Here is a 72,089-nt window from a genome sequence, read left to right on the forward strand (position 1 = left end):
CCTGGAAGTGGCTACAGGTGCGAGGTAAAGGTACAAGTGGCTCGGGCATACTGACCCCCACGGAGGAAGCCAGGGCCCCCTCCCACATCTGCAGCAGCCACATGTATCAGAGGCCGGCAAGGTGGGACATATGAGAACCAGGTACATGCTAGCCGTGAACCCAGGATTCCCTCCCACCCCCAACTCCACGGCTGCAGGTGTCAGGGCCCCAGGGCCTGACCCTTCTAAGGCTCAGGTGGGCTCTGTGGCAGGACCAGCTTGACTTGCTTCAAGGACTGCAGTTCAGTAGCTGTGGACTCTCAGACAAACTGGGACAGGTTGGGGACTTTGATGTTCAGATCACCAATGTTGATGTTGCGAGGAATCTCTGGCAGATTGATGTTTTTCACAGCAGACACGGCCCGGGCAGGGGCTGCAGAAAGGCCACCCTGAGGAGAGACAGGAGGGGCATGAGACACGCTCAGCATCATCTGTCTAATGCTTAGGAACACAAGTGACGGAGACCTGGAACCGTCCATACTAAGTATACACAATGCGTGTTTTGATTTTTCCTCCTTATCCCTCAAAGATAGCCAACATAATGATCTTGAGGTTAGATGGGAGCTGTGGGGTAGGGACCTACACTCCGTGCTCTCAGAGGAGCTGTGGCTTATGCAGTGTTGTAGCCCCAGCACCTAAGAGTCCCCTGCATGCTGCAGGCGCTTAATAAATGCTTGCTGCAATAAACCTGAGATGGTTTAACCAAATCATAGTATTGGGGCACTTTTCAGGCTCTGAAACAAAATGCTTTCTTGAAGAGACTCTCAGAGACAAGTGTCATCACAGGGAAATTCATTCATTCATTCATTCATTCATTCATTCATTCATTTCACAGGGAAATTCTTAAAAGTAAAAGGAAGTCAGCGCTTCGGGCAACTGCTTGCCAACTAACACAGTGAGATGGGAAAGAGCTGGCTTTGGAAATGTCATGTGGCGACAAGTGGGAGGAAGGATGTGGGTCCGATGTACCCACACCCATAGAAAGGCTGGTTAATAAACAGAGGAAGGTGTCCATGTTCGGCAAGCCCCTCTGGCTCATCCATGGAGGGCAGAGAAGGGGAGGAACCAATAAGACTTTCAGAACCATTTCCTCCTTAGTGACTGCTTTTAGGAGACCAACTCCAGTTACACTCTTGCCCAGCACGTCTCCATTCTTCCGCTTTCCAAACCCCTTGCCTCTGACTCACTTACTATTCCTGGAAGCTTCCCAGCCTGTATCTCTAAAAAAACTGTCATGCCACTCTAGCTGTGGACTGGAAAAGCTTCTTTAGCAGGGCTACCAGTCCTCAAAGAGGAATTCCTGGTTTTGCAAGATCAAGTTCCATTTCAAAAGGCAATGAAGCCTTTAAGACACTCAGCTCGTTAAAGAGGTAACTTCTTTTGTTCTCTCTGTCACGTATGAAGGTATATGCCTGTAGCCTCTACTCTCTGGTAAGGCTTATGGAGGTGACGGAGAGACTTCAGATGAGTAGGACAGAATTTATTGTGAGTTTTTTTTTTAAGTAACCTCTATGCCCAACGTTGGGGTCCAAACTTAGAACCCCAAGATCAGCATGCTCCATCAACTGAGCCAGCCAGGCATCCCTACTGAGCACTATACAGTGTTATTTGCAAACACTCTACTGCCCGAGTATAAAGCTAACTGGAAATAAGGAAACTGGCAACTCTGAGGTCTCAAAGACACCGAAAGAAATGGCCATGGGTAGATCAGACTGCCATAGCACTAGGAAACCATGCTGGGACCAGGAAAGGGCATTCTGGCTCCCTCCAGGGAATGTACAGCTTTAAAAGGAGGAATGACAAACCACAAATATGGGCCATAATCCCCATGTTGTTTGTCTTCCAGCGCCATCTGACTTTCCCGTTCATACTTTTAGCCATAATTCTTACAGGTTTAATTTTCACCACTGGCATTCATATCAATTGGTTTTGATGGACCAAGGAAGAAAGAAGAGCATAAATATCCCTAAGGTTCCATAGCAACACAAGCCAACACACATATCCATTCCCTATTCTGCCTCAGTCTCTTCGAACTGGCTGGGGCAAAATCATAGTGATGCACTCACCTCGGATTTCTCCAGTCTGTTTTGAGCTTCAATCTGAGCCACAATTTCATTCATGTTGGTTTCCAATACCATCCCACCCATCACCACCTCCTGAAGGATGTAGTGCACCTAAAGAGGAAATAAAAATAAGAAGGGTTAGAGCACTCTGTGGTAGCTGGGGTGTGGCCAAAACAGAGACCTCACGGCTTTTCCTGCACCAGCCCAGCAGCTGGACCTGACACTAGCTCCTGATTCCCAACAGATATCTGAGCCCCTTGGTCATTGACCTCTCCAGTGAGAGCAGACAGATGCTCCGCACGTCTCAGCATTCTCTAACATGAACCTCTTCCATGAACAGTGATAGCTCATTCTTACCAGCTGAATTGCCTGGCCACACTCAAGGCTGAGAGCACAGGCTCCAAAGTCAGACAGATCTTATTTAAATTTCAGCTCCGCTCTCTGTTAGCTGAGTGATTTGGGGCAAACTACCCTTTCAGTTCTCCAATTTCCTTCCAGAATTATGAGGACTGACTGCGATAACCTGTATCTAACACCTGGCCTGATGTCTGGCCCCATAATGGTTTTTTTTTTTTTTTTTTTTTTTTTAAGGATTTTACTCATCCATTCATGAAAGACACACAGAGAGAGAGAGAGAGGCAGAGACACAGGCAGAGGGAGAAGCAGGCTCCACGCAGGGAGCCCTACATGGGACTCGATCCAGGTCTCCAGGATCATGCCCTGGGCCAAAGGCAGGCACCAAACTGCTGAGCCACCCGGGCTGCCCCCCACAATGGGTTCTAAATGAGTCAGGATGGCTTTCATTACTAGTATCCCCATCATTGTCACCATTGATGACTAGTCCAGAACAAGCCCTGCCCAAGGGGTGTCTCCCAGCCTTCCTAAGATAGACCCTACAGAGCCTGTGCTCTACCGGGGGCAAAACAGGCCACTCCTTTGTACTTGTCCTCATCCCTTCCTTAGAGCCTGGATAAGAAACCAGCCTCAGCATGAATACTTTTCTGGTCAGCAGGCTCACGTGTGGGCCCAGGTTCCATCCAGCCAGTACTTCCCAACAAAGCTGAATCTCCGTGTACTCGACTGCTGTGCCAGTGGCCGTGCTGCTGACTCAACCACTGTACCCTACAGTGCAGCAGGAAGGTGGCCATGGAAACCCCCAGAGGGTTAGAGGTCACAGGTACCTGCCAGGGTGAGGGGTGGAACTTCCTCTTTCCAATCAAATCATATAAACATGGCCTTTGAGGTGCTTTCAGTCATGCTGGAAAGATCACAGGGACCACCTTCTATTATTAATTAAGCACCAAATTAGCAGTCTGAGAAGGAAGAGGGCAATGGCTTCAAGGACCAGAGAGAATCACTGAGATGGTGGGGCTGAGTGGGGCTCTGACATCAAAGAAGCAGAGAGAAGGACTTTAGGTGAAAGGCACCGGAGGAAGCAATTCAGCTAGTGTTGGGTATGAGGAGCACTGGATCTGGCAGGAATTGCAGATTTATGCAATAGTCTAGAGACAATGCCAACAAGGTAGTTTGGGCCTAATGTCTGGGTACTACTGCCATTTGGGGCTGGATAATTTTCTGTTGCAGGGGCCTGTCCAGTACATTGTATCATATTTAGCAGCACCCCTAGACTCTGCTCACTACTTTCCACTAGCGCCCCTCCAGCTGTGACAACCAAAAATGCTTCCAGACACGGTCAATGTCTCCTGGTGAAATCGCCCCCAGATAAGACTCATTGGTCTAGCATCTAGAATGGACCATGGAGGATCTGAGGGCCAATTTATACTGCAGACAATGGAGAGTCAAGACAGTATATATGTCCATGTGCCTATGTGTGTGCATTTCTTTTTTTTTTTTTTAAGATTTTATTCATTTATTCACGAGAGACACAGAAAGAGAGAGAGAGAGAGGCAAAAAACACAGGCAGAGGGAGAAGCAGGCTCCATGCAGGGAGCCCGATGTGGGACTCGATCCCGGGTCTCCGGGATCACGCCCTAGGCTGAAGGCGGCACTAAACTGCTGAGCCACCTGGGCTGCCCTGTGTGTGCATTTTTGACACACGAAGCTCTCTGGCACATCAGTCCCTGGTATTTTGCCCAGATGTAACTAGGGTACTTCTTCTGGCTTCAGGGAGGAAGTGTAATAAAAACATATGTTTTTGGGTACCTGGGTGGCTCAGCTGGTTAACTACCTGACTCAATTTTGGCTCAGGTCATGATCTTGGGGTGGTAAAACTGAGCCCCTTGTTGGACTCTGTGCTTAGCAGGGAGTCTGCTTGAGATTCTCTCTCCCTCTGTTCCTCCCTACCGTGTGCTCTCGCTCTCTCTCTTGATATATATATGTATGATATACATATACATAAATAAATAAATAAATAAATAAATAAATAAATAAATAAATAAATAAATAAGTAAATACATAAATAAAATCTTTTTAAAAATCATTGTTTAAATACAAAGTATATTGGTATGGTTGTTCCTCAAAAAATTTTAAAAAAGAGAATAACCATATAATCAAACAATTCCACCTCTGGACACATACTCAGAAGAATTAAAACCAAGTATTCCAAAAGACACTTGTATGCCTGTCTTCACAGCAGCATTATCCACAGAACAACCAAAAGGCAGAAGAACCCAAGTGCTCATCAATGGCTGAGTGGATGTGACATGTATGTACAAAGGAATATTATTTGGTCTTAAAAAGTTAGAAACCTCGGACACCAGCTACCACCTGGATTAACCCTGAAGACCTTACACTAAGTAAAATAAGCCAGAAACAGAAGGACAGATACAGATGATTTCCTGATCTGAGGTACCTAGTAGCCAAAAATAGAGGCAGAAAGTAGAATGGTGGTTGCCAGGCCTGACGGGAGGAGGGAATGGGGACAGTTTCAGTTGTACAAGATGAAGAGTTCTGGAGAAGACTTGCACAACCATGTGAATGTACTTAACATTGCTCAACAGTACACTTCAAAATGAAGATGGTAAACTTTATGTTACATAAAATTTACCACAACTAAAAGAAACAATTCTCTATACCAGTACTCCTAGTATTTTATTCCTTTTGTTTAATGAGCCCCTTCTTCATGGGCTTCTACTTCTTGTTGAGCATCTACTATACAATGAACACTTCGCGTGTAACTTAATTTTATAATATCCATGTGAGGTAGGTAATATAATCTTCACTTTATATATGAGGAAGTTGATGTACGGAAAAGTCAATCAACTATTCTGATGTCACATGTATTAGTAGCAGAACAGAGCACCGAGTCTAGGTCTGACTGACTCCAGAGCTCATGTTCTACAGGCTTTCCACCATTGTTCCTCAAAATCCCTAATGGTGTCTTTCATCCTGTCCATCCCTTACCGCTAGTCCATATGGAATCATTTTAAGACTTGCTTTTGGTATGTCAGAGATCTTGTGTGAATTCTTCCATGCTCTAACCCCAAGGCCTAGAACAATGCCTACTGAGAAGTAGGTATGTTGACTGAACAATGCCTAGTGAGAAGTAGGCATCTTTCCTAAGTCTGAGTAGTATATTCCTGGGGCTTTAGGTGCTTGGGAGATGGATGGAAGTGTGGTGGTGGAGGCTTGATGAGAAGGTGTAGTAAAAGGCCTAATACAGGATATCATGGTGACCAGCAACTGGTTAATAAAAAAACATGAGTTAAGATTTCTTTTAACATTGTATCACAAAATCATAATTTTAAGGTGCTATTCAAGATGTGTTTCTAAAAGCAAAAAGGAAAAATAAAAATGCAAACTCCATTTTTAAAATTTTTTTTAAAAATTTTATTTATTTACTAGACAGAGAGAGAGTACAAGTGGGGGGCCGGAGGGTGGCAGGCAGAGGGGGAGAGAGAAGCAGGCTCCCCACTGAGCAGGGAGCCTAATGTGGGGCTTGATCCCAGGAACTCAGGATCATGACCTGAGCCGAAGGCAGATGCTTAACTGACTGAGCCACCAGGTACCCCTCAAACTCCATTTTCAACACAACTGGAAGACAACCTAAATCTGACTCTAAGCTAGAAAAGCTGTCAAAAGTAGGGAGCGCAAACAAGATTCCTTTCCTTCACAGAAAGAAAAGAGGGGTGCCTGAGTGGCTCGGTGGTTGAGCATCTGCCTTTGAGTCAAGAGGCCTGATCCCAGAGTCCTGGGATCGAGTCCCGCATCAGGTTCCTCGAAGGGAGCCTGCTTCTCCCTCTGCGTATGTCTCTGCCTCTCTGTGTTTCTCATTAATAAATAAATAAAGATCTTAAAAAAAAAGAAGGAGAAGAAAAGATACTATGGAAATGGGACACGGGAGCTGGAGAGAAAGACCTGCCAAAATATACTTCCTGTAGGTAAAGGGCATGTTCTTTGGAACCAAACAGATTCCTTGTCTTGAGAGGCAGGAATTTCCATGGATCTGGAACTACTTGAGAAACCACACAAACAAGCTATATTCGCCTAACAGAGTTAAACTCTGTGGCAGCGTCTGCGTCGTGGAAAAGCTCACAGATGCCTATCTCTGCTGGCTGGATAGAGATAAAGGGTAAATGAACTCACCCAGAATCCTAAATCATGAGAATGACCACAGCCAGGCTGGAACACAGACTTGGCACCTCTTCTAAACAAGCATCCTGCAAACAGCTAGTCCCTGAAAAACTCACCTATTTAAAGATGAGTTATAAAAATGAAATCTGCACAGGATATATACAAAGATACAACAAGAAAAAATTAAGGAAGAAACTGGAAAACCAAAGGCAGACTAAGTCTACACACTGGAAAACGCTGTCACAGAGCAAATGAATGGCAATAAAATTTTTTACAAAACTGAAAAAAGAAAACCACAGAGCAAGCACTCAGAGCAGAAGAGCAAGAGCTCACAGGAGAGGTAGGGAGATGACAGTGTGAAGAGAAGGTGTCGACTAGCACAGCTCAGGGCAAAAGTGGAAGGAAAAAAATGACCCCAAATGAGGGTGAAACCAGAAGGAACAAAAGGGAGAAGAGACATTGTGGAAAGAATGGTAAGGAACCAAATGGAGGGACATGAAAAAAGCACATAAAATGAAACAGAAAAGGGGTTCAACAGAATAGAGAGAAGGGGAGCTACAGAAGACTGCCAAGGACTCCAGTGTATGCAGAAACAAGATCTGTAACATGCAGCAAACAAACAGGCAGATCTACTGGAAGATCTACTGCAGGATGTTATGAAACCAAAATCCACATACTAAAAGGGCACACTGCACCCCAGGAAAACTTCCAGAACAGTCAGTGCTAAGACAGACCCCAAGGGTAAGATTTCTGCAACTAGGCAAAAAGATCAAATCACTTAAAAGAGGGGCAAACTCTTAAAAATTCCCACAGTAAAATCCAGCACTAGCAGAAAAAGATGCAGTACTTACACAATTCCCAAAAAGAGAAAGTGCAATCCAAGAACTCTGTATGAGGCTGAGCAATAACAGAGGCCAATGCTACATGCCTTATGATGTCGAAAAACTACAGCTATAAAAAATTAGGACGAGGGCAGGAGACAGGAAAGAGGGAGAACAAGAACCCTGATTCTCTCCTCCTCAGTCACTGAGAACCAGAGGGTATCATCTAAAACAACAACTCATGTAATAAAGATACAGTTATCATGACTTTTACTGTGACCCCTCTCTCACCATGTCCAAGCCCAGAGTCACCTGCTATCAACAAAACTTTAAGAGCCACCAAACTTGTGACTTGAGGCCAACAAGATCTTCCCTGCAGACCAGAGTTCTATGCCACTTTTCTTCCATAAAAGTCACCCATATGCATCAGTTTCTCTAAAGCAGGGAGAACTCAGACCCCCATAAAGCAGTAAGCACAGACTCCTAGATTTTTAGGAGCCTCCACTTCTAGTCTTCTACACCTATCTTGCCCAAACCTGATTCAATTTCATTTCCTTTTTTAAGTAACTAGCCTTTCTAAAGGGTTCACCTTAGTTTTCAGAGAACAATTCTCTTTGCTCATTTATGGTTTACCTGTATACTATTAAGTTATATAATTACAATATCAGTTTGTCACCACAGGTCTACAAATATCACAGCTGATCTTTGGTCAGCATAGTGACTCATGTGCTATAAATGAGCAAAGGATGAGCAACTAAGAGTCAGCTTACCAGCTGCCTGGGTTAATCCAAGTCCATGAAGATGCCTTCCACTGAGCATGAAGTACACTGTGAAAGAGGAGTAACATTTCTTCAAGTGGAGACAGAGGGGACATGACAGAGTTGGAGGTTGCTAAGCATGGGTGTGTAGAAAAGGCAGCCAAGAGTCAGAACCACACACACACACACACACACACACACACACACACACAAATATGACTTAGCAATAAAGACGAATGAGATCTTACCATTTATAACACAGATAGACCCAGAGGGTATTATGCTACGTGAAGTGAGTCAGAGAAAGACAAATACTATATGATTTCAATAATACGTGGAATTTAAAAAACTAAACAAACGAACAAGGAAAAAAGAGATATACAAAAAACCAGATTCTTTAAAACAGGGAACAAACTGGTAGTCACCAGAGGGGAGGTGGTGGGGGGAGGGGTAAAATAGATAAAGAGGATCATGACTACACCTGCCATGGTGAGCACTGAGTAATGTATAGAATTGTTGAACCACTATATTTTACACCTGAAAATAATGTAACACTGTGTTGTTAATTATACTCACACACACAAAAAAAAGAAAAATCAATATTAAACTCATGTACCTAAGAAACTAGATACAGGCAGATCACAAAGAATGGTTCTGTTAAATGATCAGAGCTGATGGATGGACTGACCTTGAGGACACCAGCAGAAATATAGGTGAGTACCTCAGAGAACACAGAGAGTCAAAAGTACCAAACCAACAAAAAGGAGACAGGGGAAAAGGAAATCTAAAATCTGAGTAATGCAGGTGGCAATAAAATTCACAAGAATAGAAGAAAGCGAAGAGTTAAAGGTCCTCAGGAGCCCTAAACCCAGCCTAACACCATGTGCGCTGAACAAACATGAATTATCAAGTAATAATAATTCATAGCTCTCTGATATTTTCACAACTGCCTAAAACAATGACAACAGCAAAATTCATTCAGAAGTACCTGTTAAGAGAATTTAAACAAAAGCACTACTGATTTCTTAGTTCTTGGCAAATCTAATGGTAATCTGACTTAGGAAATAATCACAACCAGGAGTTTCAATTGAACATAAGATTAAGATAACCCCAATAAACCAAATGGTCAACTTGATGTAAGAGGAAGGCAACAGAAAAGATACTAGGTGATGAATCTGAAATCTTAACAGGTAAAATGCAGGGTGGAAATGATATTTTATAAGATCAAAGAAGCATAAATTTGTGGCCATACTTTATTTTACCTTATTTTTATTTTATTTATTTATTTATTTTTTAATTTTTTTTTTAATTTATTTATGATAGACACATAGTGAGAGAGAGAGAGGCAGAGACACAGGCAGAGGGTGAAGCAGGCTCCACGCACCGGGAGCCCGACGTGGGGTTTGATCCCGGGTCTCCAGGATCGCGCCCTGGGCCAAAGGCAGGCGCTAAACCGCTGCGCCACCCAGGGATCCCCTATTTTACCTTATTTTTAAAAGATTTTATTTATTTGACAGAGAGAGAGAGAGAGAGAGAGTACACAAGCAGGGGGAGCAGCAGAGGGAGAGGGAAAAGCAGACTCCCCACTAAATAGGAAGCCCAGTGCAGGGCTCAATCCCAAGACCCCGGGATCATGACTCCAGCTGAAGGCAGATGCTTAACCGACTAAGCCAGCCAGGTGCCCCTATGGTCACGCTTTAATGAGCAAAAATTGGTTTTTATAGTTCTGTCCTATTTAAATTTTTCTCCTAAAATCCCTCAAAACAATCAAAAAGAAAGATATAGCTGAGTCCTGAACAACAAGAGTTTGAACTTTGTGGGTCCACTTATACAGATTTTTTTAAATAAATACACTCCAGTAGTGTTGATGTATTTTCTTTTCCTTACAATTTTTAAGATTTTATTTACTACTTGATGGAGAGAAAGCACCAGCGGGGGAGCTGGAGAGGGGGAGGGTGAAGCAGCCTCCCTGCTGAGCAAGGAGCCCAATGTGGGGCTCTATCCCAGGACCCTGGGATCATGACCCGAGCTGAAGGCAGAAGCTTAACCAACTGAGCCACCCAGGCGCCCTCCCTTATGATTTTCTTAATAACAATTTTTCTTCTCTGGCTTATTTTTTTTTTAAGATTGATTGATTGATTGATTGATTTATGATAGTCACAGAGAGAGAGAGAGAGAGGCAGAGACATAGGCAGAGGAAGAAGCAGGCTCCATGCACCGGGAGCCCGACGTGGGATTCGATCCTGCGTCTCCAGGATCTCGCCCTGGGCCAAAGGCAGGCGCTAAACTGCTGCGCCACCCAGGGATCCCAAGATTTATTTATTTATTCGTGAGAGACAGAGAGAGAGAGAGACAGACAGAGACAGAGAGAGAGAGAGAGGCAGAGACACAGACAGAGGGAGAAGCAGGCTCTTCACAGGAGTCCAATGAAGGACTTGATCCCCAATCCCAGGAAAATGATCTGAGTCAAAGGCAGCCGCCCAACCGCTGAGCCACCCAGGCATCCCTCTGGCTTATTTTATTGTAAGAATATGGGATAGAATACATATAACATACAAAATATGTTTTAATCAACGTTCATGTTATTGGTAAGGCTTCTGGTCAACAGGTGGTTATTAGTAGTTAAGTTTCTGGGATAGTCAAAAGTTTTATTTGGATTCTTGTGTTGTGGATTGGTGCTCCCAACCCTGCATTGTTCAAGGATCAAATGTAATTACCAGAATCAAAATGACTATTCCTCTGGGGTGCCTGGGTGGCTCAGTGGTTAAGCTTTTGCCTTCAGCATGATCCCAGGGTCTGGGATTAAGCCCTGGGGCTGGCTCCCTCCTCAGCAGGGATAATCTGCCTTTCCCTTTCCCTGCCCCCTACCCCAATCAATCAAATCTTAAAAAAAAAAAAAAAAAAAAAGTCTATACCTCTAAAGGCAATCTAACCTATTAAACCTCTGTACTATCTTCCTAACACATCTGGATAACGGTCTTCTTTGTTTCTCTTCTCTAGGAAGCTGTTACATTGTCCTCTCTCCCCTGAAGATATCTACTTCTAGAACTGGATCCTATGGGCATCTGATGTGACCTCAATATAAGTTAACTGTCTGAGACCTTCCCCGTCTCATTTCCTACAGGCAATAATGAGTGTCCTTCAGGATGGAGGCCTACAAGATTGTGGCTTGTAGGGCGCCCCTAGGAAGTTTTTCTGTGACCCAGTTCATGGAGAGATGAAACAGGAAGAACAAATCTGGTGTGTCTGAGGATTCAGCAGTGCTTGGGCACAAGTTCTGGGATTCCTACTAGGAAGTGTGATTCTCCTGTTTTGAAGAGCCTGAGTCAGAGGTTCTGGACCAACAGAGGCTTGGCCAGCAGTTCCACTGCAAAGATGCAAAGAAAGGGGAAAATGATACAGGGAGGCAACAGTGGAGAGTTTAATGACTATTGAACATGCTGGGACCCCCTAAAGCAAAGAAAGCCCTTTTCCAAACTGGAACAAGGGCTGGCACTGTTACTGACTCTGCGGAGATTTCTAATCCTAACCTTTACTACCTTCTACCATTCTTTATGCTGATCATAGAAATCAGATTGACAGAAATCATTTCTGTCAAGAAATGCTATAAAAATCAGAGACATTCTTCTAGGATCTGAGGTGCTGAATACCCATGGCTTGGGTCAAGTAAACTCAAGAAAAGCTAAAGACTCTCTTGGTTGAGACCATCACATTCTTCTCAGTGATAGTACTGGGGCCAGTATGCATTTATACTGAGGTACTTAATATAGTTCACTGTCATATTTTTTACTTGTCTGCCTCTTCCCCTAGACCATGATTTTCCTTAAGGGTACATTTTTTTTGTTTTTGTTTTTTTTTTAACATTCAATTAATTAATTTCAGAGAGTAAGCGAGTGAGAGAGCAGAAGGAGGAATAGAGAGAGGGGGGCAAGCAGACTCCAACTGAGCAAGGAGCCCAACTTGGGGCTCAATCCCATGACCTTGAGATCATGTCCTTAGCCGAAACCAACCGTCAGGTCAATTGAATGTGTCACCCAGGTCCCTTGAGGGTAGATTCTAGGTCATATTCATCTTTGGGCCTCTAGTGCTAAGCACTGTGCTTGGTAACAGCAGAGCCTTCATTAATGCTGGCTGAATGGATGAAAGAAGCTCGTCTGGTTCAGAAGTCCTGATTTTGAGGAGACACAGCTTTTTGAGTTGGTCTGGTTTCCCATTTTGGCACTGAGAAACAAACTCTACTGCCCAGAACACAGAGTTATCCTCTACAGATAAAAGTGGGTTAAAATAAACTTGTTAGTTTTGTGTCAGGATCGAGAGTCTAAGAGGGTACATAAAAGTATCACTTCAAGGATAGAGATGCTCCTTAGATAGGGACACAGCTCCGGAACTGCTGGGGATGGAGATAAGTTGATTTCAACATCCCTATCCAAGGACAGAGGATTCCAGGATCTGCCAGAGTTCTACACTTGGTTATGTTTCTCACTAAGTCAAAAAAATTCCGAATCCAATCCTAGCTCAACATCTCTATCACTAAAACCAAACTGATCTGGAGCTTAAAGATAACAAACAAGACATTATTTTCTCCTCTAGTGAAAACACAGTCTTCACATCTTAAACTGCCATGTTCCATAAGTTTAAGTATTAAACTTACAATTAATTTTTCTATAGATATAAGTAAGGTTCTCATGCTAGCAGCTCATAAAAGCAGACTTAAATCCATAATGGTACCCAGAATATGGTACCAGTGAGCAGCCCTATGTCTACAGCTAAATAAATTTCTTTACAAATTTATAAAGTAAAATATATAAATTTCTATATCAGTTTCTTTTTTTTAATTAATTAATTAATTTATTTATTTATTTATGAGAGAGAGAGAGAGAGAGAGAGAGAGAGAGGCAGAGACACAGGAGGAGGGAGAAGCAGGCTCCATGCCGGGAGCCCGACACAGGACTCGATCCCGGGACTCCAGGACCACGCCCTGGGCCAAAGGCAGGCACCAAACCGCTGAGCCACACAGGGATCCCCTATATCAGTTTCTTTAGTAAAATGCAGTTCTTATTGGGATGACAGGAGCCTATCTAGTAGAACTCCTCACGCAGAGGGGATCAGTAAGATCTTCTGAGATACTAGTAGCACATTAAGCTTAGCACACCATACTCTAAGCTTAATCATATCCACAGAAACCTCTAGACTAGATAAACCCTTCCCCAGATTTTTGCATTAGAGGACAAAAGCCTATAGTACCACAAAAGGCAAGGGCTCTATTATCCATACTTTCATTTTTTTCTAAAAACTGTGTTATCACACAGAAAATAGTTAAAAACTAATCAAACAAAAAGAGCATGGTCACAGTCCTTATACTGGAACAGGAGGATATCAATATTTTAATATCTAAGTTTTAAGAAAGAATCACTGATAAGATATAGCTAAGTGCTGGGGTGCCTGCCTGGTTCAGTTAGAAGAGCATGTGGCTCTTGATCTCAGGGTTGTGAGTTCAAGCCTCACATCAAGCACAGAGATTACTTAAAAAAAAAAAAAAAAAAAAAGGCAAATGCTGATAACTTTTTTGACCTCTTCCTGGTTTGGCTGGGAGAAAGGCTCCTAGGAAAGCCCAGGAATTAATGAAAGCCTCTGGAGAGTAAGGAGAGAAGAAATTCTTGGTAGGACGAGGTCTGCATCATCCACCTCCTTGTCCACGCTAGAGTGTAGTGGCTCTCAACAGACCAAAGCATGAAGGATACTCTAAGTAGGCTCAGTACTGACAGTAGAAATCATTTGAGTCATCTTGGCCAAGAGTCAGCCTCTAGTTCCCATATTTTCAATTTTAGAGAGAAATGAAAAGGGGAAGAGGACATAAAAGGCCTTTCAGAAACCTGATACCTAAGCCTTCTCTCTTCTCCCTACTTTCATTCCAAAGTCCAATATTTTATCAGTGTTTTGAAACATGCTAAGGACTGCCCATCCTCAACTCTGTGGTTTGCCTTTCATCTCACCTGTCTACAAATGAACCATGGTAATTAGACTTAACCACTGTCAGTCAAGTGTCTATGTAGATGCAACTGCAAAGAACAATATGGATCACACAGAGAAGTACCAGGCATACTTGATTCCACTAGGAAGTTGATTCTCTAGCTAGAGAGACAAAGCCATCTATGAAAAGCCCACAGCAAATATCATTCTCCATGGAGAAAAACTGAGAGCCTTACCCCTACGATCAGGAACACGACAGGGATGTCCACTCTCACCACTGTTATTCAACATAGTACTAGAAGGCCTAGCTTCAGCAATCAGACAACAAAAAGAAATAAAAGGCATTCAAATTAGCAAAGAAGTAAAACTCTCTCTCTTCATAGATGACTGTATATAGAAAACTCAAAAGACTCCACCCCAAGATTGCTAAAATTCATACAGCAATTTAGCAATGTGACAGGATACAAAATCAATGCACAGAAATCAGTGGCATTTCTTTTTTTTTTTTTTTTTAATTTTTATTTATTTATGATAGTCACAGAGAGAGAGAGAGAGAGGCAGAGACACAGGCAGAGGGAGAAGCAGGCTCCATGCACCAGGAGCCCGATGTGGGATTCGATCCCGGGCCTCCAGGATCACGCCCCAGACCAAAGGCAGGCGCTAAACCGCTGCGCCACCCAGGGATCCCCATCAGTGGCATTTCTATACACTAACAATGAGACTAAACAAAGAGAAATTGGGGATCCCTGGGTGGCTCAGCGGTTTGGCACCTGTCTTCGGTCCAGGCATGATCTTGGGAGTCCCGGGATCGAGTCCCGGGATCGAGTCCCACATCGGGCTCCCTGCATGGAGCCTGCTTCTCCCTCTGCCTGTGTCTCTGCCTCTCTCTCTCTCTCTCTGTGTGTATGTCTATCATGAATAAATAAATAAATAAAAATCTTAAAAAAAAAAAGAAAGCGAAATTAAGGAATCAATCCCATTTACAATTGCAACCAAAATCATAAGATACCTAGGAATAAACCTAACCAAAGAGGTAAAGGATCTCTACCCTAAAAACTACAGAACACTTCTGAAAGAAATTGAGGAAGACACAAAGACATGTAAAAATATTCCATGCTCATGGATTGGAAGAATGAATATTATGAAAATGTCTATGCTACCCAGGGTAATTTATACGTCCAATGCAATCCCTATCAAAATACCATGGACTTTCTTCAGAGGGTTGGAAAAAATAATCTTAAGATTTGTGTGGAATCAGAAAAGACCCCGAATAGCCAGGGGAATATTGAAAAAGAAAAATCTGGGGGCATCACAATGCCGGATTTCAAGCTGTACTACAAAGCTGTGATCATCAAGATAGTGTGTTATAGGCACAAAAACAGACACATAGATCAATGGAACAGAACAGAGATCCCAGAAATGGACTGTCAACTCTATGGTCAACTAATATTCGACAAAGCAGGAAAGAATATCCAATGGAAAAAGGACAGTCTTTTCAATAAATGGTGCTGGGAAAATTGGACAGCCACACGCAGAAGAATGAAACTAGACCATTCTCTTATACCATATAGAAAGATAAACTCAAAATGGATGAAAGACCTAAATCTGAGACAGGAATCCATCAAAATCTTAGAGGAAAACACAGCCAGCAACCTTATTTACCTCAGCCACAGCAACTTCTTACTAGACTTGTCTGTAAAGGTAAGGGAAACAAAAGCAAAAATGAACTACTAGGACTTCATCAAGATAAAAAGCTTCTGGGGACACCTGGGTGGCTCAACGGTTTGGCACCTGCCTTCGGCCCAGGGTGTGATCCTGGGGACCCGGGATCGAGTCCTATGTCAGGCTTCCTGCATGGAGCCTGCTTTTCTCTCTCTCTCTCACTCTCATAAGTAAATAAAATATTAAAAAAAAAAAAAAAGAAAAGAAAAAAGGACAAATACCCACCATTTGCTTTGACATGGATGGAACTAGAGGGTATTATGTTGAGTGAAGTAAGTCAATTGGAGAAGGACAATCATCATATGGTTTCACTCACACAGGGAATATAAGAAATAGTGAAAGGGATTATAAGGAGAAGGAGGGAAAATGAGTGGGAAAAATTAAAGAGGGTGAAAAACATGAGAGACTCCTAACTCCGGGAAACAAACAAAGGGTAGTGGAAGGGGAGGCGGGAGGGGGCATGGAGTACTGGGTGACAGGCACTGAGGAGGGCACTTGATGGGATGAGCACTGGGTGTTATACTATATGTTGGCAAAACGAACTTTAATTTAAAAAAAAAGAAATGCTTTATATATCCATAAAAAAAGAGTCAAACAGTAAATTACCATTCCATTAAACTATTTTAATGGAAACCTTCAAGAATATAGACAATCTGAGTAAACATTTTTCGAAAGAAGACATACAGATGGCCAATACATATGCGAAACGATGCTCAAAATCACTAATTCTCAGAGAAATGCAAATCAACACCACAGGAGATCACCTCACATCAGAGTGGCTAATATCAAAAAGACAAGAAATAATTTGAGTATTGGTGAGGATGTGGAGAAAAGGGAATCGTCATGCATTGTTGGTGGGATGTAAACTGATGCAGCCACCTTGGAAAACAGTATGGATACGGAGGTTCTTCAAAAAATTAAAAATAGATTCAGCAATTCCACTTCTGGATATTTAGCTGAAGAAAATAAAAACATGAACTTGAAAAGATGTATGTACTCTCATGCTCACCATAGTATTATTTACAATAGCCAAGATATGAAAAAAATCTGTGTTCATCAATGTATGAATGGATAAAGAAACGGCAGAATATATATACATGACAGATTATTATTCAGCCACAAAAAGGAAATTTTGCCATTTGTGACAACATGAATGGACCTTGAGGGCATTATACTAAATGAAATAAGTCAGAAAAAGAAAGACAAATATTGTATGACCTCTTATATATGGAATCTTTTTTTAAAGTTTAATTAATTTATTTTAGAGAGGGAGAGCATACGTGCACCTGCAAGTGGGGGAAGAGGCAGACAGGGAGGCAAAGGATCCCAAGCAGACCCCACAGAGTGTGGAGCCCCACACAGAGCTTGATCTCACAACCCTAAGATCATGACCTAAGCCGAAACCAAGAGTTGGACGCTTAACTGAGTCAACCAAGTGCCCCTCTAATATATGGAATCTTAAAAACAAATAAACAAACAAACTCATAGAGAACAGATGGTGGTTGTCAGAGGTAGGAGGAAAGGGGATGATGGTGAAGGGGATGGGAGAAATATGTGAAGGAGGTCACAAAGTAAAAAAATTTTTAAAAGAGCGATACAATATGTATTACTGATATGCCAGAAAAAGAAATGGAACAATAGGAGAGAGAAAGTATACTCAAAGATTAATTAAAAAAACATGTAATTTGATTTTACATATTGAAAAGATCAGATGATATCCCAGAAAAACTGATTCAGAATGATTAACACAAGACTAGGAGCTTCAGGGGACACATGGGTGGCTCAGTGGTTGGGCACCTGCCTTTGGCTCAGGGTGTGACCCTTGGGTCTGGGACCAAGTCCCATATCGGGCTCCCTGCAACGAGCCTGCTTCTCCCTCTGCCTGTGTCTCTGCCTCTCCCTTTCTGTGTCTCTCATGAATAAAAAAAATCTTATAAAAAAAAAAAAAGACTAAGAGCTTCAGGTTTTATATTGTTTGGAGGGATGAGAAAACTGACTTCCAAATTGGAATTTGTAGATTGATGCACCCAGCTATCATAAAAAATTAAAGGGCAAGCAAGGCAAAAAGAAAACCAAAAAAGAAGCAAGAAGTGTTTTATGATGCACACTTGTGTGTGTGTGTGTGTGCGCGTGTATATGCTTATGTATAAATGAGATAAACGACAGCAATGACACAAGGGACAGCAGAGAGGCATTAGGATTATTTTGCTACTATAAGATATCTGCACTGCCAAAAAATTATGCTGTAAAGAAATATTACCTAACAAAACTATGGATGCTGAATTACTAGGTAAAAAATAAACTGGGTATAGAATAGTAAGAAAAGACCGAAAAAGTATACTTCACATTCCTATGACTTCTAAAACAGAGTATCATGAACACAATTTAGCTTTTTCTTTGCTGCTCGCTGTTAACTTCTGTCAGTGAATGCACTCTGACTCTGAGATACCCTCTGGGAATGCAGGCACAGGGTTGTCTGGTCCCAAGCAACTCTGCTGAAGTAAAGAAAGCAGGCAAAGAAACAAACTGCTTTGTAAAGTTCGATTTTTCTGTTTTCCTTGTTATGAGTGTCTCCTGAACTACATTTATGACCTTCCTTAATCTTCAGATGGAGACAGGACATTTGCACTGTTTCCTCCAGATGTCCTCTTGTCATGTAACTCCACAAACCTCAATTCCTCGCCCTTGATTTTCCTTCCTTTTCACATTCACATAATCACACATTCTTTCAGTGAAACAGGAAGGGAATCTAGCGGAATCTCATCTTACATGAGTTTAAGCTGTAAGCCATCAAAAGAGGTGGAAACATACGTAGCCCCCCATCCCTGACATTGCCGTAGTCTTCCTTCCTCAATGGCACTGCTGCTTTTTTTCTTCCAGCTAGCACTAGCTAGGGACCATACAGACTGAAATCTGTATTGTGTCTATAAGCATTAAAGTCACTCCAAGCAGCAGAAGATGCTTATGAGAGGCACTTGACAGCCACATTAAGAGCAGAGACAGAGAAGAGCCGATCCCAGGCTCCTATTTCACACTCACTCCAGGCACACATGAATGGAGCAGAATTGTGCATGACATCAGTCTGTATTTGGAATTTTCATCCTTTATCTTTTTTCCAAATGGTGAGAGTTGAATCTGTATGAACTAAATATGTTCATCTGAGCCCACCTGTACTCCCTACACACAAGAGGATGTGTTAGTTCGGGGCATTCACTCATTTTCACCAGAAGAATGTGACCTCAAGCAGTATCTGTTTTCAAATATGCTTAACATCACAAAATGGTAAGAGCTGGAAGGAGGAAATGAAGATAAGATGTGAACCCTGTCCTCAAAGGGTTTAGAATCAAATAAGGAAGATAAAGCATGGACAAAATGAACTGATAAAAGGAAGGCTGTAATAGTACTCTGATCCTAGTACAAAATGCTACGGAAGTTCAGAGGAGGGTGGGCCTCAAACTGGTAAATGGAGGAGAAGGTATATGGGCAGAGGAGACGGCACATTGCCCTGTAACTCATGAACTATTCTCCATGCTCCCCTAACAGTTCTTTAATAAAGGACTCCTCACTCACTGGCTTCATGTTTGACACTGTTTGAGTGTTTACAGTTGACTACAGCAAAGCATGCTCATTGTATATTATTCCTTTTTTCCAATTTTTTTCTTTTTCCCAAAGAATGCCTATTGTGAGTCAGAATGCTCCGTGAAATAAGTTCTTAAAGATATGCCAGCAAGACTTTCTTACTTGTCTACTGTTTCATCCTCCTTCACCTCCTGCCTATCTTCAGTATTTTGCAATGCTGGTCCCAAATGGTAAGCACAGTACTGGGTAAAGGAAATGACCCAGGCCTTGTCCTCTTGAGTTTCATCCTCTCTTTGATTGGTTATCTACTAACAAAACATGACCCAGATACATTTCTTTCCACACTGAGGATGCTAGAGCAGGAGACGACACTAAGGGCAACATGTGGCTCTGGAACCAGCAAATCCAGGGTCTGAATTCCATCTCTGCTACGTATCAGAATTGTGTGGCCTTCGAGAAACTGAGGTTTCCTATCTCTGAGCTCAGCTTCTTCTTTGGTAAAATGGAGAGAACTAGAGTTCTTACCTGAGAACTAGAGTTTTTGCCTAATCTAAAGACAAAATAAAATGATGCAGGAAATAAATGAGACATTGTATTTCAGGCACTTAGCTATTATGTGCTTGAAATGTAAATAAGCATTTGATGAATACTAGTTAATAATTAGTATTATTTTTAATTTTTATTTATTTATTCATGAGAGAGAGAGAGACACACACACACACAGGCAAAGGGAGAAGCAGGCTCCCTGCGAGGAGCCAAATGTGGGACTCGATCCCAGGACCCCAGGATCACAACCTGAGCCAAAGGCAGACTTTCAACCACTGACCCACCCAGGCGTCCTGTCAATAGAGTAATTATAATCAAAATCATCTTGTCCAACCTCCTTCCCAATGCAGGAATTTATTCTTTAGGTCTTGAGGCAGAACAGATCCTTCCCCTAAGTGGAGAGAGTCCACTGCGTTTCTAAGCTGCCCAGCCTACTGTGGAGCAACAGTAATTGTCAGAAATGTTCTTAATTGTTCTGAGCTGTGATGTGCTTGGAACCATTTCCATCCCCTGCCCTTACCTCTGCCTGCTGAAGCCGCAAAAAATAAGTCCCTGCCCTCTACTCTGGGATTATCACTCTTCTTTATCTGACCAAATGGCAGGAAGTCAAGTAAGGGAAGCACAATTTATTTGACCATCAAGAAAAAATTTCAAGTGCCATGCTCTAATCCACAAACCTGTTTTTAAGGAGATGATCTACATCCCCTTAGCTCCCATTCCTTCTAAAGCACTGCTCCTGGGATGGTCATGGGCCCTGCTCCACTCTCTCTAGCCCTTTACATGCTGGATCAGAAACTTATGAATTTATTACATCCCTAAATACAAGTTATATCAGTAACTCAGTATTGCTGTAGCACAAAGTTCAAAGCAGGAAATGGTGAGAGAGAGGCAGGCTGGGACAGGTGTCAGAGGTCTTCGTAAACAATGTGAAAAGGCCTCAGTGCCATTACTTTGGCAATGGTCCCCAACTCTTTCTACACTAATGAAAATGCATTTGTATGACACGCTTCCTCAATCACACAGGTGTCATTTCGCATTCATAAGGCTTCTCAGGAGGCAGGGCAAGGAGTGAGGCAGGGGATGGAAATGGTTCTCTCTTTAAGAATCACTACTGTGGGACACCTTCTCTTTAAGAATCACTACTGTGGGACACCTGGGTAGCTCAGCGGTTTACAGCCGGCCTCTGGCCCAGGGCATGATCCTGGAGTCCTGGGATCAAGTCCCACATCGGGCTCCTTGCATGGAGCCTGCTTCTCCCTCTGCCTGTGTCTCTGCCTCTCTCTCTCTCTCTCTCTCTCTCTCTCTCTTTCTCTCTGTGTCTCTCATGAATAAATAAATAAACCTTAAAAAAAAAAAAAGAATCACTACTGTATAGGATACAGAGCCACCGAATAACTCAAACAAGGGAGGCAGACAGTGAAAACACATTTTTAATGTCATTAGGCAGGTGTGTAAAGCACGGATTTAAGGGAGTAATATTGGAGGCAAAGAGAACAGTGGGAAAAAAGTAAAAATAAAGACAAGATCACTATTTCTTGAGATAGACAACCACTTACTAACTCCAATCCTCAAAATAACCAAAAGTGGTGGCTGTTACTGTATTTCACCAAAGTCAAGTTACTGTACTCCACCAATTATAAAAACACCATTATTTTATGTACCACTAAAAGAGAAAAATATTGCCAATTAAACTATGAAGTGCCAGTGAAGTAAGACAAATCCTGACCTGGGACATGAACATGACAAATATACCAAAAATGGGAGTGCAAGAATCAATGAAGTATGGTATCATCTCTGTTTTACAACTGATGACAGTGAGGCACTAGGATGTTTTTCTTCAAGAGGGTTGCTTATGTAGCACAACTAGAATCCAGTAAAGACAGAAGTCTACAAAGTCACTTCAGGCAGAACTTCCTCAAGGAATATAGGAACTCCTTCTGCATCCATTCAAAGACTATCCATCTCCCAAGGGAGCAAGAGCAAAGCAGAGTCCTACCTTGAAACTAGTGAGCATGCACAGGTCATAAACCTTAAAAGTCAAGGATTAATTAAAATCTGGTTTACAAAAAGAGGCCTCTCACTGTGCTGATCAGATATATCTAAAAAGCACTTTGAAAAGATTTTTAAAAACCACACATAGAGAGCAGCCCAGGTGGCTCAGCATTTTAGAACTGACTTCAGCCCAGGGCATGATCCTGGAGACCCAGGATCGAGTCCGATGTCGAGCTCCCTGCATGGAGCCTGCTTCGCCCTCTGCCTGTGTCTCTGCACCTCTCTCTCTGTGTCTCTCATGAATAAATAAATAAAATCTTAAAAAAAAAAAACCCACACAAAGAGAATTAGGACACAAATTTATTACATGTCAACTGATCAACTATATTTCAGTGCCCTGTGCTGTTCAGAAAATCAACAAAGCATTACAAACTGACGCTCTTCCAAGAATTTTCAATATACTGGAAACAACGGAGACTAAAAACTTTAGAAGAAGGGCAAGACAAATAACCTGAAGAACTAGAACACTGAAATTCAGAGAAGACTTCATCAAAGGGCTGGGCCTTGAAGCCTGGAAAGCCTGACACGACGAAAAGTGAGGGTGTTGGGAGGAAGGGGGACTGGTGTGGGCACAGGCAAAGAGGTACAAATTGGCATAGTATGTATGGAAGTATGTATGGAAGACCTGTCTGATGGGCCTGAGAGGTCTGTGTCCCAAAGCAGAGAGATCCTAAGGGCAATGAGGGTCCACAATCCAGAGATCCTTGGACACAAAAGGGAAGAATGTCAACAGGAGGAAAAATGGGAGAAATATTTTCTATGGAAGATTAGACCAGTGAGGGAGGTTGGTGGAGAGACTGGATATAGCTGCTAGAACTATAATGTTAGTTACCTGGATTCAGGTCAGAGGAAGAAAAAAAAGAAAAAAGAGAAGAAAAAGAAGAAGTAGACCTTCTGAAAATACTGAAAGAACCAAGACCACCTGGTGATCACTTGGAACTGGAAGGTAAAGCAGGCATCTCTGAGACTGCATGCCCTGAAGGAAGATAATGTACTGACATGCTGGGGAAGTTGAGAAGATACTGGGTGGAGAAGTAGTGTGTGAAAGGTAGGCAGGAGAGGAGGTAGAGTGGGGAGGAGAATATGGGTGTGGTGGCAGATCATCCAGATGAAGGAGTATTGCACACTTTGGGAAATACAGCCTTTAACTTGGTTAGAATGAAATGTAGATGTCATGGGACACCTAGGTGTCTGCTGGTTGGGTGTCTGACTGTTGGCTTTGGCTCGAGTCATGTCCTTGGGGTCATGGGATTGAGCTGGGATTTTCTGCTTTTCCCTTTACCCCTCCCCCTGCTTGGCACACGCACTCTTGCTCTCTTGCTGTCTCTATAAAATAAAATTAAATAAATAAATAAAATCTTTTTTTTTTTTAAAGAAAGAAATGTAGATATCATCACCATTTTGATCAAAGCATATGTGTGCTCAAGGATGAATGCATAAAGAGAAAGCCAGCAGGGTGCCCAGGGACTGAGATATGGGCTACACACCCATTTTTCTCACTCTGTAGCTAGGAAAAGGAGCACCAGTCTTAAAGCCCAGGGGATCGGGCCCAGTCAGCAGAGAGCCTTCCTTTCTTGAGGTTTCCATAATCAACATTAAACATGACACATACAGGGTAAATTCAGGCATGTAGATTCTGAAAAATCTAAAGGGCCACACTTATGTAGTGACTGGGCAAAAAAACAGGCAAGTGCTCAGCTCCTGGCTTTGACAGGATAACTCTTCTTTAGTACTCTCAGCAGTTAAACCAGTGGGGGTGGACCAGGGCAGGCCTCTACCACAGCTGCTGAAAATATCTCATGGTACCATGGCACAACTGGCTGACATCACAAATGGGTTCAATAATTTGTTCTCCTCAGAATGTGAACCTTAATTCTTGAGGTCATAAATAGATAAGGCCACAAAGATTTCACAATGACTGAGAATTAAATGGAGTATATTGCTTTCACCAAGCCTATAGATCCATCTGCTTTCAGGCTTATAAATGTATCCTAAGGCACACTCTGGGCCATTACCCTTGCTCTGCACATACTCCCTTGGCCCTCCCCACTTGTGCTCTGGGCATAAATCATAGTTCCTAGGCTAGGGTAAAGCGACTAATTTGCAAACCATCTATCAATTTATCTGGCTTCAAGCTCAGACTCTGCCTTAGAGCAACAGAGAGCGATTTAACTGTTTACAATGCTAGGCAATAAAGCTTGTATAGAAAGAGAATTGCCTATATTCTTCAGTGGAGTTGGCCTTAAGACCCCAAGTAATAAACAGGCAATACATTGTCAAAAGTACAAACATTTGTCAAAAGTAATTCCCCACACTTACCTAGTTCCCCTCCCCAGAGGCAATAACTCTAATTTCTTCTGTAACAATGGCTTACAATGACCTAACTCTTATTACACAGGTGACCCTTGAATTACTTGGGAGCTAGGAGCACTGACCAACACCACCCCCTTCAACACACAGAGTAAAAAATCTGCATGGAAATTCTGACTTTCCCAAAACTTAACTCCTAATAGCCTACTGTTAAATGGGAGCCTTGCTGATAATATAAACAGTCAAGTAACATGTACTTTGTATGCTGTAACGTATTCTATAGTGTATTCTTACAATAAAGCTAGAGAAAACATTAAGAAAATCATAAGGAAGAGAAAATACAGAGTACTAGACTATATTTATTAAAAAAATAAAAACAAAAACTTGCATATAAGTGGGCCCATACAGTTCAAAACCATGTTGTTCAACGGTCACTATACCTCCCGTTTCTCACTTCCATCCAGCCATACTGGCCTCCAGGTCACTGTACCTGCTATTCTATCTACCCAGAATGCTTCTGTCCAGAAAGCCACATCTTGCTCACTTCTCCTAGTTTTTTGGATATTTACTCACATGCCACCTTATCAGAGATACCTTCCCCAGCCACCAGATATACCCAACCCTTAGCCGGCTCTATTTTCTCCCCTGCCTTATTACCACCTGATCTATATTTTGTCTTCCCCTACCAGATAAAAGGTTCATCAAGATAGGAATGTTTTATTAACTTTCCCAAGCACCTAGAATAGTGGATGGATAAATGTACTCAACGAATGAGTAACTAGAATGTTACCAAGTACTGTTAACCAGATTCACAGTAGTGAACGAGATAGTCTGATCTCCACCTTAATAATGGTATGAGGGAGAAAATGGGCAAACAAACAAGAGCTATGTGCTACCATGATTCCCTGTCCACATGTAAGTTCCTAAGGCATAACTCATACAGTTCCTATGTGGCGGAACCAGGATTCAAGCCCAGGGATGCAGGCTCTGGACTCTGTGCTCTTAATCAGATAAGTAAGCAAAAACACACTACATTAAAGGCAATCGCAAAAGTAGTTGAAGGGTGCTGAGGGGCGGGGGAGAACAAGGCAAGATACTCATTTCCATCTATGGGTAGGGAGAGGAATGTCAGAAAGGTTTTTTGAAGACTAGCTTCCTTGAAGGGTGAGTCAGAGTTGTCAGTCTGGGGATGCAGGGGGCTAGAGATTCAGTTTGGGACATAAGCGAGTTTGAACTGAAGTGAGTTCGGTTGGTAATTTAGAAGTTACCAACAGAGATAACTGAGATTTCCTGAGAGTGTCTAAAAGAAAAGAGAAGAGGGATTAATATACGAGGGGTCAGCAGCCCAAAAAGCCAGATGGAATGGTCAGTACGGCTGAACGTGTGCAATGGGGACTAGGAACCAATAATGTTTTTTTTTTTTTTTTTTTTTTTTTATTTATTTATGATAGTCACAGAGAGAGAGAGAGAGGCAGAGACACAGGCAGAGGGAGAAGCAGGCTCCATGCACCGGGAGTCCGATGTGGGATTCGATCCTGGGTCTCCAGGATCGCGCCCTGGGCCAAAGGCAGGCGCCAAACCGCTGCGCCACCCAGGGATCCCACCAATAATGTTTTAAGGAGGAAGTGTGGAAATGGCTTGATGAGAAGGTCCCTGGGAAATGCCCACTGGACTCACCACCACAGAGGATGAGGCTCTCTACATTCTGCTCACTATTCACTCCTTCAAACTGTGCCAGCACCCCATAGGGCATCTGCACATGTATCAGGCAGGAGCCCTACTGGCATTTAGTCTAGGGGGTCAGGGATGCTAAATACCAGCAATTCTATGAAAACCTACACTACCCAAAAGGTCAATAAGGCTCCATTGGCAGACCCTGAGTAGCTGAATGTTTGGTTGGGTCCAAGTCTCCCCTAATGTTCACAAACTCCTGCCCACCCTTTGCCATACCTTCATTTCCTACTGCTTTATCTCTTTGAATTCTGGTTTTAGAATGAAAAATGAACAATTCTTTGATTGTCTACATATCTATCATAATATTCATGCTTTAAAACTGTCAAATTCTGAAATTTAATGAAAGAACGTGGGTTTTTAATGTTCTAAGCATTTCAGCCTGAGACTTGGCTTGCTGATTTTTTTTTGTAAATTTATTTTTTATTGGTGTTCAACTTGCCAACATATAGAATAACACCCAGTGCTCATCCCATCAAGTGCCCCCCTCAGTGCCCATCACCCAGTCACCCCCACTGCCCCACCCACCTCCCTTTCAACCACCCCTAGTTCATTTCCCAGAGTTTGGAGTCTCATGTTCTGTCTCCCTTTCTGATATTTCCCACTCATTTTTCTCCTTTCCCCTTTGTTCCCTTTCACTATTTTTTATATTCCCCAAATGAGTGAGACCATATAATGTTTGTCCTTCTCTGATTGACTTATTTCACTCAGCATAATACCCTCCAGTTCCATCCATGTTGAAGCAAATGGTGGGTATTTGTCATTTCTAATGGCTGAGTAATATTCCATCGTATACATATACCGCATCTTCTTTATCCATTCATCTTTCGATGGACACCGAGGCTCCTTCCACAGTTTGGCTATTGTGGACATTGCTGCTATAAACCTCGGGGTGTAGGTGTCCCGGCGTTTCACTGCATCTGTATCTTTGGGGTAAATCCCCAGCAGTGCAATTGCTGGGTCATAGGGCAGATCTATTTTTAACTCTTTGAGGAACCTCCACACAGTTTTCCAGAGTGGCTGCACCAGTTCACATTCCCACCAACAGTGCAAGAGGGTGGCTTGCCGATTTGTTATACAGGAATATTACCACCTCCTTTACAAAAGATGACTGGGCATAAAGTTCCCAGGGTAATGTCTGGCACCAGGCAGCTGCCCAATCAATATTAATTTCCCTTTCTGTGACTACCCCTCCTCTTGATGAGTGCTCTACTCAGGAATTTATACAGCCTTCATTGCTCCTCTGTGGCAGCACTGATCTTCCACCTCAGGCTGCTAGGGTTTTTCCCCAGCTATTTGACTTTGGGCTGCCACACCTATGGTACTCTCCCAAGCTCACCCATGTTGTTACCAGAACAGACCGCTGCACTCACAGGCTGCCTAACACGCTCCCATGTCTAGGACCCGACACCTAGCCAAAAGTGGAGATGGGCCACCATCTACCCTGCCTACCTCCATTTCAGAGCCTAGCCTCAGAAATAGCCATCTCTTCAAAGTCCCACTCTTCTTTCTACCTCTGATTACATATCATTAAATAAAAGAACTCATGATTAGGTACTATATTTTTCTATATACATTTTCTATATATATATAAGCATACATATATACTTTAGTTTTATGAAATACTATATGCAAAGATAATATATATGTGTGTATATATATACACATGTGACTAAATGCAGTGCTTGTGTTCACTTCTATAAAAGGTGGTGTAAAAAGAGAGCCCCCTCATATAACACGCTGCCTACTGAGAAATTACACTCAACTTATGGAATCTTTTCCAAAAATGTTGCTTACTAAGGAATGCCTCTATGGGACCCACCTTTCTAGCTGGACTATGAGCTTCTTGAGGGTTGGGCATTTGTTCCATTTTTGTATCTCCATATCTAGCACAGCGTCCTTCTCATTAATGTTTCTTATTCATCTAATAATCAGAGGGAGGAAAAAGACAAAAAACATTCTCAACAGACATTAGTACTTTAGGTCAGAGAACCAAGGTAAGGATAGACAATTTGAGGAAAGCCTCTATAAGGAAGGAGGCAACTGTCTCCCAGATATGGAAGCAATTTATTCTGTTGAGAAATTTTAATTTTTTTAAAGGAATTTTAATTTCTTAAACATCTTAACTTTACATGATAGGTATAGGATATGAATGCCATAAATTCTGGTAGAGAAACTGAAAAGCTGCTACATGAGATGCATGAGATGAGATTGACTTTAAGAGTCAATCATGCTTCCTTCTTACATGAGCATTCTTCTATTTTTCAGATAACAAAACTTCTAAGTTCTTGCTTATAAAGTGATTCTGAAAATGTCAGCTTTTCTTCTAAGAAAATACACGAAAAAAGTGTGGTAGTCATTAGTATTATTTCTAACTATTTCAGGTTCCCTCTAACCCTGGGTGCATTGGAGGAGTGCACTTCTCTAGTCACTTAGGTGTAGGCAGGTAACTTCCCCGGACCAATGAAATTTGAGTACGGTGGGGTGGTGTGTCATTTTAAGAGCCAGGGCACAAGTGCCCAGCTGGAAGTAGAGGTTGAGGAGGCTTTCATCAGCCTAAACACCCAAGTGACTATAGTGAACAGAGACACCACAATGGCCACACAGCATAAGTGAGGAAACCCTGTGGCTATATAAGCTACTGGAATTATGGAGTTATATATTACCTTGTCTACCTAGATTGATACAAACATCAAGCCTGGCAAAGGGTTCTCAACTAGGGATTAAGAAATTCTGGGTTTTGTCTCAGAAATAGGCCAATTCTCTCTTGAATCATCAAGGATAACAGCAAGAACAATAGAATTAATCTCAATCCCAGCCTTTTAGGGGGCCTACAAATCAACAATATATAATTTGTTTTATCTGCAACATATCCCAGTAATATCATTAGTAATAAGCCTTGCCATTGACCACAATCTTGACAAACAGTGGGTTTTATTGAAAAGGAAGGATAACAAACGGAGGCCTCTAAAGGTCAGATTTTACTGTGTTGTGTACACTGTCATCCTAATGCCCTTAACCATTAATAAGGAATGATTAAACAAAGTAAATAGGCTCTGTGCAATTTCAATTGGCAGACAATGAGGCAGTGCAAAGTTCAAGTAAGGAAAGTAAAATGTGTAGTGTAGCAGACAATAAGAGTGGTTTGGAGCAGTCTTAGCTTTTCTTTCTTTCTAAACAAAGTATAGTGACATAGGAAATTTAAGAAATCATCATTGCTAGTCTCTGTCAGTTGTTCTGAAAGGATAAGATATTGGCCTCTGAAAAATATTGTTACAGAATTCTTATCTATCAAGCATCAGTAGAGAAGGGCTCAGGATGTGATGGGACAAAAGGCTGGCCTATGCTCCCCTCCTCTCTCTTAGGCATTTTCAGAAAGAAATAAGTAGCCAAGGATGCTTAGCAGGCCAACTAGCACCTTCTCAAGCACTAAAACTCAAACAGAATGTCTTATTCTTCTACGCCAAAACAGCAACTCCTTCATCACTAAAAACACACAAAATATGTGTCCCTCACTTTTTCTTCCATTCTTGGAGACTAGCAATCAGAATACCTGCTTTATGTCACTAGGGTGTGGAGGACCTGACTGTCATTAAGGTGTGGAGAACCTTAATGGGCTCTGTTATCACAAGCTGTGTTCCCAGAAGGGACATTAAATGAGCACCCTCCTTTATTACGTTTATGATCCTTTCATCTTGGGCTCACCAGTTCTTTCTAATCTTGAGCAATCAGCATTTTTCCATTTCAGCAGCCTATACTTAGCAGAGATTTTTAAATTCCATACTGAGGTTTCTTGGCTTCAGACTCACCCAAAAGCATATGTTCCAAGTCTCCTGAGACAGCATTGCAAACTCAAGACTAGAAAAAGGCTAGATAAATTCCCTTGGCACCACCACTGAATTATAATTCTGATGACCAAATCTTGAAAGCCCAACGAGTGCCAAATCCAGCTTTGCTGATGAAGCACTAGTAGATCAAAATGTTAGGCTACCCACATAGTTTTCTTTGAACAAAACTCAATTCACCATAATTAACATCAACACCCAACTTAGTCATGACATTGAGCTGTGTTTGGGGATTTCTGAAAGCAAAAGGGAACTAACTATCCCAGGCAAGATAAGCTCCAAATGGCACAGTCTGTATTGAAGACTATCCCAAAGACTGTGAAATCAGACTTCATCCAGCCTGCAGCAGTTTAAATCATGAACAACTTTTTGAGTCTAGTTACCTGGGAATCTTTGGGACACTCATGTGACGACTACCCTACCCCACTCAGGTACCATGCTGGATTTAGTAAGGACGACAGGGCAAACCACGGTCTAACCAAGTAGGGAAAACATACCAACTTATATAGACTAAGGTACACATAGCCAGAAATAGCACTATAAATGGTCCACAGAGATCATGATAGGCTAGTGTAAGGAAGACAAGCTTTAGGGGGTAGGATTCGAGCTGAGCCTGAAAGACAGGCTGGATTCAGTTATAAAAAGATGTAAAAAAGCAATTCAGGCAGAGATTCTGAGCAGGAATTACAACATGACTAAGACTAGTCCAGTCTGGCTGCAGCAAGAGGTATGTGGCAAGAAGTAATGGTAAGCAAGGCTAAGATAAAATAGGGACAATTGTCGACACCCTTGAATGTCTGGCCAGCAGATCAAGGCTTGATAACAGGGACCAAAACTGGTCTGTGTTCAAGGGAACAGATAGTCCAACAGGTGCTTTAGGGAAAAAAATATAATTATGACATGCAGGGTCAACAAGACCCTATAAAAACCTATAATGGAAATAAGGTTTGAAAGCCTGACAGACACAACTGAAACCATAACGAAAGACAGTGCTTGACCCATAGTTGGAACCAGTAACAAAAATATAATGGACATTACTGGGGTAAGAGAGGAAATTTAAATATGAGCTATGTATTGAGTAACAACATTTATTAGTTATGTTAAGTATGTTAAATATGTTAAGCATATTATGGTTAATTTATTACATTAATTACAGAATTATGTACAATATATTATATAAGACAATGTCCTTGCTCTCAGATGTCTGCTGAAGTATTTAGGGATGAGAGGTCATGATGTCCGCCACTAACTCAGATGGGTAGAGAAGAAAAGCATATATGTATGTAGAAAGATATAAAAGCAAGTATGCCAAATGTGAATAACTGGTGAATGTAAGAATGGATATAAGGAGTCTATGGAGAGAAGCAACAGATTTTAGCAACTGATTGGCTATTGGTGGTAAAGAGGGGCAAGGTTTTGAGGTTTTGAGTACATTTGCCAGAGTATGATAGCAGCACCACTGGAAAAGGAAGGCTGGAGGAGGAAATGGTTTTTAGGAGACACATGCTGAGTCTGGCTTTGTCTAAAAAGTAGCAGGGAGAAATAAAATGCTGGAATGAAAGGAGGAAGAAATGCCATCTGGCAGTGGGAAATTCAAAGATGGAACTCAGGCCATACCGGACTAGAAATTATAAGTTTGGGACTTACCCAGGCAGATAATAATTTAAGTCAAAGAAAAGGATGAGATCTAGGCTGAAAACAGGACAGCAAGAACGAGGTAAGAGATGACTGACAACGTAAGTTAGTGAGAGAGGTGGAAAGAGAGTAAGAGAACAGCCAGGAGGCTTCTATGTAACAGAAGCAAAAAGTGGAGAAAGGACTAAGAAGGCAGTGCTCCACGGAAGGATCAGTAACATTGAGTGCTACAGAAATCTTCCAGGTGATACCGGCAAATAGGATTAGGAAATCATCAGTGCCTTTTGGGTCAGAGTGAAAACCTGGTAACAGGGCTCTGGAAAGGGAACAGATGAGGCAGAAATGCAAGACTGAGTGCAAATCACTCACGCATTCAAGACGTTCACCTTAAATGCAAGGGTGGAGATAAGACACCAGTTACTCTTTTAGTAGCAGCAGGACAGGGAGCTGGGTTCTGTGACGGAGTGCAGCCACAGCAGAAGGAACAGGTACAGACATTGTGGTGTATGCCAGGGAGAGACAGGAAAAGGATCTGGTTCTACATGTGGAATGAAAGAAACACTTTCCTCTAAGCCAGGAAGAAAGGAAGAGCGAGGAGGTAAAGAGACTTAGGATAGAGAGGTTTCTTCAAGGTGACATTCCTATTGTCCTCTGACAGGTCCTTTACCTACCTATCAGTAGAAGATACACCTGAATTAGCAACCACTCTACGTGAGGGCACATCACCTGCTGGAAGACACCTTCAGAGACTATAAAGGTGAGCAGGGTGAGGCCCTGGCTCCTTGTGCCATCACTTTCCAAAAATCTCAGGAAATATGGACGATAATTTCTTGACGTTAGGAACTAAAAATAGGAATCTGCAGCCTTAGCAAACTACTTTATGGAGCTTATTTGAAGATAAGACACAGAAGAAAGAAAAAAAATTTGATGGCTTTTTATTTCCTTTTAAAGCCACGCCCACTAGCAGAGATGGACTCTGGGTTTGAACTATGGCTTTCCTTAAGAGAAATTATAATATAGCACCTTGAACAACTAACAAGCTTAAAGCAACTCTACATGCTTGCAAAGAGGGCCAAAAAGGTCTCTGAAGTTTCTAAGATTCTTTCCTTTGAAAAGGGAAAGGGACCACCTCAAAAGCACCAGTGAGCTCTGGATGCCTTGAGCCTGTCAAGGAGTCCCAAGGCAAGGATCTCCAGTAAAAATGAGCTTCTGTGATTCTCTTGTACCAGGTTGTTCACAGACCCTCAGAGCCAAGCTAGGTGTTGAGAGAGAAAACTTCATTCCTTTCAACATCCAACCATAAGAATACACTCCCTGCATTCGCCAGAGTGTCATCTGAGAAACAGGAGAGCTGATGGAGACTCAAAATGACAAGAAAGTCCTCTAGATGGCAATGGCAATGGCAGATTTATGAACAACTACCTCGCTGGGATGAAAAGAGTAATGAAGGATCATGGCTCAGCAAGAAGCCATTGTCTCTTAAAAAAATCATTCACTCTCTCCACGGGCCACAGAGCATTGTGATGACAATCAACTGAAGAAAACCAGGACCAAGCACATCTAAGGTGAACAGCACAGGATACACCATAAGCTCAGCTCCATAAAATACACATGGCAGTTCCTGGCCCCTCGCTGGCTATCTCCCAACTTTAACTTGACACATGAGGACACAAGCCATGTCAAAGTTATGTCAGCAGCAGATCTGAGAACATGTACTTTGCACCACTTCAATTCTGCCTGATAGTCTGCTTCCCTACAGAATATCACCAACCTCAAACTACGTTATAAATGTCTGAGTCACTCTATATTACTCTTTGGGAAAGTTATAAACTTTACTGGCAAGATGAAAGACCGTGTGTCATGATTCTTCCGAAGTTTCACTGTCACTAGATTATGCCAAGGAAACTCATTTTACTATCAACATGAAACAATTTCTCTCACCTTTGTTGTGGCAGCCAGTCATTACAGTGACATTACTGCCTTCTACCAAAAAATCTGTCTGTAAAAAAAATGAACTGTGACATAGGCCCAGTAATCTCATGTGTGTGTTAAAAGTGGTAACTGATCTTGGCAAAACACTCCCAAAACTATTAATAAATTCTTAAATGAAACATGTCTGGGACTATACTTAGAGTAAAAAGCCAAAAGAAAGAACATAAAAGTGTAGAGGTAGATAGAGATATACTAGGCTTTTAGTTTTCTTTTCTTTCTTTTTTTTTTTTTTTAAGATTTTAGTTATTTGTTCATGAGAGACACAGAGAGAGAGGCAGAGACATAGGCAGAGGGAAAAGCAGGCTCCTTAAGGGGAGCCTGATGTGGTACTCGATCCCAGGACCGTGGGATCATGACCTGAGCCAAAGGCAGACGCTCGACCACTGAGCCACCCAGGCATCCTAGGCTTTTAATTTTCTAATAACGCTGGTTAGAAAGAGAAGGTACCTTATCCATATGGAAGATCAAATCCAATTCACAAACATTTTCAAAACACTTATCCAAGGTCTCCACAAAAACCTAGGAAACAAGGAAAAATAGATCAAGAAATAGGAACATATTCACATCTTTATAAATGTCACATTTAAAAGTAAAGGGCGGCAGTCATGATACTATTTACCTTAGGATAAATCTCAAAACAAACCAAAAAACTACCAATTTTAGGCAATCATCTTACCTATCCCAATTTAGAGGGCACAGTCTAAGACAGGACAGTCTTGTTTTTGGTAGAGCAATACAACTGGTATTAAACACACGGGGTTTTCTTCCCCTCTCTATAAGGTGCTAATTTACATAGGAAAATAACAAATTGAAATATCAACTATTTGCAGTACTATGTCCTTTCCACAAGCCTCCATATATACCCATACAAAAAATTTTTATTATGGTATTGTCATAGTTTTGTCCTAATTTCAATTAACTCAAAATACCTTTCCACGAATCAATTAACATACAACTTTTTTTTAACTTAATATAACATTTAAACAGAAAAGTGTATAAATGATAAGGGTGCAGCTTAATGAATGTTCAGAATGAACATACCACATAACCAACCACCATCCAGATATTGCAATGGAATATTAACAGTTCCTAGATGATCTCCTCATGTCCCTTCAGACAAAACACCCTCTCCAAAGGTAGCCACCATCCTGATTCCAATCATCACAGCTTAGTTCTGCCTGTGAACTTACATAGGTGATTTCATACATGTCTGCTTTTTGTCTGACTTTTGTTCAACAGTGCTTGTGAATTCTTCTGTGTTGTCATAAAAGAGCTTGTTCATATTCACTGCTGAACAGTATTTAATAGAAATATTTATGTGTTCTCCTACAGATGGGACATTTGAGTTGTTTTCAGCTTTTGACTGGGTATAAACTAATATAAGTGGAAATCATATTTCTAACCACTTTGGAAAACTATTGGACATTATTTATATTATTTATTTACTTGCTACTCATTGTATTAGCAATTCTACTCCTAAGTACATACCCACCACAAATGTACACATGTATATGCCAAAAAAACATATAATAATTTCATAAACAGCACTATCCATAACTTTTCACATTTTTAGCAGTGGCTGAATATTTTTCTGAAAGGATAACATCCTTGAACAGAGGCTTATTTTCAATCCTGTGCTAGGTGGGCATTTGGTGAGCTCTTACAATCCAGCAACTCCAAGTCCTTCAGTATGGGAAAATTTTATCAAATAATTTAGTTAAGAATTTCCTCCCTTTCCTGTCCCTAATATGTCTTTTGGAGCTGCTTCTACTGAGGTATTTGACCTCTTCAATTTCTTATCCTTTCTTTTCTTTCTTTAAGGAATGAATGAATGAATGAATGAATGAATTTATTTGAGAGAGAGAACAAGAACAAGCAAGAGGAGTGGTTGACAGAGGGAGAGGGAGAAGCAGGCTCCCAGATGAGCAAGAAGCCTGACACAGGTCTCCATCCCAGGACTCTGGGATCATGACCTGAATTGAGTCACCCAGGCATCCCTTCTCATCCTTTCCCTTCCAGTTTTCTCTCAGGTTTTTAATTTTTCTAAAAAAAATTTTATTTGACACAGAGAGAGAGTGCACGCACACGTGTGTACAAGCAGAGAGAGTGCATGCACGCGTGTGTACAAGCAGAAGCAGAGGGAGACGCAAGCTTCCTGCTGAGCAGGGAGCCTGATGAGGGAGCTTGATCCCAGGACCCCAGGATCATGACCCAAGGCAGACTCTTAACTGACTGAGCCACTCAGGTGTCCAGGTCTTTAATTTCTAAAAGAACATTTTGTTCCATTTTTCTTTTTTATTTAGCAGTCCGTTTTTTATTTCCCTGTGGCTTAAAGACAGGTTTGTTTGTTTTATTGTTTTCCTTTCTTTTATGGTCTCTATCTCCTCTACATTGCTCTTTATGGTTTGATCATTTAAGCTCCATCTGCAATGTTAGAGGCTTTTATCAGATTACTGATCATCCTTGTTTTTTTAATCAGAAGAATCAAAGGCTGATTGGAAGCTCCACAACTCTAGCTATTTGCTGGGGATCCTCCCCTTCATCCCCTTAAGCCTTTTTAAAATTCCTTCCCCTTAGATTGCTCAGATTTCCCAAAGAAATTTTACGATTTCCAGCCTGAAGACTAAAAGACTAGCTACCCAAAATTTGGGTGCTAAGTGGTGGCAAAGGGCTAGGAAGTCAGTATACAACATTTACAAGGTACATGTTCATTTGATCCCCATGACATGCACCATCAATCATGTCTGGTGTCCCCCAAACCGGAGAACCAGAACTAGGGAAAGGATTTAGGGATCTAACTGGTTCTCAGGCATCTTTCCCTGCCCACTCCACACCACACCCAGTGGCTGTGGTGCCAGCTCAGTGCCTTGTGAGGCTTCCATGCAGTGTAGCAGTTTGGCTGTCAGCCTTCTCTACGCTGGCCCAGGATGTGGCTTCCTTGGACTTACCAAGTCAATTACCAAGCATCCATATTCTTTCCTCCTTCCAAAAAGTTACTTGCTATTGTTTCCTCTCCTGTTCTATCCTTGTGTATATATATACATGGCCTCTAGTTTTAAAAGAAAAAAATGAACTTAGAAATCTGGAAGTTCCCAATAGGACTTAAAAGAATGACTAGTGTTACTAGGTATCAAAATTCACTGCATAGCTTTGCTCATTAAAATAGTAAAATACTAACATAGGAATAAAAGTATGGGACAGTATATAAAATACTGATATTTATAGATGTGTATGAGAAAATACATTCCCTTCCCCGAAGATGTAGCAAATCATTTTAATTACTGTCAAACGCATAATCCAGTTTTGGAAATTTGTTAAAGGGTTAAAATTCATACAAAACCTACTATAAATTAAGACAAAGGTAAATTAAAGTGCATTGTATCTATGTCTTAAAGCAAAACCTTCCATAAAAAGCAAAAGTGGGCTTTTGCCTTAAAGCTTAATAATGCTGGCTCTAGAAGTCTATGCAATTATGAACAAAAATGAATTCTCTGAAATTATTGGGTCAATAGACCAAATTCAAATCATGATAAAATCTACCATCGGCTTGAATTCTGTACTTCAAGAATTTCAGACAAGTTATGCTGAAAAGCCACTGTTGAGAAATCCAGTGAAGCACAGGGACACATCATGGGCATATCATGGGTTTTGAAGCCTAAGAAAATTAAAAAGTTGACTTTGTGTGTAATATTTTCAGAGGTACTCTAGGAAGACCAAAAGCATGAAAGCCACAGCAGTCTCTGAAAGAGTCACTGTAGCCTGCAGTTGCCCGGCTGCTTCCACGCCCAGCTGCTTCCAAGCCCAGAGCTCCCATACCTGTTGCCACATTCATGTAGCCTCCAGTGGCTGCCACCACTAAATCCTCTTCCTCTCCCTTTACTGCGCATTGCCTTTCCTCTTCCCTGCCCTACCAGGTTTGGGGACACACTTCATCATACATGGGGCCTCTCATGCCAAGAAAATACAATTTTTGACAAAGTGATTTGACAAAATTTTTAATTGGTGGGGAAAAGATGCAATAGTTGACCGTACTGGGACAAATGGCTATTCTTCAGGGGAAAAATTAAAGGTAGCTACCTGTCCCAATACAGACATAGAACACCTTACAGATACTACTGAGCTAAATGTTAAAAACAAACTAGAAAAGCAATGGAAGATCTCCTTTGTGCCCCTCAGGTCTTGCAAAGGGAGCAGATTTAGTCAGTCCATGGGAAGCTTCTGGGTGGCTGGTATTGTTAAAATAGCACTGCCACAGCAACCAGGACTCTGGAGTAAGATGCCTGGAACATCACATAGGTGAGGAAAAGGAGACTGTATTTCTTAACAGCACTGTGCCAAGGGCCTGCTTTTATTAAAGAGGGTTAATGAAATTAAGATTGGTGTATTAGTTATCTTGGGCTGCCATAACAAAACACCACAGGCTATGTGGCTTAAACAACAGAAATTTATTTTCTCAGTGTCGAAGGCTAACAATCCCAGATCAAGGTCTGGCAGAACTGGTTCCTTGATGAGGGATTTCCTCCAGGCTCACAGACAGCCACCTTCTCACTGTCTTTGAAGGGACTTTCTATGGTTTGTGCACATGGAAAGAGAGAAATCTCTAGTGTCTGTTCCATTTCTTTTTTTTTTTTTTAATTAATTTATTTATTTACGATAGTCACACAGAGAGAGAGACAGGCAGAGGGAGAAGCAGGCTCCATGCACCGGGAGCCCGACATGGGATTCGATCCCGGGTCTCCAGGATCGCGCCCTGGGCCAAAGGCAGGCGCTAAACCGCTGCGCCACCCAGGGATCCCTCTTCCACTTCTTATAAGAACACAAATTGTATCGGATCAGAGCCCCACCCCTATGATGTCATTTAACCATAATAACGTCCTTGAAAGCACTCATTTCTAAATATAGTCACACTGGGGGTTAGGGCCTCAACATATAAATTTGAGGAGACCCAATTTAATCCCTAAAAACTGGGTTCTCAAATAGGCCAGTAATACAGAATGAGATGGGATAGCTTCAGAAAAGATATTCCCAGATAAAGATAAAAAAAGAGCAGTCAGATGTATCTGTTTCTTTTAGAGCTTCAAGATACCATCATTCAAGATCATGATCAAGATCAAAAGAACATAAAATTCAGATAATGTAGGAAGAAAATGCAGGAGCCAGAGCAGAAGCAAAGAATATGCTAATGTATGAACAAACTGAAGATGCTACAGACTCAGATAGCAAAATAATAAGACATGAATCTAAAAATAAATCCTATAAGAAATACAAACTTGAGGAACATAATGACAAAGAACACTTTTCTTATAAAGGAAAGGAGAGGCTAAATTCATCTGAAAATGGTGTGGACAAAAAAAAAAAGAAAAGAAAAGAAAATGGTGTGGACAGACACAAACACAAAGAAAGTAAGTCATCAAGAGGCAGAAGTCACTCAAGACCTACTGTCTCATTAAAGGCATCATCACAATAGAAGCAGGGAGTGGAAATGATCAAGAAGTCATAATCTAGAAGCAGAAAAACGAAGGAACAATGATCCAGAAGCAGGGGAAGCACTGTGGATCAGATCTAATTCCTGCTCAGCACCAACAGGCATAGGGGTAGAAGCAGGAGCAGCACAGGAAGAGATGACAGGTAGAAAGAAGACAATAGAAAAGGAGAAGTTTTTTTTTTTTTTTTAAGATTTATTTATTTATTTATGATAGACAGAGAGAGAGAGAGAGAGAGGCAGAGACACAGGCAGAGGGAGAAGCAGGCTCCATGCCAGGAGCCTGACGCGGGACTCGATCCCGGGACTCCAGGACCGCCCTGGGTCAAAGGCAGGCGCTAAACCGCTGAGCTACCCAGGGATCCCTAGAATTCACAAAACTTTAAGCCAAACTCCTAGTCTAGCCTTCTTCAGAGACAGAAATAGCTATGGTTGCACAAAAAGCTTTAGCTAGGGGCCTGGAAAGGGCAGAGGCTGAAAATGACAAGACTGGCAAGAGGCAGTTGTTGAAAAACAAAAACAAGAAACAGCCACAGCGACAGGAGGCTGTTCTCAATGCTCTGGCCTTGTGGGTGGTACAGCAAGCTCCCCTTGTCCACGGGGGAGCACCTTGGGACCCCTGTGGGTGCTGAAACCACAAGCAATACCCAACCCTGTACAGACTATGGCCTATATGCATACATTTGTGATGGTTTAGTTTATGAGGCCCACTAAGAAATGAACAATAGAACAATTATAATAATATATTGTAACAAAAGTTACATAAATCTGGTCTCTTCCTTGCTCTCTCAAGATTTTACTGTTCTATACTCACTCTTCCTGTGATGACAAGAGATAAAAACATGCCTGCATGGTGAGATGAAGTGAGGTGAGTGATATAAGTGCTGTGACATAGTATCAGGCTACTACTGACCCTCTGATAAGTCAGAAGGACAAGCTTCTGGACCTTGGTTGACCCATGTGACTAAAGCCAGGAAAAGCAAAGCTGTGCATAGTGGGGGACTACTATGACTCCTCAAACAGCTATGGCTCAAATGTTAGCCCAAACTAACACTTTGGCAGAGATCAGAATAATCTTATCTAGTTATTACAACCTAGTAGTTGTGAATCCAGTGAAACCAGCTGAACAGGAGGAAAAAGCAGACGCTTCAGCATGGCAAGAAAGAAGGGGACAAATCCCAGCCTCCTTAAAATATAGAATATACTGAATTTTGAAAACAACCAAAATATCAAATTTAGAAAACTAAGTGGTATTGCAAGTGAAGATGAAGATGGATATAGCTCAGCTGATGTAGAAAGTTCCAAAACTAAGCAACAGGAAGAAGTATGGTTGACTTTAGAACATGGAGATTAGAAGCGCTGACCCTCCCACACTTCCCACACAGTCAAAAATCCATCTATAACTTGATTCCCCCCAAATTTAACTACTGATAGCCTACTACTAGTAGCTGGAAGTCTTACCAATAACAAAGACAATCAACCAACATATATTGTGTATGTTATATGTATTATACACTGCATTGTTACACTAAAGTAAGCTAAAAAAATGTTATTAAGATCATAAGGAAAATATACTTACAGTAGTGCACTATAATATTTTTTTAATAAGAAAATCCATGTATAAGTGGGTCTAGCACAGTTCAAGGGTCAACTGTATTTGGAAATCTAGCTATCAGTATGAAATGGCAAGATCGTAAACCTACACATAATGCAAGGAATGGATTCAGCTTGAAAAAAAAAATCACACTTTTAAAGTCTGGACTTTACAGACTTCTTGTTCTGATGTCAGGTCCTTGTACACCAGATGGCTGGCATTCTAGCTTGCATGGGTATCATACTGACTTTAATTTATTGAAAAATAGGATTCTCACTACAAAAATAAAAAAGGTAATTGTGTGATGCAATAAGAAGTGTTAGCTAATGATACAGTGCTAACCATTTTGCAACATGTAAGTGCACTGAACCAACAGACTATATATTTTAAACTCACACAATACTATATACATGTAATACTATACATCAATTATACTCAATAAAGCTGGGGGGGAATATAACTTTATAAAAATCTAATCAGTGACACTGGTGTTAGTGTTACAATCAGGCTAAATCTCCTTCCATTAAACTTTATGGGACAATTTTTTTACATTTTATTTTATTTTATTTATTCATGAGAGGCACAGAGAGAGAGGCAGAAGGAAAAGCAGGCTCCTTGCCCGGAGCCTGATGTGGGACTCAATCCAGGACCCCGGGATCGCAACTTGAGCCAAAGGCAGATGCTCAACCACTGAGCCATCCAAGCATCCCTACAGGACAAATTTTTTAGTTTATGAATTCTACTTTTAAAATTTATAAAAGCTGCAGGTGGGATGAAGTTTCATACATGGATTATCTGTGCCATCTTGTGTACTTTTGTATTGAACCTTTTGCAGTTATTTTTGTCTCTTGAAACATGAAACAAATGTTATGCAGATGTTCTATAAGCAATCTGGCCATTTGCTACATAATCTAGTGCAAATAAACTGGGTGGTGATAGTGATAAAAATGGTTTTCTCAGGAGAACAAATACTGTTAAAATGGCCAGACCACCCTAAGCAATTCACACATTTAATTTAATCTCCATCAGAACACCAACAGCATATTTCATGGAACTAGAACACAAACAATTGTAAAATTTGTATAGAACCACAAAAGACTCCACATAGCCAAAGCATTCCTGAAAAAGAACAAAACAGGAAGTATCACAATCCCAGATTTCAAGATACAGTACAAAGCTATAGTAATTAAAACAGTATGGTACTGGCACAAAAACAGACACATAGATCAATGGAACAGACTAGATAGCCCAGAAATAAACCCACCCACGATTATATGGTCAATTATTCTGACAAAGGAGGCAAGAATATATACAATGGAGGGCAGCCCAGGTGGCTCAGCCGTTTAACGCCGCCTTCAGCCCAGGGCATGATCCTGGAGACCTGGAATTGAGTCCCGTATCGGGCTCCCTGCATGGAGCTTGCTTCTCCCTCTGCCTGTGTCTCTGCCTCTCTCTCTCTCTCTGTGTCTCTCCTCTGTGTCTCTCATGCATAAATAAAATCTTAAAAAAAAAAAAAGAAAACTATTATTTTAAAAAGAAAAAGAATATACAATGGAAGAAAGTCTCTTTAACAAATACTATTGGGAAAACTGGACAGCTCCATGCAAAAGAATGAAACTGGGACCACTTATATCATACACAAAAATAAACTCAAAATGGATTAAAGATCTAAATTTGAGACTAGAAACCATAAAAATCCTAGAAACAGTAATCTCTCTGACACTGACCATAGCAACATTTTTCTAGAAAGGTCCCCTAAGGCAAGGGAAACAAAAGGAAAAAAACTACGGGGACTACATCACAATAAAAAGCTTCTGCACAGCAACAGAAACAGTCAACAAAGTAAAAAGACAACCTAGAAAATGGGAGAAGTTATTTGCGAATGACATATCCAATAAGGAGTAACCAAAATACAAAAAGAACTTATACAACAGCAAAAAAAATTAATAAAAATTAATAATAATCCAATTTAAAAATGGGCAGAAAACACGAATAGACATTTCTCCAAAGAAGATATACAGATGGCCAACAGGCACAGGAAAAGATGCTCAACATCACTCATCCTCAGGGAAATGCAGAAGGAGGTATCACCTACACCAGTCAGAACGGCTAGAGTCAAAAACAAAAAAACAAGAAGCTTTAGCAAGGATGTGGAGAAAGGGACCCTTGTGCATTGCTGGTGGGAATGCAAACTGGTGCAGTCACTATAGAAAATTGTATGAAGTTTCTCAAAAAATTAAGAACAGAATTACCATATGATCCAAAAATTCCACTACTGGGTATTTATCCAAACAATATGAAAACACTAATTCAAAAAGGTATATGCATTATGTACAACAGCCAAGTATGGAAGCAACCAAGGCATCCAAAGATAGATAAATAAAGATGTGGTGTGCATACACACAGAGTATTACTCAACCATAAAAAGAAAAAAAAAAAAAAAAAAAAAGAAATCTTACCATTTCCAACAACATGGATGGAGCTAGAGAGTATTATGCTAAGTGAAACAAATCAGTCCAAGAAAAACAAATATTGTATGATATCACTCATGAGGAATTTAAGAAACAAATGAACAACAAAAAAAGAAACCAAAAAACTAACTCTTAAATACAGAATAAACTGGTTGGTTACCAGAAGAGAGGTGGAAGGGGGGTTGGGTAAACTGGTGAAGGGGATTAAGAGTATACTTAGAGGGGCACCTGGGTGGCTCAGTGGTTGAGCGCCTGCCTTTGGCTCAGGTCATGATCCTGGGGTCCTGGGATCGAGTCCCGCATCAGGTTCCCCACAGAGAGCCTGCTTCTTCCCCTATGTCTCTGCCTTTCTCTGTGTCTCTCATGAATAAATATAAAGTCTTAAAAAAAAAAAAAAAAAGAGTACACTTAGAGTGACAAACACTGAGTAATGCACAGAACTGCTGAATCACTATATTGTATACCTGAAGCTAATATTACACTGTATGTTAACTACACTGGAAATTTTTTTTAAATGAAAGAAAAGAGCTGAAGAATAAGGAGAACAAATAAGAGTTGTCTTTATATGTCATCAATCAAGTTTACGGAGTCTAAAAATATATATACATATATATATTTGAAGAAATTTTTAAAAATAGTTTTCTCAAAAGAAAAATAAAGGAACTGCAATATTGGAAAACCTTTTTATAGCTTGGAATTATCAGGAAAAATATCAACCGGCATAACTACCTAAAGTTAAAAGACCAATGGCTATGAGAAAATATTTGCAGCAAGTTTAACAGAAAAAGGATTGATATCCGAAAGTTAAGAAAAAATGCAACACTTACAAATGAATAAAACAAATGGCCATGAGAAAAGTGAACAAACGCTATGGTCAGATATTTTCAAATATAAATGACCAATAAACACTGAGAGCCATGAGGTTCATCAATATTCAAGAAAGCTAGGGAAAACAATGAATTTCTCTGTTTTCACCCATAAGATTTGCAAACATTTGGAAATAGTCTTCATATTGAAAGTTGGTGAAGTTATGGGGAAACAGGCCTTTTTCGGGGAAACAATCTGGTAATACCTATCAATTTAAAAAATACACATCCTTTAATCAAAGCAGCAATTCCAATGTTAGGAATCTATCCCAAAGAAACTATCACATGGGCATACAGATACATGTGCAAGGGTAGTAGTACTCAGTGCTGTTTGAAACAGATGCTGGAAAAAAAAAAAAAAAAACATATACTGGGTGCCGCATAAAAGATTATGGCAGACTCATTTATATTATTATAATTCATTTATATAATGTAATATATATATTATAATATATATAATATAATAAACTTTATTATAAAATCATGCACTAATAAAAAGTATATATGAAATGGAAAAAGCTCCAAGACTTATTATTAAGTGATAAAAAGCAAGTTACAGAACTAATATTGTGTGACTATTTTTTATTTTACAAAGTTAATGTGTATAACACGTGTGTGTACATGCATTGAGACTTAATAGGGGCTACCTCTAGAGAGGGGAGTGCTGTATGAGAGAGAAGGGATGAATGCCAAGGGAAGGACTTCTCCATTATACTTAATAAACTATTTGAATTTTTTATAAAAAGAATATATTGATGTAGTATTTGTAGGATTTTTAAAAATATTTTTTCTACTTATATAATTTTAAAAACCCAAAACAATAACCTTGAAATTCCAGGAATAGGCCTAAATCTATATAGAAATTTTAAGTTTAAGCTAGGGGTAGCAAAATGACAGGAAGCTGAATAATTTGGAGAAACTGGATAATGATATGGAAAAGAAGAAAGTTCCATATCTCAACATATATTGAAATAAATCTTGTGTTAAAAAGATTTAAATCTTTGTGCTAAAAAGCTTAATAACATATATACTTTTTAATTGGAAACAATGGTGATAGGAAGATAAACTTATGATTAGCGACTTATGATTAGCGAAGAAGAGGAGATAAGTATAGAGTTTCAATGGAGAGTGAACAGTTTAACAGAGTTAAAGGGAAAGTTGTATAATGATATGAAACATTTGTGAAGTTTTCATTCATTGTGAATGAAAACTTAATATCTTAAAATTTCAGAATAAACTATAAGATATTAGGACTTTATGTGAAAAGAAACAAGACTTTAATAGAGGATCTGAAAGAAGAAATGAATAAATGGAAAGAAATGTTATTTTTAATTCCTTTCTAAGTATAAATCCAACAGAGACTTCTGGGACTACTGCAAATTATTCAAGAATGTATACAGCTGGATAAATGGTTATAAATATCAGAGAATATATTGAAAAAGAACTGCATCTGGGGGAATAACTGATCTTACTAAGTATATGAACCTACATTAACAACAATAAATAAACAGCATGAAACTCATGCAGAAAGAGAAACAATTCTGGAACAAAATGATAAATAAAAACTAAATCTCACTAAGTATAATGTTTATTTAACCAACATTTAGTTGAGTGGTTACTACGTGCTAGACACAGATCATTCTACTCTACTGAGGGGCTGCCTCAGCCAACAAGTTATGTTCTCGTCAGGCTTATGTTCTTGGTGTGGAAAGAACAAGATATGAACAAGATCTTTTCTACTGTCATAAGTGCTCTAAAGGAAACGAGCAGCATGATGGGGTGGGAGTTACTTCAGACAAGCCTTCATGAAAGTCTTAGAGGATCAATGCTTGAGCAAAGTCATGAATAATGAAGCCAGTCATTTGAAGAGCAAAAGAGGAAAAGAACTCAAGCGAGAGCATTCTAATGGACAGAACAAGTGCAAAGGCCCTGAAGCAAAAATGTACTGTGTCTGAGGAACAGAAAGAAGGCAGAAATGGCTAGAATATCCTGAAGGTGTGCATGAATATGATGACTTCAAACAGAGAAAAACAAAGGAGCTAGATCATGACCGCCTTGTAGGCTGACAGGGAGTTTGGATTCTACTCTAAATCTTATAAATTAAGGTTTCTTCAACATGGGAAGTAAAATGGATTATTTACATTTTAATATAGTAGTTTAGAAAAAAGTTTTAAGATAAACTCAAAAATATACAGAGAATTACTTTTCATTGATTATAAGAGAAAACACTATTTTTGTGGTAAGAAAAAAAATGCTACCAATCTAAGGTGTCATTTATTGTAATATATCCTGATGTACGAGTTACTAAAGTGTGGGAAAATAAGTGTGTATCATAGAATAGATGAAATATGAAACTATAAATCAGGATCTAGGCTTTACTGGACAAGCGGTTCAATTATATTATAAAAGGTCTATCTGAAAATAACTGTAAATTTACACATGGAAAAAGTAGGCATGATTAATATGTAAAAATTCAGATATTTGAGGCACCACTCTACCTTTGAGTAGAGACTAAAAAGGACATATTTCAATGTTGGAAGTAGGAAGAAACATGAACTCAAACAGTCCTGGAGTCATTGTACATTAATATAGCTTTCCTGAGTATCTGTCTTGCTACAGGCATTATAATTAGAAATATTCATCTCTTTGACTCAGGAATTCTGTTTTCAGCAGGATGTGAATAGACCTGTCTGCATAAAGACATACAATAGTTTTATTTGTGTTAAAAAGAAAAAGGAAAATGGAAATAATCTAATATCTCTTCTACTTCTCTGCTGCCTGAATCAGCTGATGACACACATTTTTTACCTTCACTGAAATGTGCTTTGACTTACTCTTGAAAACCTTGAGTATGGGGGCCCCTGGGTGACTCAGTCAGTTGAGCGTCTTCCTTCGGCTCAGGTCATGATCTCTAGGTCCTGGGATACAGCCCCGCAATGGGCTCCCTACTCTGTGGGGAGTCTGAATCTCCCTCTGCCCCTGCTCCTATGCTTGTTCATTTCTTTCTTTCTTTCTTTCTCTTTCTTTCTTTCTTTCTTTCTTTCTTTCTTTCTTTCTTTCTTTCTTTCTTTCTTTCTTTCTTTCTTTCTTTCTTTCTTTCTTTCTTTCTTTCTTTCTTTCTTTCTTTCTCTCTCTCTCTCCCCTTCTCAAATAAATAAATAAAATCATAAAAAAAGAAAAGAAAGAAAAGAAAAGAGAAGAGAAGGGAAGGGAGGAAGGGAGGAAGGAAGAAAAGAAAGAAAAAGGAAAGGAAAGAAAGAAAAGAAAAGAAAGAAAAAGAAAAGAAAGAAAGAAAAAACAAACCAGGGGTATGGTCAGGACAAGCTGAGAGACAGTGTGGAGTGGTCCATTCCTCCCGGCCATGTTTCTGCTAGACAGCCAGAGCCTGATGCCTTGCCTATGGCAAGCTATATCTCCAGATGCACTCACACGACTTTGCCCTCAGATGTACCCAGAAGGAGCTTAGGTACACTCTCAGGGATGCTGAAGCCAGACCATGATCCAGATGCACTGTTCAACTTATCTTCTGTTGGGAGCCTTCATCTAAAAGTGGCAAGTTACCCTTACCTTACACAGCTAAATTTTGTGCCTGCCACTCAGATTTTCCAAACTAAGATAAATAACCATTAGGGAATGTACATCACATGGTAAAACCATAAAGAGAAGCAAAGGGATGACCAACACAAAAGTCTGAGGAGGGATGCAATGAATGAGTGGATGGAAGTAAGAAAGAGTATACAGGAGCTTTGATTTATGGAACTAGCAATGTACTGTTTCTTAATCTGGGTGATAGTTTCATTTTACTGGCATTCTTGAAACTATATTGGCATGTTTAGCATATCTTTTTTGTGAATTTATCAGGAAGAATGAATGGCCAAGAAATGCAAAGGTATGTTTTGAGGGAAAAGTTCAGTTAATGCAGGATTAGCTTTACGTGGCTTGCAGATGAAATTATTACATACCTAAAAAATCCAAAATAATCACTCAGAAGCCATTAGAGCTAATAATAAAGTTCAGTACGGGGACAAGTTTAACAAGCTTAAAAGAAAAATTTTAAACCACATAAATGTGTTATTTCTTCAACAATAAACAGTTTATAATAAACAAACATGCACTATATAATCAAATAAAAATGCTTTCTATTCCAATTCGAGAGCATTTCAGGGATATAATTTGGAAAATCATTTCTCTCTGATTCAACTCTGTCAGTCTCCACTATCTTTCTTACTGCTGTTAATAGATTCTAAGAACTTTCCTCTTGTTAAACTGGCTTGTATCCTTGGGATAAAGACAATTTGGACACAATGAATCATTCTTTTAGTATGCAGTATTCCCAAGAATACTTTCAGAACTAGAAAAGAACAACTAGTATACTTGTAAATTGAAACACAGAGGAGCCAAAGCATAAAACAAGAACCCTACAGCCAAAAATGCATAAATGATTTAAGGCCACACTGCTTATTAATAGGGCAGATAGAAACAAGAGTTAGGTCTCCTGACTCCTTGCTACAAATGACTATTGGCTAAAATCTTCTTTAAATAATTGCGTACCAAAACTAATATGCAATATTTGAGTAACATTTTTTTTTGAGAGGCTTTTGGATACTAACCATTTACACTGTAAAATATGCTTAAGTAGTCTGATTTTTTAATTCTCAGTTTAGGAAATACCTTATACAATGGAGGTTTTATTGTACTTCAACATTAAAAAAAATTCTACCTCATCTATTATGGAGTCAGTTTTTTTTTTAATCCTTTCTTATTTCATCCTGATACTGGATTAAGTGCCTTGTTGATCTAATTTGGGTACTTACGTTTTGAACTCAGCTATTTCAAATACATTAGTAATACAACTATGTATATCATCCTCTAAAAACATGGTGATGTTTTCTGACTTTTATCCTCAAAACATTAGGCCAACTATTTATTGATTTTTTCTTTTTTTAAAAAAAGGATTTTATTTATTCATGAGAGACACACACAGAGAGAGAGAGAGAGAGGCAGAGACACAGGCAGAGGGAGAAGCAGGCTCCACGCAGGGAGCCCAATGTGGGACTTGATCCCGGGACCCCAGGATCACACCCTGGGCCGAAGGCAGGAGCTAAACCGCTAAGCCACTCAGGCATCCCAATTTTATTGTCTTTTCAAAGACAAACCCGGGTTCCTATTATTTTCACCTTTTACATATCTATCTTCCCAAATCCAATGCACACTATTTAATAAATGCCCATTCCACTGTAGGGAGTGCATTTCCTCCAACAATTGCATCTTAGTTTTAAAAATATATTATCATTTCCTTTTTTATGTATTTCCTTTTTCTTCTAATACACTTATTACATGCACATTTCTATAGCATTCTACAGTTTATAATACTATAAAATACATTGTCACAATTGAATCCTAGAACCTATTACTTCTATATTCAGATGGTAGATCCAGGACTCAAATGCAGGTTTTCTGATTCTAGATCTTAAGCTCTTTCTATTATGCCACACTGACTCTCAATGTTCAATCTGACTCAGGTGTTTTAAGAAAGCCTTTTAGGGGGCAGCCCCGGTGGCTTAGCAGTTTAGCGCCACCTTCAGCCCAGGGTGTGATCCTGGAGACCCAGGATCGAGTCCCACGTCGGGCTCCCAGCATAGAGCCTGCTTCTCTCTCTCTCTCAGTATCTCTAATAAATAAATAAAAAATATTAAAAATAAAAAAAGAAAAGAAAAGAAAAGAAAGCTTTTTAGGGATGTCTGGGTGGCTCAGAGGTTGGGCATCTGCCTTTGGCTAGGGCATGATCCCAGTTTGAGGGTCGGGTCCCACATTGGGGTCCCCGTGAGGAGCCTGCTTCTCCCTCTGCCTGTGTTTCTGCCTCTCTGTGTCTTTCATGAATAAATAAAATATTTTTTAAAATCTTTTTAAATCATCTTAGAGATACTCTTTTTTAGATAATTTGTACTGTTATATACTGTATGCGAATATAAGCATGATTTTAAATTAATCATCTTAAAATGATTTTCTGAATGTAAAATTTATATTTTTGTAGCTAGTTTTCTATAATTGTTAATTAGATTTTAATGCAAGCTTCTATTTCAGTGCTTTCTACTTAAGAAACTTAAGTCACTTAAAGGAAGCCTGCCTAAAATTTCATGTATAAAATGATGGAATAGGGGCACCTGGCTGACTTACTGATACAGTATGTGACTCTTGCTCTCAGGGTTCTGAGTTTGAGCCCTACACTGGATGCAGAAATTACTTAAAAAAAAAAAAAAAAAAAAAATTCCAGGAGCACCTGGTTGCCTCAGTCAGGTTAAGTGTCTGCCTTGGGCTTGAGTCATGATCCTAGGTTCCTAGGATCTAGCCCTGCATCAGACTCCCTGCTTGGTGGGGTGTCTGCTTCTCTCTCTGCCTCTCCCCCTGCTGATGCTTGCTTTCTCTCTCCATCTCTCGCAAATAAATTAATAAACAAACATGTAAATAAATAAAATCTTTTAAAAAATCTGTAAGCCATTTTCAAAAATCCTAAAGAAATCATGTTTACCTATGTCAAGATTGCACAGACTAACTAAAACATCAAGTCTCTTTGTCTTAGGCTAGAATTACAAGTGAAAATAAAAAGTATGAATTCTTAAATGTCAATCGGTTTGACAGTTGAAAAAAATTTCAAAAGATGATATGATACTATAATTTATAATAAGAAAATATTTGGGGGCAGCCCGGGTGGCTCAGCGGTTTAGTGCTGCCATCAACCCAGGGCCTGATCCTGGAGACCCAAGATCGAGTCCCATGTCAGGCTCCCTATACGGAGCCGGCTTCTCCCTCTGCCTGTGTCTCTCTCTCTGTGTCTCTCTCTCTGTGTCACTCATGAATAAATAAATAAAATCTTTAAAAAAAAAAAAAAAGAAAAGAAAATATTTGGTATTCATCTCTGTTTCTGGCATAGAGCTCTTAAATGATAAAGATGTCCTGTTTATGTTAATAAGATGATTTTTAGAAAGCACCTAACAATGGAGGCTGGTAGTCAGAGAACCAACCATACAATTAGAGGATTGGAACTTTCAGTCCCACCCTCAATCTCCAGAGAAATCCAACAGGACATTGTTTTGAGAGCTTCCGGGTTGGTGGACTTTGGAGAGTGGCCTGACTGGAAAGGGCATGTCCTTTCCTCACTTCCCCATTCTTTGCCCTGTAAATCTCTTCCATCTGGCTATTCCTGAGTTATATCCTTTTATAGTAAGCTGGTAATCTAGTAAGCAACATGTTCCTCTCAAGAGTTCTATGAGCCACTCTAGCAAATCAAACCCAAGGAGGAAGTCATGGGAACCTCCCTGATCTATAGCCAGTCAGAAGCACAGGTGATACCACCCTGGAGTTGTGATTGGTATCTATCTCCAGGTAGATAGTGTCAGAATTGAGTTAAATTTGTGGGACACCTAGTCACTGCCCACAGAGAACTGAGTTAACTGCTAGGTGGTGGTGGAGGGGGAAGCACACACATTGGAATTGGTGTCAGAATTGTACATGAAAACCAAAGGCAGTGAGAGGGCTCAGTAGAAACCAATGAGTCCAAAAGCTCTAGTTTTTAAGGGTTGCTAGGAGCTTTCTTACAGCACCATATGGTGGACATCTGGCAATTCTTACCAGCATCAATAAAGAGACTGACAAAAAGATCTACAGGATGGTTACTCAAAAATCCAGTGCAAATTCTCATTAGTGGCTGCCATCATTAGCTGACTACACATACCTGGATGAGGTCCAAGATTCCAAGTTCACTCTCTGATGAATCCACACAAAACACAAAGTAGAGTGTAGCATAGTGCCGATAAATCAATTTGTAGTCAGAGCCACCAATCAAACTGTGGAAGATGGGAAATGTTTAAATGGCTGTATCTTAAATGTATCGAAGAAAACTCCATGCCAAAGAATGAGAATAGGCGCAACAGAAAGGGGAAGACAGGCAAACAACAGGCCATTTCTACCAGGGGAACAGCAACCAGGTTTGGCAGAGGTACCTAAAACCACTTTACCTCACTTTTTCTTCTACCATCTTCCCGGAAACCAAACATCTAAATGAGTAACATCTGAAGCACAATCATTCAACAGCTTCCCAAACAGAACTGGGTCTCTTCCTGGGCAGCTCAGGTACCCACCTGACACTTGAGTACCACTTGAAGAGGCAACAGTGATGAAGAACACCCAACAGTAGATACACGGATAGAAAACTGAAGCCCATTATTTACCTTCCACCTTCCAAGAAGTTACAAATGTTGTCATCTCGCTTGAGAACTAGATGGAAGGTCTCTCGAACAATCTGTTGTTGAATTTCTTCTGGCTATGGAATAAAAGAAAGTGAATCAGTGGGGATGTCTGAAAAACTACATTCCATGGATGAACAGGGAGAGAAGTGCTTCTAAGCAGGAACGATCTAAAGATTTGGTACCAGTTTCCAGAAAAAATAAAAGGGGAATCTATGGAAAATGGTAAGACTCAGTTACAGGAATTAAGCTAGGGCACATTTATCTGGACATCAAGTCACTAACCATTACTGTCCTGAGAGGTAAAGCGACACTTCCTTATGGTTAATAACCAAGGAAAGGAGCAGGGTGCCTGAGTAGCTCAATTGGTTCAGCATCCGACTGGGTTTCGGCTCAGGTCATGATCTCAGGGTTGTGAGATGGAGTACCACCTCAGTCTCCATGCTTAGCGAAGAGTCTGCTTGAGATTCTCTCTCCCCTTCTCCCTCAGTCCCTCCTCCCACTCATACTCTCTTTCTAAAATAAATAAAATCTTAAAAAAAAAAAAAAAAAGAAACAAGGGAAGGAGAACTAATAAACTCTCATAAAAGACCAAAGAATAACTAGAAGATCCAGTCCTGGAGTATTTTGCCTTCCCCTAGAATATATCTACACCAGGGCAAATAACAAATGTCAATAGGTCTAACCTTTCAGGGAGGTCAAGATTTAATTGTGTAACCATGTTTTTAAAACCTGAATTTTCCATCTTTTGTACTGGTAAAATATGGTATTACATATAAGATGGGGTATTTACTCACCAACAAAGTATTATTGACAGAAAAAAATTCTATTTACAGATTAGAATTTTAAGTTATACTTTTCTTCACTACCATACACAAGAAAGCTCAACTGTAATGATACCTCTTGATAACTCATACTGATTTCTGTCTATACAGAGGAGGTTCATAGTAAATATGGTTTAAAAAAAAAAAAAAAAGGACGATGGGGGGGCACCTGGGTGGCTCAGTCACCCAACTCTTGTTTTCAGCTCAAGTTACGATCTCAGAGTCGTGAGATTGGGCCCTGCCATGGGTTGTGCACTCAGAAGGGAATCTGCTTGAGATTCTCTCTCTGCCCCTCCCCCTGCTCTCTCTCAAATAAATAAATAAATCTTAAAAAAAATAAAAGGATGATGGAAGAAATACACTGATCATTAAGACAAAAGCAATTAAAAGCTCTAGACCAATGCCCTTACATTTCAATATGCAACGAATCACCTGGGAATGTTATTAAAATATAGGTTCTGATTTAGTAGGTTTGGGGTATATTCTAAGATTGCATTTCTTTTTATTTTTTTTATTTTTTCTATTTTATGATAGTCACAAAGAGAGAGAGAGAGACAGAGGCAGAGACATAGGCAGAGGGAGAAGCAGGCTCCATGCACCAGGAGCCCGACGTGGGATTCGATCCGGGGTCTCCAGGATCGCGCCCTGGGCCAAAGGCAGGCGCTAAACCGCTGCGCCACCCAGGGATCCCTAAGATTGCATTTCTAACAAGCGTCCAGGTAATACCAATGCTGGTACCAATGCTGCTGGTCTGGGTATACATTTTGAGTACCAAAGCTTAAGAAAACCTTCAGATTGGACTTGCCCTAAGAGTCAGAAAATAGACTCAAGTAATGTTAATCCCTTCTTTCTAAAGCATTGAATTTAAGTTTGAATTTAAGCACTGCCTTAAGTTTGAAAGGTTATTTAATAGACTGAAAAAAAAAAAAACCAGGGAAAATGTCATTGTGGAGAAATTACATTTCATAATTTTGACTTAACATGGATAAACAATGGCTCAGTATTTACTGAATGAATGAAAACCTGCTAATCACTATTCGCTTTAAGTTTGAGTCAATCAGTCACTGTTTTCCGGGTTTCCATTTAAAGTCACAAAGCTAACTGACGCCAGGATACTGTAAAGGATTAACTCTGTGTACTTGGAAGTACAAAACATGCTAAAATATCAGCACTTTTTTTAACCTGACAAAAACATCTTTCAAACTAAAGCCATTTATCTGACCCTAGGAGGAGGTTGCAGCAGAGAAGTGCTATGAAATGGTGAAGCTAACTAATTTCTAATTTCAACAGAAAAGTGAACTAACACTTGCTTAGATATCTCAAAGACTTTTAACAACCCCTTATATCTCTTAGTTCTCTGCAATTTTCAAGGTAACTTTCACTTACAAGCTAATGTGGTTCTTATAAAAATCCTATGTCCTCCAAAGAAAGTTTACCAATGGCCAATAAGGACATGCAGAGTTGCTCAACATCATTAGTCATTAGGGAAACAAATTAAAACCATAATGAGAATCCACTTTATACCCATTAAAGTGTTTCTTATCAGAAAGATAGTAACAAATGTTGATAGGGAAGTGGAGAAATTGGAACTCCTATACATTGCTGAAGGGTACATAAATCAGTACAGCCACTTTGGAAAAACAGTTGGACAATTTCTCAAAATGTTCACCAGAGTTACTATACGACCCAGCAATTTTAGTGCTAGGTTTATAACCTAGAAAAATGAAAACAGGGGATCTCTGGGTGGCTCAGTGGTTTAGTGCTTGCCTTTGGCCCAGGGTGTGATCCTGGAGACCAGGGATCAAGTCCCACATCAGGCTCCCTGCATGGAGCCTGCTTCTCCCTCTCTCCCTCTCCCTCTCTCTCTCTCATGAATAAATAAATAAAATCTTAAAAAAAAAAAGAAAAATGAAAACATATGTGCACATAAAAACTTGTACATGAATGTTCACAGCAGCATCATTCACAAGAGCCATAGGTAGAAACATCAACTGATGGACATCAAAATGTGGTATATCCATACAACAGAATATAATTTGGCAATAAAAAGGAATGAAAAAAAAAAAGAAAAAAAAAAAGGAATGAAGAACTAATACACGCTACAAGCCGGATTAACCTTAAAAACATACTGAGCAAAGAAGCCAATCATAAAAGACCACATATTGAATACCATTTATATGAAATGTCCAGAACAGGCAAATTTAGAGACAGAAAGTAGAAAGCAGACTAGTGGTTGTCTAGAACTGAGGGAGTTAGGAGGAAATAGGGAATGATTCCTAATGGGTATGGGCTTCTTTTTGGGGAATTGGAAATGTCCTAAAATGGACTGTGGTGATGGTTCCACAACTTTGTGAATGTACTAAAATCCACTTTTTAAAAAGATTTTACTTATTTAAGAGAGAAAGGGAGAGAATAGTGGGAGAGTGAGAGAAAGAAGCAGATGCCCTGCTGAGCAGGGAGCTGGATGTGGGACTCGATCCTAGGACCCTGGGATCGTGACCTGCGCTGAAAGCAGATACTTCACCCAGTGAGCCACTCAGGCACCCCTGAACTGTATATTTTAAATGGTTGAACTATAGGGACGCCTGAGTGGCTTAGTCAGGTCATGACTGCTGGGTCCTGGGATCCAGCCGCATGTGGGGCTCTGTGCTCAGCCTGGAGCCTGACTCTCCCTCTGTTTGTCCCCCCTTGATTGCTCTAAGTAAATAAAATCTTAATAAAGTAGTAAGAATGAAAAGTAAATTTTAAAAAGTAAGTGAGCTATACATATGTGATTTATTTCTCAGTAATGCCCAAAGGTGGAAAAAGAAACACGCACAAAAACGCGAAGACAAATTGAATGGTTGTATTGAATGTCCATAGTTTTATCTCAAAAGCATTTAATAAAATGTCATCTAGCTTTAAAAATTCTATGAAGGGGCACCTGCGTGGTTCAGTGGTTGAGCCTCTGCCTTTGGCTCAGGGCAGGATCACCAGGATCCTGGGATCCAGTCTGGAATCAGGCTCTTCACAGGGAGCCTGCTTCTCCCTCTGCCTGTGTCTCTGCCTCTCTGTGTCTCTCGTGAATAAATAAATAAAATCTTTTTTAAAAATTAAAAAAATAAAAATTCTATGAAAAAGGTTAAAATTATTTTGTTCATTTCTATTTGACAAAAAAAAGAAAGAAAGAAAGAAAGAAAAGAAACACGGAATCAACAGAGACAAAAAAAGAAAAAAAAAAGATGAGCTGATGCCTGAACAGTTTTCTGACTCTACCCTCTTCCTTTCACCAATTATGCCTGTAACACTGTGCAACCTTGTCACGAAGAAATCCAACACCAAAGGGCGGGAGGCAAATAATGACATTTGTGTTTTCCCAGAAGTTGTTTTTTTTTTTTCTTTTTTTTTCTTTTTTTAGGAAAACTCAAGTTTCCATTTATCAACTATTGAGCCCTCACGCGGCAGCATTTACAATTTCTCATCACTTCCCACTTTTAAGCAGACTTTCTTCAACTCTACAGGAGGAAGGGGGCAGCCAGTCCCTGGGCGGTCCTAGCCAGCACTGAAGCAAAATAAGCGCAGACCTTTTGGCTCAAGCAGAAACTCTTAAGCTGGTGTATTTCTTCCTGCTCCTACAACCGCGCTTGGGGACCAAGGAGATGAAAGGGACTTCCACCAGGCGAGAGCTCGGTGGGGCACACCCCCGCCGTCGTTCAGCGCGCCCTGAGACCTCAGGGGAAGTGTCACACGTAGCCGAGAGATGCGAGGGTCCAGGGAGGGGTGAGGGACCGCGAGGGTGGACAGACCGCCAGACAGCGCCCGCGTCCCTCCGGGAGCGCGGAGAGGGAGAGTCACGCCCCGGGCCGGAGCCGGCAGGGGAGCGAGGGGTGGGGACTACACGGGCGCGCCGAAGGGACGGGAGGAAGCTAGGCCGCACTCACGAAACGCTGGTAGAAGCGGACCAGCCGCGGCTTCCCGTGGTTGTTGAACACCAGAATCGCTTGAATCATCTTTGCGGGCCACGTTTCTTCAAGCGCCGGCGGCTCCCACAAAGCATCTCCTTCCGTCACAACACGGCCACTTCCGCTTGGTGCGCGGCGGCGCGGGGCCCGCGGAAACGTGCGCCCGCGCCCAAGGGTCCGGCTTCCCTGCGCCCCGAGGAGGAAGCTCCAGGTGGGGCGGCGAGGAGCGCGGCGAGGGGCTCGGCGAGGGCCGGGCCGGCGCGGACCGCGGGGCTGGGCCGGGTCGTCCCCTCGGCTAGCAGCGGCTCGCCCGTCAAGGTCTGGCCGGGGCGCGCGCCGGGATGGGCCGCCGGCCGCAGAGCCCCGGGCGGAGCACGTCAGAAGAGCGGATGCCGGAGCCGAGGCTCCGAGAACGGCCGCGCTCCCGGTCCCCGCGAAAACCTACGGTGCTGCCTTCACCGTGACCCCCGCGGGGCGGCTCGCCGCGCCACTGCCCGCCGGGGGGACGTTTGCTTCTTTGCCGCTCTTCCGTGTTGCACGCAGGGCTGCGGTGCATCGGACAGGTGCCTGCTCGTGCAAAGGGGCCGTTTCTCCGAGGTCGGCAGTGAATGGGCCAATTCAGGGATCTTCAGTAAATCCGTGCGGCGACCCCAAATTGGTAGATTTTGCTTCTCCTTTGAGTGACTCAGTGGGGGAGACGGGGAGCAGGTCCCTATCGCACTTAGAGCGACAAATTAGCATCACCCCGTCCAGAGGACAGGCAGTGGGCATCCAAAGCCTTTAAAATGTATAGAACATTAGGCCCAGCGATTTCCAGTTTTAGAATTTCTAATAAAAAGATTGTGGACGTGGGGCACCTCGGTGGCTCAGTTGGTTAAGCGTCTACCTTCTGCTCAGGTCCTGGGATCCAGACCCGAGTCCAGCTACTTGCTCAGCAGGGAGTCTGCTGCTCCTTCTCCCTCTGAGCCTGTGTGCACCTGCTCTTTCTCCTCTCATAAATAAAATCTTAAAAAAAAAAAAAAAGATCGTGTACATGGGAAAAGCCTCAAGAATTTACATCTCAGCAGTGTTAGCTGCAGGGAAAAATGGGAAACAAACTATTCGGAATCAAGTTATTTATTGAATGCCTTGTTCCACATGCACATGAGAAGTATTAAATGGTCATTAAAAATAATATTGTGAAAAGTTTAGGGTATAGATAAGTGTTCATGGCGTATCTCTAAGTGAAAAGATCACACAAGGTATGCACATGGATATCCCACTGTATAAAAGACTTAAAGTAGTCTGACAGCAAGAATGAATGTGAATAATTATCAAAATATTAATAATAATTATCGTGTCTGATGGAATGGCGGCAACGCAAAGTGTTGAGCGTAGGTCACTGTAACAACACTGCCTACTTTGGTCAAGTGCCTTCATCTGTAAAACTGGCATAGTATCTGTTTCCTTTACTGCAAAACTACTATTCTTTACTATAAAACTTTTCCACTTGAAAAAAATTATTCTACTTAGATGGTTGTATACACAAAATTAGTTACTGTTTGTAAGCACTTGGAACAATGCATGGCATATGATTGAGTAGTACATAAGTTAATAAACAGTGAAATTCTGGTTTTCACTTTTTGAATTTTCTAAACTAATATGTATTACTCTTGTAGCCAGACTTTTTAACTCAAAAAAAAAAAAAATAGCCCAAGGGCACCTGGGTGGCTCAGTTGGTTAAGCCAACTCTTGATCTCGGCTCAGGGCTTGATCTCAGAGTGGTGAGTTCAAGCCCTGCATTGGGCTCCACCCTGGGCATGAAGCATATTTAAAAAAAAAAAAATCCCAAGTCAATAAATATGCATTGAAACTTGAAAAAATGTTTCAAATGTTGAGGAGAAATATTAAAGAAAATTCTAAAACAAGAATAATGAAGGGGACCTAGCTCTACCAACTATTAAAACCTATTATAATGCTTCAAATTGTCACTATATATAGGGAGACTAATTAAAATAGAATAATAATTTAGGTACAAATTAACTTTAATATGTGTTATAGGACACATCATAACTTGTGAGAAGGAATCCAACAAATATGCTGGAATAACTGCTTACCAATTTGAAAATAAGCTATTTAGTTGTCTCACTTTAATTAAGGACCTAAATGTAAAATCAGGTGATAATGGAAGAAATTGAAACTGAGTAACATTTGAAAAGAGAATATAAGCTTAGGTGCAATAAAAATCACAAAGAATCAATAGATATATCTATATAAAGAGTTGTTTGTAAAAAGATTAACTTTTTAAAAGTGGAAAAGAACTTCTTAAAATGGTCAGTGGTTATATTTAAAATGTAAATAACTGAAAGACTTTCTCCCTCAGTATATAAACAGGCAATGAAACTGAGTAAGCAAAGAGGAAACATACTTAGGTAATGAACATGAAAAAAATGCTTAAGCTCAGTATTAATTGGGGGGAAAGGCTAATCACAAAGTATTAACTTTAAAGTACTGTTTTTACCTTATCAAATATCATTTTTTAAATGTTATTACACCCAATTCTGGTAAGGGGAGCATGAAAATGGTCCTCTCCTACAGTGCTGGTGAAATTATAATTTAGAATAACCCTTTTGGAAAGCAATTTGACAACCTAAAAAGAGTTTTACAAAAAAAACTCCTAGACTCCCTGTAATGTGACTCCTGCAAATCTGTCCCTAAAGAAATGACCACAAAATACAAAAATATGGTGGTGGGGGATTTGGGGGTGCAGGGAGGTTCTATGGGTGATATTGAGGGAACTTTATAATCTAAAACAGTTACTAACACATTAATTATATTAGCTCTAAAGAGGAATCAATTAATTACCCCAAAATTGGACCATGTTAGAGCAATTAAATGATAGTCAATCTTAAAAAACAATGGCTATGAAATCTGTGTGGCAATATGGAAAGTGATTAGGTAACATTAATTGAAAAAGGATTATCAGGGATCCCTGGGTGGCCCAGCAGTTTGGCGCCTGCCTTTGGCCCAGGGCACGATCCTGGAGACCCAGGATTGAATCCCACGTTGGGCTCCCGGTGCATGGAGCCTGCTTTTCCCTCTGCCTATGTCTCTGCCTCTCTCTCTCTCTCTCTGACTATCATAAATAAATAAAAATTTTTTAAAAAGGATTATCAAATTTTATGTGTAGGTGTGGTATAACCACCATGTACAGAACTTGCATATTCAAGGAACGAGCCACTCCCCCACCTCCATGGCTTGGCAGATACTTTTGTCTTGCTGGGAAGTCCCTTTCCTCCTCTGTCTACCTGGATTTCTTTCCATCTCCACTCCCGCCACTATACACCAAACCACTCCAGCCTCTCACTGTGACAGTCTACCAGTGGGGCTCATTGCCTTCAGTTTCTCTGCAGTCAAGTGATCTTTGGTATAAACAAATCAAATCTTATCACTCTCCCCAGAATCACTGGCTTCTAGGAAGTTGAGGATAAAGTCCTAAAATACTTAACATGCTAAAAATGCCATGCCCGATCTCCTGCCTCATCTCAACAACCTCTAACTCCACCCATTCTCTGAGCTCCAGCCACAAAGGCTTTTTCCTTCCTTCCTTTCTTCCTCCCTCCCTCCTTTCATCTCTTCCCGATCCTCCCAGGACACCAAGTCCATTGGTTCCCTAGGGCTTCCCCCACTGACACACTGGGCCTCCTGTTTTGGGATGGTGGCCTACCTACCTAACCTTGTCACATCCTTTGGCCACAGTGCTTTGGACAGCAGGATGCCTTCACTGGGTATCTCCACGCCAGATCAGTATCTCCAGTCTTCCTGCTGTTTAACCACTTCCCTGGCCACACCCATGGTTGAGGCCCCAGCATGCTCAACAGCTAACTGGCCCCATTCAGACACAGGACACCAGGGGCGCAGCTTCTGTAATAGTCAAGGTGAGAGGTCACAGGGATCTGAACAAAGAGCAACAACAGTGCAGTCCAGTGACTGGTGAGTTCAGGTGGCCTCAATGAAGTGTGAATCCCAACCCTCACAGCCATATTGTCAAGCCCAGCCTCCAATATGCAAGACTGTAAATGAAAATTGGAACCATGATAATAAATTCTGGAAGCATAATAGGACCTGCTCAACTGCCAACAGCAATAGGACCAATTTTATCCTAGGCAGATCAGCAGTTAAGGGGTTAGGCAAGTTTCCTAAAGTCTAGGAATATAACCCCACTTCACAGGGCCAGGACTCCTCTGGCCCCTGTGTCCAATGTCCTTCTGTAGGCCAAGGAAGCAAAGGACAGTGGGGGTGGGGGTGGGGATGGGAAGAACATGAACTTTGTTTTTGACAGCTCTGGATTTGTTTTATTTTATTTATTTTTATTTATTATTTATGATAGTCACAGAGAGAGAGAGGCAGAGACATAGGCAGAGGGAGAAGCAGGCTCCATGCACTGGGAGCCCGACGTGGGATTCGATCCTGGGTCTCCAGGATCGTGCCCTGGGCCAAAGGCAGGCGCCAAACCGCTGCGCCACCCAGGGATCCCGACAGCTCTGGATTTGAATCCTGGCTGTGCCACTTATTAGCTGTGACTCTGAGCAAGTTGCTTTAACCTCTCTGAAGCCTCTTTTCTCTCCTGTAGTCTACATGTGGAAGCAGAATAACCCAGTGAAGAATATAGAGTTTGAAATATGACTGCCTGGGTTTAAATTCCTCACCTCCATATACTATGGATAGAGACTCTAAGCTTCAGAATCATATGAAAAAAAAAAAAAAAAGAAAAGAAAAAGAATCACATGTACCTCATGGGTTAAAAGTGACAGTTAAAGTAGGCTATTGCAAGCACTTGGCAAATATGGGTTCCCCCACTATCCAAAAAAGTACAGCATTCCTATGAAACTTTTTGTAAACTGAAATGAGAGACAGTGGAGAAGCAATCACCATTAACTTACAGGGAAAATTTTTTGAGCCTTCTTAGGCTTTTCTGAAACCTTAGGGCAGCTCTTGCTAATGCATGCACAAAATCAATTGAGATAAAGCACAGATGCTCAGACACAGTTCAAAGCTATGGAGGCTTGATGCTTGAGTATAGTTCCCTAGGACGGTGACTGGTGGAGACATTCTCACTACTTGGGGTGCATACAGACTCTATAACGGCTCCCTGCAAAACAAATGCTGAATGCTATTTTCATTTTTTCCCTTCTTTCATAAAAATGAAAACCCACTGCAGATTTCTTTTGGTTAGAAAAAACAAGTACTAAGGTAGTTCTTTCCTAAAAGCCAAGTGTCATAATGTAAACTTTTGAAAAGTGGGAGATACGTGTGCTAGCACCAGGAATTACTCAACAGTCAGTGGCTAGAATTATTATTATGGAAAGCACCTAGTGCTGTGTTTGATACACTGGGGGACTCAATACTTTTTCATTTACCACCTTCTTCTCTTGTCCCTGAGGCCAGCAGGATCCATGCCACCAAGTCTCTGCCCATTCTTAGGACATGTGGATTTCAACTCCACATCTGGTCACAGATCTGTGTGGGCACACTAGCTACCAAGGCAGTGTTCATGATCAAAAAGTCATGGCTTCCTTCTCATAGGATCACTGCTCGGCTTGAAGACTGTTTGCACCTAACAGAACCCAGTCAATGCAGAGAATCCTTTTTTGGAGATTTACTCGCTCATAAAATATTCTCAAAGTACAAAAAAATAACAACAAAGCTGTTATCAAAATGTGGCCTTGTAGAGTCTGAGAGGTGGGGACCTGGAGGACTCATCCACTTCCTACCTCTAGAAACAAGGCTGTTATTCAGGGCAAGGGCCACCATGGAAATGTCTAGATCTAGACTCACACCAAGGGAGGGCCCCTCCATGAGCCAAAGCATGGCACTACTGCTCATGTCATGGTCTTAGGTTTGATTTTAGCAGCACTTATTCAAAGGTTATTCCATTGCAGCTGTAGGAAGAACCAGGTAAGGTTTGGCAGACTGCTCCCTTGAGCTCTAGAGTAGATGTGGATGGAAGAGACTCTCAGCAGTGCTGGTGGGACCAGAGGCACTTCACTCCCACTCACTTCAGTCGTCCTAGGGGTTAAGTAAAGAGGCGTTAACAGAGTACATTTCATAGAAGTCTCCTATAAATCATCAGATAAACAAGGGTTCAATTGAGTGGTACCAGTGGCACCCTCAGCCACCTTCCTTGGCTTCCCCTCGTTAGAGCTGGCTCAGGGAGCTGGCCTGGTAGCTCCAATTATTTTTCATTCTGAGACTCACTTTATTAAGACAAATGGGAATCTAGACACTTCCTGCCCTGCCTTCTCTGGTGAATGTCATCATCTGCATCACCTAGATAAATAGCCCATTTTTCTGTGACATTGTTTTATTTTATTTTATTTTTTTAATTTTTATTTATTTATGATAGTCACAGAGAGAGAGAGAGAGAGAGAGGGGCAGAGACACAGGCAGAGGGAGAAGCAGGCTCCATGCACCGGGAGCCTGACGTGGGATTTGATCCAGGGTCTCCAGGATCGCGCCCTGGGCCAAAGGCAGGCGCCAAACCATTGCGCCACCCAGGGATCCCTGTGACATTGTTTTAAATGTTCAATTAGGGGCCTTTTCACATCAACTCAAATCTTCAGGTGAAATACACTTCAGAAAAACATATCAACTGTGGATAGACTGGAGCTCAAGTAGGGGGCTGATCTTTGGCAAAAAACAAAACAAAACAACAACAAAAAAACCCTAGTAAGGACCAAGCCAGCCATTTTTCCAGCCACTTTGGGCAGGAAGCCCAGAATGAAGGAGGAAAAAAAATGCTCATTCAGCTCAGCTGCCACAACATGTCTAATGTATTCACTTGAAGTGAAAATGTTTAGAGATTTCATGGCATCAGGTTTCATTGGTTTCCCCTCCATAGTCCATTCTTTCCATATCTTGCTTTTATCAACCTTTGGGACTTTCTTGAAGATTGGCACAGTTCTGACCCACTAAAAAGAAAGGTCTCAGGTTGCCACCCTTCATTCCCTGAAAAGATTTTCCTGAAGCTAACACACCCTCGGGAATTCCATGGAATTCCACTAAAGCTGGGAGCATAAAATTTATGGTGCTGTGTCCCTGTCCTACACCCAATCTCAGGCCATACATCCAGAACTCCTGTCAAGAGATAAGCTATACTGACGCCAGTTCCACAGTCAACTCCCCTGACCTACCCACTCCTCATCCTCTGCCCCGTCTCCCTGCTCTCGGGTCTCTGCCATGGCTCCCTCCGAAGACTTCTGGGCCATGATGCTGTCTGTCCAGGATGCCCCTGTCTTTCCATCACCAGCAAAATTACATTTGGTTACTGTTCCAGCGTCAAGTTTGGCTAATGACTCTGAAAGAAAGAAAGAAGTTGAATGGCCCATCTCCCTATTTTGGAAACGTAGTGGGGGCTGGCCTGCTCTGCTGGGGTCTCCAAGGCCTGGGTTATACCACTATTCTCTCAGGCCTGGGTGCCCTCAAGGAGGCCCTGAGTGTGACCCTCAAGGCCCTAGATTGGAGACTTCACCCACAGAACCCACGGGATTGGGCGGCACCCCAGGATTCAGAGTGTCTAGGCTGCTGGCCCCAGGGCACTTGTCCAGAGACTTAGGAATAAATCGCAGGAATGAGCAGACTTGGTGCGCTCACTTGAGTTCTAAGCAGGAGGGGTAGAGGAGCCTCTACAGGCCATGGGGACATGAGGCCTTGTGAGGCCAGTACTGCTCACCCAAGAAGGGGCCATCGCCTCGAGTTTTCAGCCGTACTCCAGTCCCCAGCTCAAGCTCCATCGCCTCCATCTCTGACTCAGGTATCCAGAACGCCACTGTCTGGTCAGGGGTAAGGCTCTCTGTCAGTGCAAGCAGCTCTGGCTTTTGTACCAGTGCCTTCAGCATGTCAGGTGTGAGTCTGTCGGTGTCTCCCATGGCTTCCACCTCTGCAGGCACACAGCACAAGGTCATTACTGCTGGGGTACCTGGGTGGTTCAGTAGTTGAGCATCTGCTTTGGCTTAGGTGGTGATCCCGGGTCCTGGAATCAAGTCTTACATCAGGCTTCCTGAGGGGTGCCTACTTCTCTCTCTGCCTATGTCTCTGCCTCTCTCTCTCTGTTTCTCATGAATAAATAAAAATCTTTAAAAAAAAAAAAAAGACAAGAAAAAAGAAGGAGGTCATTACTGCTGTAATAGCAAGCACATAGAGAGGGTCTTTTAGGAGACCAGGTGAGGCCTGAGTGTTTTACACAGTCATAACCACCTAAAGGTAGGGCTCTGCATCCCCATGGTGCCAGTACTCACCGAGGAACTCCAGGCAGAGGGGTAATGGGCATGTGCTCTGGAACCAGGCTGCCTGGTGCAAATCTGCATGCGAGCCACGTGAGCTTGGGCAAGTGACTTAACCTCTCTCTGTGCCTGACAAGTAGAAGTGAAAATGGTACCTACCTGATAGGGCTGACGTGAGGTGTCAATGAAATGACAAACATAAAGCACTTAGCACAGTGTCTGGCACGTGGTAAACCCTCAACGAGTATAAATGTTGTAATTACTCCTTTTTTTACACAAGAGAAAACAAAGGCTTAGAGAGCTGAAGTGAGTCGCCCCAGGTCATACAGCTAGTCAGTGGAAGAGGCAGGATTCAAACCCTCCATAAATTTCTGCCGCCCTGTTGAGTCTCCAGTGACTAGACAGGGTTCTCTCCAGGCTCTAGGGTCTCCTTGCTGGGCTAGGGTCTGCTGGAATGAGCAGCGAAATGTGGCGCTCCCCATACCCTCCATTGGACTGCTCATCCCAGCCCTGGGAAAGCTCAAGGCTCAGGGAGGATTCCAAGAGCCTCATCTGCCTGCCCCAAAATGTCCCAAATCTGCAGATCCCAGGTTGGAGACTTGGGGAGGGGGAGACCAGTGTCCTAGACTGAGAAGTGAGGCTTCACGGGGCCAGGAGGACTCACAAGGCCTTGAGATCTCACAAAGGTGTGCACAGCCAGCCCAGCTCAGCAACCCGAGGCTGTCCTGCAGGTGCCCTCTCCATGCCAAGAGACTGGGGCAGGGCTCTGCTGGAGACATCAAACCCATGGAGCCCACACCCTGTTCCAATCAGGATTCCATTCAAAACTCCCAAGCTTTTTCAGGGATGCTTCTGGGGTTCCCCAGATACCTCACTCCCACCAAGGGCTTTCAAATTGCCCTACTCCTCATTCCCCACCCTGCTCAATGTCCCTCGGATGAACCACCTCACCGCCACTTCCCAAGATAACAGAAGCCAGAGGTGGGGCTACTAGTCCCTGGCCAGCATCTACCTGTCAATTTACCCATAGGCATATGAAACCTCCTCTCCTTCCCTCTGTTTGTCTCAAAGGACCACATGTCCCCTTCCTGCCTAGAGCCAGCTCCTCCATCTGGGCTCCTGATCTAACACCCTCCCCCTCCTCACGGACCTGGCTCTTCTTCTCTACACTGGATCTTTCCTTCATGCCCTCCTGAATCCTGGCTCTGATACCGAGTACTGCAGACGCCCATCACCCCCAATCAGAGTCACTGGGAGCCCTTCACTGGGAGGCTGCTGGATCCTCTGCAGTCTTCACTTTACTGGGTCTCGGGCAGCACCTGATCCTTTTGCTACCTCCTCCTACATATCTCCCCGTGCCACCTTCACTGGGCCTCAGAGACACATAGGCTCCCCATCTCCCTCAGCCCCCTGCAGGGGTCCCTTCTGCTCCTTATGGGCTTCTTCCCTATTCTCCCATCATTGGTCTTCCCGAAAACAGCCTCCTGGGCTACTCCATCCATTTTTACAGTTTTAGTACTAGCAATGTGTCATGACTCCTCAACATGTGCTGCCAGCCCAGCCTACTTCCTGGGTTCTAGAACTGTATTTCCAAGACCTCAGGGGACATTGACCTTTGCCTAGAAGTGTGACCACACATCCCACGCAGAACTCTTCTTCCCCCAACACCTGCACCCAAGCCCAAACCCCAAGGTCATCCCTGATTCCTCCTCATTCTCCCCATCGCCAAACTCCAAGGCCACTGTCCCTCCTCTGTCTTGAGTCTGTCCAGTCTCTCCATCCTCACTGACAGGCCCTTATTCTGGCCATCGCAGCTCCCAACAGGCCTGCTGGTCTCCCTTGTTTTTAAAAACTATTCTATTCATGTTACTTGCCTACTTAGAACTACTCACGACTCTGGAGCCCTTCTCCACCTGGCCCCTGCCTCCCTAAGGGCTTCTCCTCACCTGCATCATGAGCCCCCAGCACCCAGCATGCCTTGGCACACAACCCCCTCCTGAAACACCCTTCCAAGCTCTAGTACCCTGCTGATTCCTACTTTCCTTTCAGCATCCTATAACAGTGTTCCCTTCTCCAGGGCAGCCCTTGACCATCCTGCCTGGGCCCAGAGCCCCTTCTCAGTCAGCTCCAGTCCTCGGCCTGTCCATCTCCTCTACCAGACTGAGGACATCTCGAGTGCAGGTCTAAGTGTTGTTCATCCCTGGACCCTTGGCATGTGGCTCAGGACCTGGCACAGGGCAGATGCTCATTAAATATTCAGAGAATGGGGGTACCTGGGTGGCTCAGTGGTTGAACGTCTGCCTTTGGCTCAGGTCAGGATCCTGGGGTCCTGGGATCAAGTCCCACATTGGGCTCCCTGCAGGAAGCCTGCTTCTCCCTCTGCCTATGTCTCTGCCTCTCTATCTATGTCTCTCATGAAAAAAAAAATCTAAATATTCAGAGAACGAACAGACAACTGAAATATGGACAGGATGATGGATGGATTCTCCTTCAACCTCGAAACCTCCTTCCACGGGGCAGACATCAAACAGGTCCTTGTAGAGCCACAATTGGAAAGATGGATGAGGTCACAAAGGGCCTCAGAATCTCAAGGGAATTTGGGCCAGAGAATGGAGGCTGCCAGGGGCCTGGCCTGGGCTCTGCACAAAGGTGGTGAGTCCCCAGAGCCAGGTACTTGGATGACTCTGCCAGACTGAGGGAATCGGCAGGAGTTGGAAGGCCAGTTAGGCCCTTGGGATTGAGGTGGGGCACTGGGGATCCTCTGAGTGAATGGTGGGCAGGAAAGAGTCCAGTCAGGGGCCCTCAGGCCAGACACACACTTCAAGGCCACCCACACTGAGAAGACACTCCAAGGGGCCCAGAGAACCCAGAGACACAGAAAGGCCACAGGGGGGCCCTAAGGGAGGAAGGATGGAAGATACCTACTGTAGGATGACATGAGGAAGCCCGTGTTCACCTTCCTGGTGGCGCTGAAGTTGGGCTCGATTTCATTTCCCTTGGGGTCAAACTTCCGGCGATGGATGCGATTGGGCCTGATGTACAGCACATAGTAGCGCTCCTGGGGCGAGAGAGAGAGAGAGAGAGAGAGAGAGAGAGAGAGAGGAGGCTTTTTCACTCCCCGTTCCCTCCAACACACGCACTCCCCACAGGGAGGGCTCCACTGCAAACCATCTCCAATCTCTCCCTCCACCCCGAATCCCACCTCAGCTCCAAAAGATATTCAAGCTGGGCAGATGCCCCCCTTCCAATCAATATTTATGGGTTAATCCAATCATGTGCTTAGTACAGCACCTGCCACACCTAATAAACCATGTAGACAGCTGTGAGATGGCCGACTCTGGGTCTGACTCCAAAGTCTCCACCCAGCCAGACACAGAAAACCATAACCCAAGCACCAAGAACCCCAAATACTGTGACACAGGAGTGAAAGAAGCCAAAGTGTCCTGGAAAGGGCATTGTAAGGGCCACGACTGTGCCCTTCCAACATAGGTGGGACCTGAAACAAAAATCCTTCCTAGCCTCAGTTTCTCCTGTGGCAAGGGGATAATATAGCACGTTATCCTATGTTCAGGAATGTTGTAAAGGTCCACTGAGATGATAGAGGAGCAAGCCCAGTGTAAAACACGGAGTGTGCTGTCAATGCTGTTTGCCAGCTACTCTAATCCAAGTAGGTGGATGACATGCTCCCAAAGATTGAAGAAGAGGAATCCACTTCATAGGAGAAACATAAAAGGGAAGGTCTCGAAGGGTGAAGAAACCCACAACTGCAAGATATAGGGTGTAGGGAGACTATTAGAAGCCTGGGACAGGTAAGAAATAAATTCAAGGTCCTGCATACGTGTCTGAGCCACAACTAGAGGGTGCTCAGAGCCATCATGGGTGCCCAGGCTGGCAATGCAAGTAGGATCAGTTTGAGATGGGCCTTAAATTGGTATTTGGAGTTTAGACTTTATCTGGTAGACAAGAAGGAATCTCAAAAGGTTTTTGAGCAGCAGTGAGATCCTCAGAGATGTCTTTCAGGAAACAAGTTGGCAGCAGGGCAAGAATGAGCGTTAGGAGCAGCCAGAAAGCAGGAGGGGCAGGTGCGAGGTGTGATGAGGACAGGCCAAGTTCCTGAGGCCTATCTGAGGCCAGTGGAAAGAGGAAGGGCAGGACAGGGGAAGGGATGGTCCAGGTAGGAGGCCAATAGGACCAGGCATTGCCGGCCTGGGGGAGAGGGGAGAGGAGGAAGAGACAGTGGAAGTCTGTAGGCCTGTGGCCAACTGCTGGCTGGAAGGTCTACTGCCTTATCATTAGGAAGGGAGAACTCAGAGAAAGCAAGTTTGGGCAGGGCTAAGAGAATGCTCTGCCCTGAGGGCAACTGAGGTAGGCCAACTACTCTACATTAGGCTGGAGCTACTACTACAGGCTTTGCAGCGCATGCACGGGGGGGGGGGGGGGGGGGGGGGGGGGGGGGGGGGGGGTTGTTGTCTGCATTGCTGTGTCCACCCTGCTGACTTGCATACTAAGGAAGGGGTGAGGGAGCAGAGGCTCTCCCTGGGGCTGTAGGACAGCAACAGGCTCTGAGTAGCACCAGGCCTCTAGCTTGCCTCCGGGACACTGAGGTGAGCTCAGCTTTACAGGTAAGGTGGTCAGCACAGTAGACAGGCGCTATATGAAAGGGGGTGGAAATTCAGAACTAGCGCTCTGGAGAGCGACACCAGCAAGAACAGCAGGTGTCTGTGTACACCCAAGATGGTGATAGAGGGCATGACCCCAAGGGCATGAGAAGGCACCCATGTGGGAACTGAAGCCCCCAGATAGACTTCCCAAGTAGGCTGGACAAAGGCCCCCCACACAGCAACTTGCATCCTGCCCCAGTGTCCCTGCCTGTCTGCACAAGGAGCTCCAGGTCTGGGGCTCCTGGGTGGCTTAGTGGTTGAGTGTCTGCCTTTGGCTCAGGCCGTGATCCTGGGGTCCTGGGATTGAGTCCCACATCAGGCTCCTGGCAGGGAGCCTGCTCCTCCCTCTGCCTATGTCTCTGCGTCTCTCATGAATAAATAAATAAAATCTGTTTAAAAAAAAAAAAAAGGATCTCCAGATCCACAGTACTGACCTGCTGTATAAAAATCCAACATTCCAAAGTGTTTAACCACACACAGTGGTGTTCAAAAACCAGCGAGCCCATGCCAAGAGATTCACCACTTTGCAAATGGGGAACTTCAAGGCTCCTTCTCAAATTCACCAGAACATTTAAAATAATGCAATTCCAAAAGAATTCCAAGGACATGCAACCTCCCAAGAACAGATGGCATACCCAGAAAGGGGAAGGTCACTGCTGATCTCCCCCGCCCCCACCCCCCACATGCTGCTAACCCCACTCTGATCTTATCCATCAGGCCCTAGGGCAGTGGGAACCACCAGACCAGAAGCCAGGAATCTGCCCCCTCACTCAGCCCTCCCAGAATAAAGAGCCACTCATCCTGCCCATCCAGCAAGGCTCCCAGCACTCTAAACAGAAGTGACAGGACCTCTTTGGAGTACCTTCCAGCCTTGTAGCACCCAACACCTCAGCCAGTGAACCAATCACCTCACCCCTTCCTACTCTCAACCCTCCCAATCCCGGCCCCAAACCTGCCTTTGGGGTTAGGGCTGGTCTGTCTTGTCAGCAAGATCCCAGGCCTTGCCATCTGTTCTCAGCCCAGCACCATCTCAGTTGACCCCTTTCCACCCAGGGGCCCCTTTGGCCTACTGTCTCTCAACCCATCCCCTACCTGTCCACAAACCCCTCCGGGAGTGAGTTGCCCAAGTCTGGGCACTGGCAGAGCCAAGCACAGGGAGATGCCTTGGTGGGTGAGGACCGTGAAGCCAGTGCCCTGTGGGAGTCCCCAAGGAAGCCTCTCACCTTTTTGTCATGGGCATCCAAGATGCTGTGCCGAGACACATCTACCAGTTCTCCCTCCAGCAGGACGCCTTCTCCCCTGGGGATGAGAGAGAAAGAAGGGATTCACTGGTTCCGTCAGACCTCAGAGAAGAACTACAACTACAAGTTCAACGTCCCAAGCCAAAGTCTATACTGAGGACAGAAGTGTCTCCTACAGGCCTGGACCCTGAGCAGGCCTGGTACTGAGCAATGCTTTTCTTTGTGCTTCCCACAAAGAAAAGGGGAAGCACAAAGGAATGGGGGCCTCCATTCCTCCCAAGGCCCCAAAGGCTGGGGCTCTGCACAGAGGGTAGGGGGTTCCCTCTGGGGCTATAAGACCAAGCTGTGGCCCCTCCTGCAAGGGGTTACTGTAAGTAGAGCCTCAGAGTAACAGCCATTTCATTCTGCTTCTGTGATTATGACAGCATGAGACCATGTAAGCGAAGGTGTTTGTAAACTATTAAATGCTTACTCAATATAAAGGATTTTATTTTTGTATTTTAATTTGAGGGAGGGGTCTGAGCTGCTATAAAGTATCCTCCTTTTTCACCTGTTAAAAAGCACTTTCTATTCCTCTTCTCATTCATATCCACTTAGATGTGGGTAAACCCAAACTCCTAAGTTTTAGGACTAGCCCAAGATCGCCGGGTCCCTCTCAGAGAGGAACTAGATCAGCGCTTCCCGCTTCTAGTTTGCATTTTAAAAGCAGAACCTGGGGCTTCCCTTTGTAGAGCCACGGAAATGGAGAGGGGTGGGGACTCGATCGAAGGGATGGGGACCAAAATGGAAACTCCTACTTCACCTGCCCTACCCACCGCCTCACCTCCGAATACGTCAGTGTCCGTACCTGCAAATGGAATGACCCATTTGTTCCCCCCCGCGCCCCCCCCGCGCCCCGAGCCCTCCCGC

General features: G+C 42.3%; 2 protein-coding genes and 1 long non-coding RNA gene across 3 annotated transcripts in view; 1 reads left to right on the forward strand and 2 right to left on the reverse strand.

Moving 5' to 3' along the window:
* Nucleotides 1–232: 232 nt before the first annotated feature.
* Nucleotides 233–57,083, reverse strand: AP3S2 (adaptor related protein complex 3 subunit sigma 2). Its single transcript, NM_001252379.1, has 6 exons — nucleotides 56,997–57,083; nucleotides 52,238–52,329; nucleotides 51,742–51,853; nucleotides 34,044–34,115; nucleotides 2,106–2,213; nucleotides 233–428 (listed from the first exon to the last, which is right to left on the reverse strand). Exons 1-6 carry the CDS (start codon nucleotides 57,063–57,065, stop codon nucleotides 300–302), a joined length of 582 nt encoding a protein of 193 aa, NP_001239308.1. The 5' UTR covers nucleotides 57,066–57,083; the 3' UTR covers nucleotides 233–299.
* A 5,604-nt stretch (nucleotides 57,084–62,687) lies between these two features.
* ARPIN (actin related protein 2/3 complex inhibitor) overlaps nucleotides 62,688–72,089 on the reverse strand; it is a 9,911-nt gene continuing 509 nt past the window's right edge. The window contains exons 2-6 of the mRNA NM_001252380.1: nucleotides 71,163–71,238; nucleotides 68,204–68,336; nucleotides 64,729–64,935; nucleotides 64,190–64,353; nucleotides 62,688–63,065 (exon numbers count right to left, since the gene is read on the reverse strand). Of these exons, the coding sequence (NP_001239309.1) occupies nucleotides 63,057–63,065; nucleotides 64,190–64,353; nucleotides 64,729–64,935; nucleotides 68,204–68,336; nucleotides 71,163–71,238 (589 nt within the window). The 3' untranslated portion in view covers nucleotides 62,688–63,056. The remainder of the gene's footprint in view (nucleotides 63,066–64,189; nucleotides 64,354–64,728; nucleotides 64,936–68,203; nucleotides 68,337–71,162; nucleotides 71,239–72,089) is intronic.
* Nucleotides 67,883–71,662, forward strand: LOC111095225. The gene is made up of 2 exons (XR_005357072.1): nucleotides 67,883–68,020; nucleotides 71,226–71,662. It is a non-coding gene; the product is annotated as an uncharacterized LOC111095225 (long non-coding RNA).

The sequence above is a fragment of the Canis lupus genome, chromosome 3, assembly GCF_011100685.1.
Source record: "Canis lupus familiaris isolate Mischka breed German Shepherd chromosome 3, alternate assembly UU_Cfam_GSD_1.0, whole genome shotgun sequence".
NCBI lineage: Eukaryota > Metazoa > Chordata > Mammalia > Carnivora > Canidae > Canis > Canis lupus.

Excerpts from the sequence above, each read along its gene's own strand:
- AP3S2 (NM_001252379.1), bottom strand. The coding sequence starts at position 57,065 with ATGATTCAAGCGATTCTGGTGTTCAACAACCACGGGAAGCCGCGGCTG. Across the intron at positions 52,330-56,996 it reads TCCGCTTCTACCAGCGTTTC|CCAGAAGAAATTCAACAACA; the intron begins GTGAGTGCGGCC and ends TTTATTCCATAG. Across the intron at positions 429-2,105 it reads ACAGACTGGAGAAATCCGAG|GGTGGCCTTTCTGCAGCCCC; the intron begins GTGAGTGCATCA and ends GTCTCTCCTCAG.